Source organism: Pipistrellus hanaki, assembly GCF_964339955.1.
Source record: "Pipistrellus hanaki genome assembly, chromosome: 3".
NCBI lineage: Eukaryota > Metazoa > Chordata > Mammalia > Chiroptera > Vespertilionidae > Pipistrellus > Pipistrellus hanaki.
Genome location: NC_140505.1, coordinates 9,881,308 through 9,942,255, shown reverse-complemented (window position 1 = coordinate 9,942,255; position 60,948 = coordinate 9,881,308). Strand labels below are relative to the sequence as shown.

At 44.2% G+C, this 60,948-nt stretch overlaps 2 protein-coding genes across 2 annotated transcripts; both read right to left on the bottom strand.

Moving 5' to 3' along the window:
* Positions 1 to 1,469: 1,469 nt before the first annotated feature.
* Positions 1,470 to 28,554, bottom strand: ASAH1 (N-acylsphingosine amidohydrolase 1). The gene is made up of 14 exons (XM_084879243.1): positions 28,249 to 28,554; positions 17,080 to 17,126; positions 13,757 to 13,847; positions 11,248 to 11,334; positions 10,222 to 10,300; positions 9,613 to 9,687; positions 8,736 to 8,781; positions 7,936 to 8,080; positions 7,114 to 7,168; positions 6,945 to 7,026; positions 4,375 to 4,506; positions 4,152 to 4,275; positions 3,646 to 3,702; positions 1,470 to 2,561 (listed from the first exon to the last, which is right to left on the bottom strand). The coding sequence occupies exons 1-14, from the start codon at positions 28,330 to 28,332 to the stop codon at positions 2,472 to 2,474; spliced, it is 1,194 nt and encodes a 397-aa protein (XP_084735369.1). The 5' UTR covers positions 28,333 to 28,554; the 3' UTR covers positions 1,470 to 2,471.
* Positions 28,555 to 45,825: 17,271 nt separating this feature from the next.
* Positions 45,826 to 58,583, bottom strand: FRG1 (FSHD region gene 1). The gene is made up of 9 exons (XM_084878500.1): positions 58,308 to 58,583; positions 55,662 to 55,732; positions 54,857 to 54,982; positions 54,443 to 54,500; positions 52,858 to 52,972; positions 50,963 to 51,067; positions 48,728 to 48,819; positions 48,096 to 48,206; positions 45,826 to 45,940 (listed from the first exon to the last, which is right to left on the bottom strand). Exons 1-9 carry the CDS (start codon positions 58,367 to 58,369, stop codon positions 45,904 to 45,906), a joined length of 777 nt encoding a protein of 258 aa, XP_084734626.1. The 5' UTR covers positions 58,370 to 58,583; the 3' UTR covers positions 45,826 to 45,903.
* Between the last annotated feature and the right edge of the window lie 2,365 nt (positions 58,584 to 60,948).

Here is a 60,948-nt window from a genome sequence, read left to right as displayed (position 1 = left end):
ATCAATCAGCCACAACCCCAGCATGTGCCTTCCTAGGAATTGAACTGGCAACCTTTCAGTGCAAAGGACAATGCCCAACCGACAGAGCCAAGCAGGCCAGGACAACATCATAGGTTTTTAAAACAAAGTGCTATGCCAATTCACATTAGTAATATTTAACATTTGTGTTAAACCTCTCTTTTAGTGAGACTGTGGACAATTAAGAGCTCTTCCATCTCCACTGCTCCTTCACCTGTTGGATATTCAGTATTTTCCTAGAAGGGGAACATGGGTCTGTCTGTCCAATGTTCCTGTAAATGTTTTGATGACGAGTGCTACACAAATGTAAGACACACATGTACCCATGTTTGAGGAAAGAAAGGCACAGGAAAGGGGATCTACCAGAACCCACACTTGGTTCCATATGTTCTTTTCTAATATGTGCTGGCTCTGTACTCTGTGATTTTCCCCTCTACGTAAGGGCGTGAGGTCTGAAGATAAAGAGCCTTCGTTCTAGTGGATCTTAGATGTAGTTTCCCCACAGTGTCACCATTCTAGTTATCGTCCATTGCATTCTCTCTCTTACTGCCCCTCCCAACCCCCAATGTTAAGACAGATAAATGAAATTCAGATAAGCTACAAATTAATATTTCAGATAACTTTTTGGATTATATAATTATCAATTTCGCCTTGGATTATGTCATATATGATTGCCCCTTGTTTTTTTCTCCTTGCCTAAAACTAGGTGGAGAAATTTTAGCCCTTAGTTTGGATGCAAACAGTTCAGGATTATTATCCAGCATTTCTAAAAATACGACTTCATCAATGTCCTCTCCAAATTAAAATAGCAATTACCACTCTCCAGGGGGACCACTGGCAACCTGTTTGTAAACATCTCCTCCTAATCATCTTGTGTTCTGTGTGTATATCTGTTTATGCACAAGCATGTATAAAGCATTGTGTAAATAGGCCTAACCGTACTAAATACCCTGAAGTAAACAACTTTCCTTCAAATTTTAATAGGTTATTACTTCACACAGTTTAATTTAGTCCCGAGGAGTCAGTATGAAACAATTAGCATCCCATTTTATTGTGTGTATCAAAGGCTACTTGAGAAAAACAATACAAGTTTACCTCACATTTTTATAAGAGGAACAAAATCCCAACTAAAGTTTTTTACATTAATTGAATCCTAGTTTAACAAATCCTCTTATAATTATTCTTGCTTCAGGGAAGATAATACTGGCACCACTGTAATTTTGAGGTAACAAACCAAGTAAACCTCCATTCTGGGAGGAAAAGCTGCCTTTGTCTGCACACCGGGCTGGAACAGTGGGAAAAGCAGCGGCAAGGACTGTGTAAAACTAACAGTATAAGCTGAATAACCCACCTGCACAATTCTTATTCACACACTCAGTAGCTTTGGTTTCTACATAGTAACTCCCACCCTCAAATCGGCACGTAGTTGTACACTCAGTCAGTACACAGGCTGCTGACACTGCTTTATTGGACGTCATGAATACAACTGACATGGAAATGAAGTGGATACGGTCATGCCCAACTGGCATGCAGTTCACAGTTAATTGTGAGAGTTCGAAAAGTTAACAAGTGTGATTAGCATTTTTCATAAATATATTGATTTCTGAAAAACATTTTTAGTAACTACTTAGTTTAAAAAAATACATATTGATCAAAAGGAAAAACTCAAAATCTATTAAGTGGATGATCCCTAGGAAGGTTAAAAAAATGGGTTCATACCCCACTTTGCACAAGTCTGACCTGTTTACCAATAATTCACAGGACCTGGGCCTCAGGTTTTGAAGCTAACGCCCTGGGGTTTCTGGAGGTAGGGTCATTACGAAAAAGGAAATCCCTCCATTCTGTGTATAAAAGACTGTTGCATAATGATTGCTTCATGACCCCTAAAAAGGACTTCTATTCAGAGTCAAAGGCCCAGGTATTACCCATTAAGAAATACACAGTTGAATGTATTTCTCCCTCCAAAGTTAGTGAAATAACATTGCTGTCACAAACAGGAGACAATGGCAAACTGTATTAACTTAAGTAGCAGTTAGTACCATGAGGAAAAGACGGCTATACTGGAAAATATACAAATCTGTAGATAACAGTGGAAAACAATTTGCTATAACTGTTACGCAGATGTGCTGATTCAGCGCCCACAAGACTCTTGCTTTATTTATTCTATGGAAGTGGGTCCCATGACAGTTTAACTGCCCATCCCCAAATGTCAAAGTGAAATGAAACTCAACAAATCCTAAATGATTGTTGTACTTCAGTTATCTGTAAATAAGAACAATCAACTGTTGCGGCACAAATGCCTGTGAATTGTAAACATACGGAGACGAACGAGCTCACACCTTACGAAGCTGCCCTGAGTCTTGGCTTTTGGTCAGCGGTCAGGTGGCTGCACTAGTGGACCACGTGAGCTCCCACCTCGATGTCTCAGTGCATTCTGCAGGCCCGGTGTGTGCTCACCAGCCTACACAAGGGTCTGGGCAATCCCGCAGGTAAGTTTCAAATTGACCTTTGGTGACGTCCATCAAGGTTGTGAATACAGTCAGCTGAAAGAGAAATTATTTTTACTTGAAGGATGTTTTCAATTCCAAGATGTCCTGATTCACATTAGCATTTCTTAATGAAATTGCTATATATAATATTTATAAAACAAATGTTATATAATATAAAGTCTAAAAAAGTTAATAAAAACAACTGACTTCAACAGACTCTTTTCCAGGTTGTGAATATGATAGGCTTGGGAGAGAAGCAAGGTCTCTTCTGGGCAGCCCGCTGCTTCCCCAGCCATGCTGTAAGACGCAGCCTCAGCCTACACTCCGTATGCTATGGAGTATGAACAGTGTTCTTTAGCTGTCCGTATCCTCAAACCATATCCAGTGGGGGACACTATGCAGGCATGTAGATTACAAGGCATACGCACGAGGCACATGGAATCTAAATAACGACTGTGAGCTCATGATGATGGCATGGGCCAAACGAGAAGTGTGGCAGGGTCAGTGGCTTAAGGATGACTTCCTGTGGGAGCCAGATTCAGATCTGATGCGACGGGCAGAGGTGTGACGGAGGCAGGGTGATTTTAGGGAGGGTTAGGGGGAAGGACCAAAGAGAAGGACAAATGGGAAAATCAGGGTGTGTATATCTAGAATACACGAGGGTGACTTATTAGTACATTGAGTGACTAGGAAACTGCATTTTTAGCTATCGTGTGGGGAAAAGATAAAAAGATGTAATAGTTTATCTAACCCTAGTTAACTAGACCCGAGAAACCCTAACCCACCAAGACACAAAGCTCTGCCTCAAAATGGACTGTTAGGTTTTAGGGGCTAGTTGTACAGCATAAGATTCTGGTGGACAGGGCAAAGTCAAGGCTAAAACGATACACTTAATTCAATGCCATGCAAGTACAACTAGAAACAATACTCTGACCAAACCATCCAAGCCACAATGATCGGTTTCTTTGTCCCGTCCCAAACGTTACTCTTTTAATCACACAAACACATCCTTAAAACCCGGCCTTCAGCGAACATGCCTTGTGACTCTAGCTCTGATTTCTCCAATGGTTACAGGGAAAGATAAAACAGGACCAAATTCTTTACCCTAAAAGCAAATGTATGTATATATTTTAAATACCTTGTTGAGGACGGGTTTTGTTGACAGGGTATCGTATAAAGTCGGTAATGAGATATTCTAAAACACAAAAATAAGTTTGTTCAGTACATTAAATACAGACATCAACAGCCTCATCCACACAAATGGGTCATTGGGAACCAACACATTGTCAATCACACACATACACACACACACCCCACCCTGCACCTAAATGAATTTCCTTGGGGCTGCTGTTAGAAACACAGGTCATGGTTCTAATGTCTCACTTTCCTTTCTGACTCTTCGTCCCCTTTTAATTCCTGTCTGTCATCCCGCTTCACCAAGCGGTTTCCAGAATTAGAAAGGGAAGCACTGCAAAATTTTGCTCTTTAAATTAAAAACAAAGCAAAAGAACTCCGTGGGGACTATCCATGGATAATGGGTAACATGAGGTTTGTAAATTCTACAAAGGCCAAATAAAAATGCCAGAGCTAACAACCTCGATGGGAACCTTTTCTTTCTACATCTGACATTGTGATGCTCGTTACCTCCTGGGTTGTCTGGTTCAGACACGTCTTCGCAGCTGATCTGCGATCATCGAGGAAGAAGGGATGTTTCCAACGGTCATAGTTAGTTTCTACGACAAACCATCTGTCCTCCTTGAGGTCGAGTCTAGATACGAAAAGAGATTCCTCTCAGGCCCGTGCCTTAAGCCTGTACAGATGTCCGTCTGTGCTTTGGCTCCTGCTTTGCTTTAACAAATGTACTTACTCATAGACATCCAAGGATTTCTTTCTCTCTCGTGTAATCACACAGCCCTCCCCCGACTTGTTGCCTCCCAGGATGAAGTATGCTGGGGCCAGTATCTTCGTTTCGGTCAATATATACTTGGCTTCTTGATAACTACATAAACACATTTTTCAGAAAGAAACATTTTTAGTTGACTTGAAATGGAAGTTTTTAAACTACAGAAACGAAGTGAAAAATATGAGTAGCACATTTTAAAAAGGATGGTGAGCAACGGCTCAGCAGGAACAATCTCTGACTCCTGCGTGGCGAAACATCGATCTGAAATGTCCCCTCTAGGCTTAAGGACAAACACAACAGTCTTAAGAAATCATCTTCCACCCTTATTGTCTATGCCTTTCACTCCACAGAACAGGGAAAATGGGATCACTATATACAGGACTTAGGGAAGAGAGAGTAAACCTTGAAAATTAGGGCTATTGATCAAGGAAGAGGGTCTTCAAAGATGATTACTAAATCTTATTCGCTGGAAAGCATTAAAAATGGAATTGATGCCCTTTATTCTAGGTCATGTAGATGTAGTGCTGGCTAAAGGCAGTTTTGCTATTACAGTGGTGCCTCGCATAACGAACGCCTCACACAGCGAACTTTGGACAGGTTTTTCATGAAACCATCGGCCAAAAAGCAGAAAATGGATGAAGATGTGCAAGATTCAGTAGACTCTACTTAGTCTGTCTTAAAATTAAAAAAATGTGTGTTTTTTTTAAAAAAATTATGTTTTTAGATGTATCTAAATAAAAATATGTCATCTTAGCATATTTTTTTTATGTCATCTTAGCATATTTTATGCTACAGAACGAATTATTTTTTTTAATATGTATTGTTATGGGAAAACGCGTTTCACATAACGAACTTTTCGCATAACAAGCTTGCTCCTGGAACGAATTAAGTTCGTTGTGCGAGGCACCACTGTATAAGGTTTCTGCACCAGCATAGAATATAACTTCTAGGTTAACAGGTATTATGATTTAAATGAATATTTTATTATATAACTAGAGGCCCAGTGCATGAAATTCATGCATTGGGGGGGGGGGTGTCTCCCCTCAGCCCAGCCTGCATCCTCTTGAAATCTGGGACCCCTCAGGGGATGTCCGACTGCCAGTTTAGGCCCAATCCTGCAGGGATCCCTGTGGATTGGGCCTTAATTGGCCATCGGACATCCCTCTCATAATCTGGGACCGCTAATCCCTAACTGCTCGCCTGCCTGCCTGATCACCCCTAACCACTTCTGCCTGCCTGATTGCCCCTAACCGCTTGCTGAGGGGCAGCTGGCCGGGGTGCAGTACCATGGTTGTTCTGGTCTCTGGTCATTCTGCTGTTTCAGTTGCTAGGCTTTTTATAGGATTTGTATTTTGGGTATAGATCCCTTCATAGTGGCACTACCTTCCAGAACTTTTTAAACAAAGAACTTCCTTACTTTAAACACATACACCACACACACAAATGAAGAATTCCATATGAAATTCATCTACAAAATTCTGAAATGATTCTTCAGTTGAAGATAAAGCTGGGAAGTATTTTTCTATTTTAATATGAGTAATTTAAAATAATATACTAAAAGAATCATACACCATGTCAAGAGGGACATAGTAAAGGCCATAGATGATGAGCACAGCTAACATCTTATTCAAATGGTAAAAAGCTGAATGCCCTTCCTCCAGGAACAAGACAAAGATGCCATTCTATTCTATACTAGAGGCCCGATGCACGGAATTCATGCAGGAGGAGGCCTGCCTTCCCCCAGCTGCTGGCACCAGCTTCCCTCTGGCACCAGGATCTGGGCTTCCCTCCGGCCGCTGGCGGGCACCTGGGTCCTGGGACCTGGGCTTCACTCGCAGTCCCAGCTTCACCTGGAAGGATGTCTGGGAGGACGTCCAGTCTAATTGGCATATTATGCTCTTATTATTATGGACTAGTAGCCCATCGCGTGATATCGTGCGCAGTAGGCCACTCACCCCTTCCCCAGAAGCTGGCAGGAACCGCAGTGCGCTGCCAGGAGCCGCGTGCTTCAGCGGGAGGCGGACCCGCCGTCTGCTCTCCAGGCCTGCACTCGTCTGCGGAGGCTGTGGGCCAGCCCTCCCCCACTCCCAGCCCCCACAGCCCCTGGACCACCAGAGGCCCTCCGTACGGCAAGGGTGTTGCCATGGTGAAGCAAGCATTCTGCCAGGCCGCTCAGCTGCCCGCTCTCAGCGGCAGTGCCCCCCAGGACTGGAGGGCTCCTAAGAGGCTGAGGGGACTGGGCGCCGCCAACCTGTGGCTATGGGCACCGCCATCTTTGTGACAGAGTCATAGTTAATTTGCATATTGCCCTTTTATTAGATGGGACTAGGCACCTGTTGCAGGAATATTCCTGCAGGACTTCTGGCAGGCTTCCCCCCTGCCACTGCCACCTCCTCCGCCCCCCCACCTCTCCCGCCACTGCCGCCTCCGCTGCACGCCTCACCCCTTAAACTAATGTTACACTGTAATTATGTAAATAAAAATAATCTTAATAAAATGAAATACTAAATTTGATAATAAAGCAAATGGATTACCTTGTACTATTTTCCAGAACTGCTCTAGTTAGAAACCCAATCCACATGGCATCTTTCTTTCCCAAAATCCATTCCAGGACACCTGGAAGAGGTCACACACACAGTGTCAGGGGACCTGGAGAGGTGGGTGTTCACCAGAATGTACAGTCAGGTAACAGCCTCTACTCACCCATAAAGCCGCCGTTCGTGCTGAAACGCTCATTTAGTGTAAGGCTAAAGAGCCCCTGAGGAAAAGACAAGGGAGTGAGTCAGGAACTTGGCCCATCCTGTTTCAGGCCTCTCACTGCACTGCACATGGTATATCAAGACCTGGATGGGTAACGGGGAATGCAAAGATAATAATCGTGGTCATGCCGAAACCGGTTTGGCTCAATGGATAGAGCGTCGGCTTGGGGACTGAAGGTTCCCAGGTTCGATTCCGGTCAAGGGCATGTACCTTGGTTGCGGGCATATCCCCAGTAGGGGGTGTGCAAGAGGCAGCTGATCGGTGACTCTCTCTCATCGATGTTTCTAACTATCTCCCTTCCTCTCTGTACAAAATCAATAAAAAATATATTAAAAAAATAATAATAATAATAGTCGTGGTCATACCACCTTGTATAGACAGAGCTTTTCCAAAGTTCAAAGGATTTTCACACCTAGTGTACGAGACAAGTAGGTGGGCTGGTGCTGGCCTCACTTTTCTAACTAACTGCAGGGCAAAGAATTAATGGCTGAGGTGCTGAGGGGGCAGACCCAGGACCAGATTCCAGATTGATACTCCCAGCCCTCGACATCCAGCCCCATGCTTTTCACAGAATGGGCTGGGAATCCTTCATTCCTTCCCACCCTTCTCTGCGAGGAGCTCAGACCTCTGAAGGTGACCGGAAATACAAAGGGACACACAGGGGCTTCTTATTTGTTTTAGGGCCTCGTTTCCTTAGATTCCACCCTCAGAGCATAGAGCAGGACACAGGGCTACCTGTAAATTACATAACGGTAGATTCCTTACTGGTTTGAATCCTGTTAGCATGCCCACGTAGCCAGCAAAGCTTGAAGCCTTGAAGACAGTCTTTTTGTTTCTTTGGAAATCCAAATTCACGGTTAAAGGTTTTAGCTGCTCGGTTACGGTCCAGGTGTTATTATTTATATTCCACCTATAAAAGACAAATTTAGTGACATTTAAGAACAATGATGATAACGAAGAATATGATGATGATGGCCAGTCATTATGTTAGGAACTTTACCTATCTAACATGATACTATCTACAGATGAGGTATTTTAGAATTGTACACCTGAAATCTATATAATTTTATTAACCAATGCCACCCCAATAAATTCAATAAAAAAGAGAACAATATGGCTGGTTTTATCCTCCATTCTTCACATGACAAAAGCGAGGCTCAGAGAAGTTAAGGTACTTACTCCTTCCAATATGTAAGTCTATAAATAATGAACTGCAGATTCAAATTTAGGTGTCTAATTATAAAGCCGTTATTTTTTTTTCCCCCACAAGAAAGAGCAAAAGACATAAAATAGAATGCTTTTCTTCCTTTTAAGCAATATACTAGACATGCATCTGTATGTTGCATGCATCTGGGCCTTCAAGCAAACCCCAAATTTTTGTTCACTAGGTGCAACTCAGTTACGGACTTGCAAATAACTGAGCAAGAGTATGTATACCCATCTTATCTCAAAACTCTGTGGTCCACTCCTGTCACTTCTGGCCACACTTTGAGGGTGACCTGGGACTTTTCACCATTGTAATAAACCCATTCTTCGCAAGGACTGATACCATTTTCTTTACTTACCCAAGAAATATTCCGAAATCCATGTTTCGCCCATGTATTAAATGACCTAATTGAAAGTAAGCAAGAGAGACATGTAGGAGCAGTTATGATAGTATGACTAATCTTAAATCAAAGCTGGACACTGAAGTCTGGTTAAACGATAGTCACAGCTACTCAATCCAACAATAAGAATAAGCCGAGTCCTGGCACCATAAGCCAAACTGTTGTACCAGTCACATCAGCCAGATCCCCCCATAATCTCTGTGAGCACAGGCTTTCAGGTGGGATAAGAATATGGGGGAAGGATCAATGGTCATTCTTTGGCCCACTATGACAGGGTCCTACCCGAACACAGCTATTTCAGCCTCCCCTAACGTGACCTGCAAACATGCTTCAGGCTTTGCCACCAACACCTGGGCCCCTCAAAGAATAGGTAAAAAATAAGAGAGAATTGGGGTAAGTCACGCTGTGCCCTGTACTCTGAGGACCTGCCAGGAAAACATGGGGCCCCTGGGCTGAGAAATGGTGGGAGAAGATTGGTCCTGGGCTTCAAGGGAAGGCTGGGTCATTAAGGCGTTGCTCACGGGGTAATGACGCCCCCTCTGGGTACTTATGTCAAATCACAAAGATGGGTATGAGAAGACTAAGGATAGCCTGAGACACTTCTTCCCACTTGTTTCGTGTGCCTGAATTAACCTTCAACAGGCATTACAATGATCTTAAAGTGAGGATAGTTTTCAATCCACTTGTAAAACTTTACCAAGATCCATACACTGTACGCAACATACACAGAATTTGCACGGCAAGCCTAGATTCCATAAGTTCTAATCCCACTCATTTGGAAGTTTCTTCCTTGACCCTGTGCTTGGCAGTGCTCACCCTCCCTCAGCATACTTACCTTTCTTGTCCTCTGCTATGATTGAGGTGCAAATGGTAAAAAATTCATAGAAAACATTGAATGAAATAATCTCTCCTATGAGAAAAGAAAGGACATCTTTTGGTTAACATACAGAACCATGACATTATTAGAAAATTCTTCTTTAAGAAAGGGTTGGACTATCATCACCGTGTGAGCTTTTGCTTTGGCATGCCCATAAAAAGACATGCCCAAGGATGTTCATAACTGTTTATTCTTAATATCCAGAATCTGGAAACAAGCCCAATATCCTATTCATACAATAAGTATAACCAACCAAACACAGCAGTGCATACTGTTTGGTTCTACTTATAAGCAGTTCAAGAGGCAAAAATAATCGAGGTTGAAGTCAGCAGAGCCGTCACCTGGGGACGAGGTATTGTGTATTGTCTATGAAGGGGTATGATGGAGCATCCTGGGTGGCTGGGATTTTCTGTTTGTTGATCTGACTTGCAATTACATGCATGTATTTTAAAAATTCTGTTGAACTATATGCTTAGGATCTGTGCGCTTTACTGTAGGTTTATCATTCCTCAATAGAAAACATTTTGTGCTTTATTACATTTTTATGAGCTGAGAAATGAGCTTTACCTAAAGGTAGGCCAGTCACATCTGCAATCCCCCTCATTTCCTCCTCGTAAGGGCCAGTGATGTTGCCAAGTAGACCAGGCTGAAACAAAGTAAATTAACGATCATTCGACCTAAAGAGTTGCTTTGAGATTTGGTTCTCTTACATACGATTTGCAATATTCCCAACCCCAAACCCAGGAATATTTGGTGACATCCAGAAACAGTTTCCGGTGCCACAACTGAAGGGTACTACTGGCATCCAGTGGGTAGAGGCCGAAGATGCTGCTACCCATCCTTCGATGCGCGAACTGCCCCCTCCCCACACACACACACAATCAAATATTTTCCAATGCTAAATGTCATTAAGTTAAGACATCTGTCCTAGGGCCTTGGTGCCCCACCCCATCCTTTGCACCCTGCAGGCCAGGGAGGCCCCACAGCAAAGACAGAAAGTGGGTGAAGAGGAACTCTCAGGGGTTCTGGGGCCGCACCCTAGATCTTCCATTGGTTCCACCCAAATTTAAAGACTGAGAAGCAGAGGCTCCCTGCAGGGCCAGGAGGAAATGCAATGGTTGGTGACTGCACAGCCACAGGAAACACGCAATCCAGTGATTCCCAATGGCTGTAGCTGCTGTTGGCTCCATAGGCGCAGGGCCAGCTGCAAAATCCCTGGGTCCTGGGCAAAGCACTTAAGAAAGACACCAAATGTTCAATAACGAACTTGAAAGCCCAATTGTACATTAAGGGGAAGGAGACGCCACACTCCCAGATGAAATGGGTGTATTTGCCCAAATGCTCTGTAACATTGTCAAGATTTTAGAAAACACTAAAAGGCAGTTAACAGCCAAAATTGGCCATGCTATTCCATGTCCCTGCTCTGGTGGTACTGGAACGTCCAGTCCCCAAAGTTCTGACAGTTGTCTAGAATAAAGGCAAACGTGCCCCAGCTCCTTAGAAGAGGCTGTAAAATTATGCCTTTAAACAAATACCAGAGCCTTTTTTGAACTGTGTGTTCCTAAATTTATTGTAGGAAATAATATTTCTTACCAACTTTTGATCCACTATCTGCATGAGTTTTCCACTTGGAACAAATATATTCGCTGCATCCCTCAGGTAATTCAGCATAACCTTCAGCTGAAAAATGCGTGAATGCATTCATTAATAAGAAACATAAAGTCTTGACATTTAATATTAACATTGATTTAATGAAAACAGATATAGAACTTTTTGATTTATTTGTAGGTAGCTAAATAAAATTAGGTGATATTTTTGAAACTATTTTCAATTAATGAGTAAACAAATACATCTTTAGCATGACATCTGATTAACTACTTAGATGAAGGTGATGACTCAGAGAGAGGCAAACAAAGGCAAAGGCTAGGAAAGAGAACAAGAAGCTCCAAGGGCCCAGCGGGTGTGGCTCAGAGTTTGACCTACGAACCAGAAGGTCATGGTTCAATTCCCAGTTAGAAACCTGGGTTGCTGGCCCAAACCCCAGTGTAGGGCATGCAGGAAGCAGCCAATCAATGATTCTCTCCCATTATTGATGTTTCTATCTCTCTCTCCCTGTCCCTTTCTCTCTCTGAAATCAATAAAAATATATTTAACCCTTTGCACTCCGCTGTCCCCTCTCAGGGGACATCGGAATTCTAGCATATCACTCGGATGTCCCCTCTCAGGGGGGACATTGCAGTTTATTAGTGATTACGAGGAATTGAGTTAATTCAACGCACGTGTCCGCCGCAAAGTAGCGTCGAGTAACTGGTAGCCAATGTCCAGAATGGTTCGGAGTGCAAAGGTTAAATGGCTAAAGTACTTAAATGTAAGACAGGCAACCAAAAAATTCTACAAGACTCTATAGGCAGCAAAATAGCAGACATATGTCAGAGCAATAACTTTACCAACACAGCCCCTAGGGCAATGGAGACTAAGAATAAAATAAACAAATGGGACTACATCAAAATAAAAAGCACAACAAAAGAAACCATCAACAAAACAACAAGAAAGCACACTGCATGGGAGAACATATTTGCCAATGATATTTCTGATAAGAGTTTAACCTCCAAAATTTTTAGGGAACTCATACCACTCAACAAAAGAAAGATAAACGATCGAATCAAAAAATGGGCAAAAGATCTAAATAGACACTTTTCTAAAGAGGACATGCAGAAGGCCCAGATACATATGAAAACATGCTCAAAGTCACTAATCATCCAAGAGATGGAAATCAAAACAACAATGAATTACCATCTCACACCTGTCAGAATGCCTATCATCAACAAATCAACAAACGACAAGTACTGGCGAGGATGTGGAGAAAAAGGGACACTCCCTTGTTCACTGCTGGTGGGAATGCAGACTGGTGCAGCCACTGTGGAGAGCAGTATGGAGTTTCCTCAAAAGTTAAAAATGGAACTCCCATTCGACCCAGTAATCCCACTTCTAGGACTATATCTCAAGAAACCAGAAACACCAATCAGAAAGGATATATGCACCCCTATGTTCATAGCAGCACAATTCACCATAGCTAAGATTTGGAGACAGTCTAAGTGGCCATCAGCAGATGAGTGGATTAAAAAACGGTGGTACATTTACACAATGGACTACTACACTGCTGTAAAAAAGAAGGAAATTTTACCATTTGCAACAGCATGGATGGAACTGGAGAGCATTATGCTAAGCAAAATAAGCCAGTCAGAGAAAGATGAATAATATGATCTCACGCATATGTGGGATATAATGATCGACATAATTTCATGAACAAGAATAGATCCAAATGGCAGGGGGTGGCGGGTTAGAGAACCACCAAAGGACTTGTACACATGAAGATTAGCATATCTAATGGACACGGGCACTGAGGCAGTGGGGGCTTGCCTGGGTTGGGAATGGTTTGGGGGGGAGGGGCAGTCAATTGGGGAAAAAGAAGACAAATGTAAAACTTTAGACAATAAATAAATAATAAACCGCTAGCTCCAAGGAATGACACCTTTTCCTCTAAGGTCATTTATGCTAAACTAAAGTCCCGGTGCACAAATTTCGTGCAACAGTGGGGTCCCTCGGCCTGGCCAGTGGGATCCAGCCAAAACCAGCTCTCTGACATCCCCTGAGGGATCCTGGGTGGTGAGAGGGCAGAGGCAAGGCCGAGGGACCCTAATGGTGCGCAATCAGGACTGGGGAGAGATGAAGGAGGTTGGCCAGCAGGGGAGGCACCATGGGAGGGCTCCAGGGCCTGTCCAGCCCATCTTGCTCAGTCCCAATCAGCCAGACCCCAGCAGCAAGCTAACCTACCAGTCGTATGGTCTGCCCCCCGGTGGTCAGTGAACATCATAGAGAGCGGTTGAGCGGACTTAGTATATCATTAGCATATTACACTTTGGTTGAACAGCCGACCAGTCGACCAGACACTTAGCATATTAGGCTCTTATTATACAGGATGGCAGAAAAGTATCCAAAGTTCATTCTTCAAGTATTGATGTGAAATTTCATAAAGTATTCATGAGGTGTTCATTTATACAAGCATTATATTCAGTAAATCAGATTTAAGACTGCAGCGTACCGAAGGTGCCTTGTCGGTGATCAGTTCCTGCCACCTCTTGTAGGGCGGTAAGTCCAGGTTGATGGTGTACCACGGCACTGGCCCCCGATAGCTGCAAGGAGAGGTGCATCGTCTTGAAAGGGTAAAGGCAGTTCTTTTTTTTATGGGGGTTAGAGAGTTATATCTATATAGGTATGTTAGAGATAGATCCTTAATGACAACACAGACGTTAGGCCATGGCTGGTGTTGCTCAGTGGTTGGAGCACTGGCCAGCACACTGAAGGATCTTTGGGTTTGATACCTGGTCAAGGGCACATACTTGGGTTGCCCATTTGATCCGTGGCTCCAGTTGGGACGAGTGTGGAAGCAACCAACCAATGTGTCTCCCTCTCATCTCTCCCCTCCCCCCCATTCTCCCTTCCTCCCTTCCACTCTCTAAAAAATTAATGGGAAAAATATCCTAGGGTGAGGATTAAGAACAACAACAAAATATGCAGAGAAATTAGTACTCAAAATTTGCAAAAGCGGATATTCTGGTACTTCTGCCCTACACTGTATAGCCTCATAAGGAATATCAGAAATCTTAGTCTAGAATTATACATTCTGGAATGTGAACGTGGACTGTGGCTATGGGAAAGAATCAATGTTGGTTCCAGAGGTCTGTGTAGCCTGAATATCCCTGCTAGAAAACACCTGCCCAGCCTTCCCTCCTAAATCTCTGCAGAGGGGCCATCTAAGCCTGGGACCTCTCCATTGGGTCTCCCAGTCACACTGCCTCTGAGACAGGATGCGCCACAGCCCAGTCCTCGTGGGCGTCCGCGAGGTCCTCTTCCACCAGGGTGGCCTCCTGCATTGGTTTCCTATGGCGGCCTTAGAGCCTTTGCTATTCACTCAGCCACCGTCTTCTTCCTCCTACACCTCCCTCTTCTCACTCCTCTGGGTAAATCTAAACCCAAGCATGGTGGGATCACCCAACCCCAAACTCCCTACCCATCGATTTACACACAGCAATTTCTGCGGAGGACACAGCAACATCCACACCTTTCCCTTAGCAACGGGCCTGGGCCCCTTTCTTCCTGGTGGATGAACTCAACAACTACTCTCTGTTGCTATGGAAACATTATCTTCTGGCACTGGTTACAAAACTGAAATAGCCCCTAAGGGTGTGCCATTCAGTGACTTGTCAGTTAAAAACTGCCTGAAAATAGCCAGCATTTGCCCCATTATTGCTCTGCTCGGGGGGCATAAAGGATTGCTCTAGGTCAGCAGTCGCCCCACCTTTCGGATCCCAGGGACCACCTGGTCTGCGGACCAATGGTTGGCGACGCTGCTCTAGGATAGGTGACCGTGTTCCTGGCTGTTAAAGTAAAACGTGACCCATACTTACATCCACGGCAGAGACGGGCTAGTCCCTAAGCCATGAGTTGTGCTCCTAGTTACACTTCTGCTGTCACGAGTTAACTACTGATTCCCTAAACGTGCTGCTGCGCTCGGGGTCTGGGGCCACGTGTGGGGTTTTGTGAAACTGCGAACAAGCAGCCACTGGTGGTGTGATTAGGACAGGCAAGAGGCGCACCCCTGATTCTGGAAACGGACTTTCAAACAAAATCAACACATTTTGTTCTTTTCAAAACATTCTCAAAATCCCATTTCCTTAGGAAGGAATCTGGCAGAAATACCAGCGCAAAAATATTTATATTACGTAGATGTATAAATATAAGAAAACAATGTTTATCTGTAAATGTGTGTATACACATGTATGAACACACACTCACACAATCAGCACTTTGGAACCAGTTAAAAGCAGGGAAGGCTGGCTGGGCAATCAATTCATGGACCCATATAAGGCGCGCAACGAGAGCAGGAAAAAGCCTTGAACGTGGAAAGTTACTCAGTAAATGTTCGATGAACTGGGGCAGGGAGACCGGCCAAGTGAGGCGCACCATCTCCAGGCTCCAAGGACGAACATGCAGTTAGTGGTGAGAGACAGAAAGGAGACCTTGGGGACAGCAAACCCTGGGAGGGCTGGACCCTGCCCAGCTTTAGACTAACATAGAAGCTGACTGGTTCTAAATTACTTCCTGCCAAAGGTGTGCCTCTTTCTACAGAAAGGCCTGTAAATTTAGCCCTGGCCGGTTTTGCTCAGTGGATAGAGCGCTGGCCTGCAGACTGAAGGGTCCCAGGTTCAATTCCAGTCAAGGGCATGTACCTTGGTTGCTGGCACATCCCCAGTAGGGGGTGTGCAGGAGGCAGCTGATCCATCTTTCCCTCTCATCAATGTTTCTAGCTCTCTATCCCTCTCCCTTCCTCTCTGTTAAAAATCAATAAAATAAATTTTTTAAAAATTTCGTTTAGTACAGTTTCGTCGTACCTGGAACAGAGGCTATGAAGACAAGTGCAGCACAAACTGTATAATTAGAGGCTACAAAACCAGAAAAGTCACCTTGCTATACTGGTTAAAGTTTTACTCTGCCCCCCACTTCACCCCCGTCCCAGAAGGCAACTTTCATTGAGCATAAAGAGCAGGGCAAACAAGATCACCTGCCTTATGCCCTAACTGGTCTGGCTCAGTGGATAGAGCGTCAACCTGCAGACTAAAGGGTCCCAGGTTCGATTCTGGTCAAGGGCATGTACCTTGGTTGTGGGCACATCCCCCACAGGAGGTGTACAGGAGGCGGCCGATCAATGTTTCTCTTTCATCAATGTTTCCAAATCTCTATCCCTCTCCCTTACTCTCGGTAAAAATAGTAAAATATATTTTTTAAAAAGATTACCTGCCTTATAACTTTCCCTTCTCTCCCACACCCTGATACCCTTTGGACTGGTGAGCTAGTCTCACGTCTTTCTCACAGACCCAAACTACAAATATGAACATCAGTACATTAAATATTGGCCTTACCTTCAGATTTTCCAATCCTGCTTTTCCCTTGATAAATTTGTTTACCATGCCAGGGTTTATTGCTTGAATGGTTCACCTGTAAGACCCTACACCATTTGTCCCAATATAATCTGGTAGTTTACACTCAGGCACCACAGAAAATCCCAGGTCAGATCTGCATTTGTGAGGATGAGGAAAGTGCCTAGTGGTAGGTAGAAGAATTTAGTGAAGAACAGAAATCTCCTCCCCCCTAGAAATGAGCATTTTAATCATGAGGTATTTTCATGTTTGACCAACGTCTTAGTCAAATGCATAATACACAAACTTGAGAGAGAAGAAAAAGTTTGTCTTTCTTATTATAGAATAAAGGACATGACTTAAATTTTTTCACTGCCATTATTTTTATGAGAACATTACACAGGGAAATGTGAGTTTTGATCAACTCTCATTTTTATATTTTACTCACGTTGGTCCAGAAGGAGGGTAAGTTGATTTTCTGCAGTCTTCTGTCCACTAAAAACAAAAAGAAAATGTACAATTTCAGAAGATAACAAATTGAACAGGCAATTTGCAAAAACATTTAAAGCTTATGAAGACAAAATCAAGTATGGTTTGCCCTTTTAGACCATTTCAATGCCTCTTAATAGTCTTTTCCTCCTGTAAAAACTTTGAAAATCTCAAACATAAGTGCACGTTCCGTCTCAATTCCATCTGCCCTAGTAATTTTGCATTTGCATTGCAAATATATCCTAGCGTGTAGAGAGGAAGCCTAAGCAGATGGCAAATGCATGTCAAATAGGCTGATTTATCACTGAATTATTTGATAGAATGTGATGTTACTTGAATCTATGAGCCAACTCGACTGCAATGAAGATCTGCATCCCAAACCAGATTTTCAGGGCACGCTGTCCGGGGCCCTTCATCATCTGGTCAGAACTTCCCCTCCCAGCCTCTCTTCCTGCCACGCCCCGTACCATAGCCACGTGCAACCCCGTCCTAATGTATCTCGCCCTTCCACGCCTGTCTGTACAGGCGCCGTGCCCGCTGCCTACAAGGCCTGTTCTCTCCCGGGGAAACTTCTGGCCTCAGCATCCGAGACCCAGTTCCAATGCCGGTGTGTGTGTGTGTGTGTGTGTGTGAGTGTGTGTGTGTGTGTTTGTATGTGTGTGTGTGACGTCTTCATCTACTTTCCATATGAACATAGCCGTCCCTCCTGCTTACTCCCACAGCCTCTGCACTCAGCGCCATTACCATACTTGAGCGTTGCATTATAATTATGTTTGTGTCTCTCCTTGCTACCAAACATGTGGCCTGGAGGTGACAGCCCCTGCGGAGGCAATGAATGAATGAGGCCACGGCGGAGGCAATGAATGGATGAGGCTCCCAGAGGAGTGTTCAAGCTCAGTAGTAAAACAGAACCAGCTCTAAACACCAGCAAAAAAGTCCACATGGATTTAAGGTCCCTTAATTACTAGTTCAAGAGAGCAAGCATGGCCGAAACCGGTTTGGCTCAATGGATAGAGCGTCGGCTTGGGGACTGAAAGGTCCCGAGTTCGATTCCGGTCAAGGGCATGTACCTTGGTTGCGGGCATATCCCCAGTAGGGGGTGTGCAAGAGGCAGCTGATCGATGACTCTCTCTCATCGATGTTTCTAACTCTCTATCTCTCTCCCTTCCTCTCTGTACAAAATCAATAAAATATATTAAAAAAAAAAAAAGAGAGAGAGAGAGAGAGAGAGAGCAAGCATGTTTATCTTACCTCTGAGACCCAATCTTATTCAAGTAAAATAATTTTTCAAGAGGAAGATAAATTCACAATAAGCAAGGAGTAAGAAAGGAATTACTGCTATGTCTGTCCTTTGAGCCCAGGTATGTCTGTAGGAAGCCTGTGTGAGAACGAAGCGTTTCCATCTTGTTTTAATTTCTAATAGTCTGGGCTACGTGAAAAGCAGCTTGACATGACCTGTGGTTCTAACGTTCACTGTTGTCAAAATAACTTTGCTACAGTGTAAGTTTCTCCTATGAGTGCTGTTTTGCCTTGTAATGTTGGGAGGATTTTTATTAAGAAACAGTTACCAAGCATCAAATTGTCAAAGGCTAATTCAATCATTAGAATTTAAATTCTGTTTCTAAGTTACTGCAAGGTAACAACATTTTATATTAAACATCAATTTGAGAACCATATAAACTTAGCAAAAGCTAATTCCCAAAGCCATTCAGTGTTTAATCAGAGTGGATGAAGGGGGTGCACGTTCACAAATTTCAGCCTCTGCCCTGAGCTTACAAACCCCAGGCAAACTTTCCCGCTGTGAGCCTGTCTCACTGCTGGGTGGTGGGAGTCCACAGAAGTGAGGACGGCCACGTCGATGGGAGAGGAAGAAGTTCATGGCTGCCATTCCCTGTTCAACAGCACATGACAGGTTCAAGTACATTCCATACAGTGTTTGCCAACAGAGAATATAATTCGCAGCCACAACATTTAAACACCATTTCTACAAGTTTTATACATTTGTCCAACTAAGCCTTTCTCTGCTTCATACATATTTTTACTGTCACAGCAGATCCCACTCCAGCTCTCACGGAATGACCGAGTTCTCAGCTCCAACCTGCAGTTGTGTCAGACAGACTATTCATAGAGTCTCGCTCCTCCTCTCACACTGGGCACCGGTGCTCCCACACGGATCAGTAACAGGTGACAGTCATTCGAGAATCACGTGCCTTGTTCTTCGATTGCTATCGATGCTGCTGCCAGCGTCCTGGGCAGCTGCTCTCACCTGAAGGCTCCTGGTGTGGAACAGGCCTTCTCGTGGGCTGCCGTCCTCTGCGGAGTCAGCCGCACGGGCCCACGGCTCTCCTTGCTCTGCTAACCACCGAACTGCTTGGAGACTGTCTGGCTGCATCCTCATTTCACTTCTAAAGTTTACAAAGGGATTCTGCTGTGATGATACTCTGCTCGACGTTTTCTGATCACCTTTCCCCTCTGAGCTGGGGGTGCTGTGAAGACTGCTGCATCTCGTAATGTCACCTCTCTGTGTTCTTGTATCGCAACTCTGCGTCACTGCACCGTAAACACAGGGTCTGCCATCTAGCCCGGTAACAAGATGGCCCACACTCCACTTGGCCTTGCCTCGAGAGTTAGCTTCTTTTCTCGTTTTGACACGTAGGTTTGCTTTGGCAATTTTTAAAGAAGATTAAAACAACACGGAGTCCTGGTTGAGTTATTGTTTAGTGAGTTGTTGAGTCACTGAGTGCCCGGAGCAGCAGTGAAAGCTGGCACAGCCACAGACAATGAGCAAACGAACAAGTGTGAAGTGTTCCAGACAAAGGCCGTTTATGGTCCCTGACATGTGACTTCCTTGCGATCTTTACCTTTACGTCTCAAAATAGTAATCTTTTGATTCCCTACAACTTTTTAAAAATCTGAAACCGGTCCTTAGCTCACAAGGCCTTCCAAGAAGGGCTGGCAGGCGGGGTCTGGGCACCCCCTGTCCCCTCCGAGTACCAACCCCCACAAACCCACCCACAAACCGTCCTTGGCCTTGCTGGACCATCTAGTCAGTGTCTTCTGGGGGGCCGCTGCACATGTGTGAAAAGAGAGAGAGAGAGGGACAGAGTGTGGGCTCAGTTTTCTGCCTCAATAAGGCTACATGGCAGCTGACTGCAGGGGTGGGGCTGGGTTTTGTGGTTTTTGTTTTTTTGCCATTTAATGGCCCCTCACTTAACACTCCTTCCATCCTCATTGAATATTCTTACTCTCCAAATAACAGAATGTACGAGCAAAAATAACTCCCCCGCCAACACACACACACACACACACACACACACACACACTCCACCAGAACTACAGGGGAAACGGTCATATCAGAAAAGTATGACTCAATTATTAAGAAAAAGGTCCCAGATGCAATGGGAGTTTTATAGGCTTCAAGAATAAACGGAATAAACATTGAGAGAATAAGTCAGAAGCTGAAAAAAATACAGGACATAGTGAGTATGACATAGGTTCGGCTCCTTCGGTTGCTGAGAAAAAGAGAAAGCAACCAGAACCTCCAAGGCAGACAATCCGGGTAAGAAAGGCACGATATAGCTATGAAGAAACAAAATTACAGTTCGAGTATGAGTATCTGACAGAGTATATATTTAAATATTCTTTCGGTGCCATTAGAAGCTTGGCTTTAGAATTTCAGGAAAGGAAATGTAATCATAGTTACACTGGGCAATGACCGATATCTACAAATCTTTCCGTTACAATCATGTTATCAATGTTTGCTTAAGCAAGAGTAAAAGTATGTAGATGGGAAGAAGGGAGAAAAAGGTACAGGGGTGACCAGGTCGGTGGAACTCAGTGATTGAGCATCCACCTATGAACCAAGAGGGCACATGTCCAGGTTGTGGGCTCGATTCCCAGTAGGGAGAGTGCAGGAGGCAGCCAATGGATGATTCTCTCACATCATTGATGTTTCTAGCTCTCTCCCTTCCTCTCTGAAATCAATAAAACTATAATTTTTTAAAATACAGGGGTCAAAGATGTCTCCCTGTACCACTTCAGATAACCCTCTGACCACCCCCAGGGGCCTCAGGAAAGAAGGCCCAGGTGTGCAGACACAGGTCATCTAAAGGATGGCCATTACGGACCGGTCCAAAGGCTCAGAATGCAGGGCCGATTCTGCTAAGAACGTGCTTTTCCTGTAGGAAGTCAGGTTTTCTGTCTCCTTGGGCACACTCGGGGTACTGCTTCGTGTTCATGGTTTGCAGACCCTAACGCCTATGAATCAATCTTTACCATTTATTTCTAGCTAAAGCCTCTGGACTCTTCCTGAATGTGTTTGCCACAAGCTATCGGGGACTGGAGGGTCATGTGGGTTCAAGGCCCGGCTCCATGAGTGATGAGCTGGTGACAGAGCTGGTGAGAAAGAGAGCTGGGGTCCAGGCCCCAACCCAGCTCTCTTGCTCTCTCAGCGCTTCCCACAGAGATAACAACAAAGGCAACACCCCCGTTTAATTCCTGGTAGGCGACGATCTGCCCTTCCTTCAGGGCTTTAATGATGGCTGAAACAAACTCAGCAAGCCCATGAAATTTAATGATATTCATCTCTCCCTCATAATCATATTTGCATGGCTGGCCCGGGTCCCAAAGCCACTATATCTCTTATGAGACAACCGTGAGGGAAGCTAAAAGTGCTCTGTCAAGTCTTAGGAGAGGACCCAACCTGCCCCAAAGGTGAGAGAGTAACCTAGCCATCACGCATGTAGGAGTGAGGTTGGAAAGATACTGTACTGTGATAATCACAGCTGCAATAGGTAAACATGAAATTATAATACATGAACTCTGCATAGAATCTGGCTGTAAGAATAAAAGGTAAAAAAGTCATTTTAAACTGACTGGATGAGGGTGGGGGGGGTATAGTGGAGACAGCTACACCCTCACCTAAAAGGGAGATTTCTATCAGGAAAGAGGGTTTCAAAATCTATGCATAGACTTCCACAGAATTACAATGAGCGCATTTGTTATTTAAAGTTCCTTGCTATCTCCAAATTTAACTGCACATGGATTTGATAATAGATAACCTTATCAGGGTGAGCATACATTTAAATAGATGAGAGGCAGAGATTGGTATACTGTGCTACTGTCACCAGGAAAAAAAACACACAAGCAACGCAGAATTCCGGTCCATCTCTCTCTCATGCCCCTTTCTCATTTTTGCTCCCTAAGGCCAGAGGAAGTGCTGAAATGTTCTGTGAACACTTTCTGGGTCAGTGAATCCTCTAATCATACTGGTTATTTAAAAAGAACTTGATCCTCTTTGAAATTAATTCGTCTTTATGTCCTCCCACTCATTAAGACAAACTAATTATAAGGCTAGGAGATACTATACTTAGGAAAATAATACATAAAGGGGAAATTTTTCCATTAGTGACTTGAACGGCCCACACCTAAAAGCAATGACAGGAGTTGTACAGCTCCTGAAAGCATCTGAGCCCTGAAGAATCGGTGAGCACCTGGTGAGGAGGCGTACAAAAACGTGCAAAAAGCCTTCATGCTCCTGTCTGATTCACAGACTCAGAAAAAGGCAACGAAAATAAAGAAATTATACCGTCAGAAAAGAAGCTGAACGACCCTAGCAAGGCAATTTTAATCCAATGCTTTATTTCAACAACTACTTTCTAAAGAAGATTTTAAACATGTTCACCGTGTACAACAGAGCAGACACACACCTACAGAATAAGAAAAGGCATGTTTCTTGCATATATAGCAAATTCCAGTGAGCATGCAAAGTTTTTCATCTGTTGTCTCACTTTGGATGGGATGGCATTCAGGTGAAAGAAATGTGAATAAGACCTCCAGGAGGGCAGGGACCTTACACCTTACATCATCGACCTGTCCCCAGCATCTGGAACACAGTCTGGCACACAGTAGGTGTGCAGTATTTGCAGACTGACTAAGTGAACAGACTCTACCTTCTGTGTTCCTACCTTTGCGTACAGACTAGGGACAAGCAGGTGCACTGACAAGAAAACTGGTCAGATGGGGTGGGGTTTACATGATTCCTGAAAACTGTGGAAATCACTGCTAAACCCTGATTCAATAGCTAAGGTCATAGGAGAAGCTGATGCATGAAAATAAGTTCAATTCGGCAATTAATTCCTGAGCCATTATGTTTGTGTTCACACACTCCAGGAATCTGCTCAGCGTTATTACTGAGAGCAGCCTCTCCTCCACTCCAATTCCTTCCCCTCTGATCTCTCCTCAGCCGACTGCAACCTGCTACCCACTCCCAGCGCTGCACTGGCCAATGGCTCCAGCTGCCAAGCCCAACAGACACCTGATGTGTCAATGGCATCAGCATGGGTAAGCTGTGCCATGCTCTCACTCTCCACTCTGGCTGCTGCATTAACGTGCTCAGTTCTTCTCTACCTGGCACCTGCATGCACCGGTCCCTTAGCCTCGGCCTAGGCCTCTTCTTTCTTTTTTCTTTTCTTTTCTTTTTTCTTTTCTTTTCTTTCTTTTCTCTTTTCTTTTCTTTCTTTCTTTCTTTCTTTCTTTCTTTCTTTCTTTCTTTCTTTCTTTCTTTCTCTAGGTCTCTTCTTCATTCTTTCCTTTTTTTCCCCTTTTCCCTCCCTCCCTCCTTCCCTATCCTTTCTTCCTCCCTATCCTTTCTTTCTTCCTTTCTTCTTTCTTTCTTTCTTTCTTTCTTTCTTTCTTTCTTTCTTTCTTCCCTTCTTCTTTCTTTCTTTTACTATTTTGGTTTTATTAAAAACAAAAGGCAAGCCTGGCTGGTGTGGCCTCAGGGTTGAGCTCTGACCTATGAACCAGGCGGCCACGGTTCAATTCCTGGTCAGGGCATATGCCCTGGTTATGGGCTCCATTCCTAGTAGGGGGTGTGCAGGAGGCAGCTGATCAATGATTCTCTCTCATCACTGATGTTTCTGCCTCTCTCCCTCTCCCTTCCTCTCTGAAATCAATAAAAATATATTTTAAGAAAATGTAAAATTTACATGTAAATAGGACCCTGGTTTTCATCTACCAAATATACATATATTTTTTTCCATCGCCATTTATCATCTCCGTGCTCTCTTCTACCTCCCTGCTCCCCCGTCCCCACATTTACCCCTCACTGCTGTCCATGTCCTTGAGTTCTTTTTTCTTTTTTGCTCAATCCCTCTCTTATCCCCCAACAGAGCTGTCTACCTCCTCTCTGCCTATGAGTCTGTCTCTATTTTACTTGGTAGTTCAGTTTACTCATTAGATTCCACATATGAGTAAATTATATGATACTTGTCTTTCTCTCACTGGCTTATTTCACTTGGCATAATGTCCTCCAGGTCCACCCAGGCCGTCACAAAGGGTACCATTTTCTTCCTTTTTACGGCACAGAAGTATTCCATTTCCATTGTGTAAATGTACCGTAGCTTTTTTATCCGTCTTCTACTGATGGGCACGTGGGCTGCTTCCAAATCTTAGCTATTGTAAATAACGCTGCAATGAACATAGGGGTGCATATATTTTTCCCCAATTAGTGTTTCAGGGTTTTTTTGGGTAAATTCCCTGAAGGATAACTGCTGGGTTATAAAGCAGTTCCATTTTTAATTTTTTGAGGGAACTCCACACTGCTTTCCACAGTGGCTGCACCAGTCTGCATTCCAGTGCACCAGTCTGCATGAGGGTTCCCTTTTCTCCACATTCTCGACAACACTTACACAATGACTATCCCCTCCCACCTGCTAGGCCTCTTCTTTTCTTCTCTTTCTATAACCCCCCCTCCCCCTCCATGGCCACCTGCTCCCATGGCTTCAAGCACTATGCCTGTAACTCCCAAATCTCCCTCCTGAGCTCCAGCCCCGAAGGCCTGCTGGGACCTCCGGACTCGGGCTGGAAATCTGACATAACCAGAAGGAAAATGACCTTTACTCTTCCACCCCCAGCATCTCCCTCCCCATGCTCCCTGGGATGCCACATTCACCCCGCTGAGCACCCAGGAAGGTGCCTGCCTCTCACCCCCATCCAACCCTTCCACCCAGTGGAGCACTTCCCCCCTGAAGGTCACCCCATTTTCTCCCCTGGACTAGTCTCCTCACCTCCACCCTGGCTCCCTTTCAACACACAGTGATCTTTTTAAAGTGAAAATGGTCTCTTGTCTTATCTTGTTTAAAACTATCCATGGCTTCCAGTGTGGCTCGGTGGTCATGGTTCAATTCCCGGTCAGGGCACAGCCTGGATCGCAGGCTCTATCCCCAGTGTGGGGTGAGCAGGAGCAGCCAATCAATGATTCTCTCTCATCACTGATGTTTCTATCTTTCTCTCCCTCTCCCTTCTTCTCTGAAATCAGTAACAACATATCCTGAACAAGGCCTAAGAGCCTGGTGGCTCTGTCTCCCTCTCCCTCACCCTCTCCTGACTTTTCTGCATCACTCTCGTTACCACCATCCCTTAATAGGTCTCCTTCTAGAATCAACAGTAAGGAATGACTCAGGAAGAGCTTAAAATATGCTATATTCTGAGAGCCTCAAACAAGAAGAAACAAAGCCCACAGACATTCCAATCAAATGACTTTTTGTGTGTAATTTAAAGCGGGAACTCATTATTCACATGAATCAGGAGTAGTTTTGAAATAGCTTTTGTCCCTATGTGGCTATACAATGTGTATCATGTAAAATGGTTCAAAGTGAAAACACGGCTTACTCTTGTCAGAGATGGAGGTCACTAAACTTCTGTGAGGTTCCAGAGATCCTTTCAGCCGTGACTCCCCAGATTTTCCAGGTCAGTGATGAAATTAAGAGGGGAGCCCAGCACTCTGGGGTCCAACTTTTCATCCTCCCAGGAGATGTTAAACAAAAACACACACACATAGAAGAAAGGACACCTTAACCACAAAAACTGGGAGGCCGTGAAATCAGAATGAAAGCCAGCATTCTGACTTAATGATTTTAGTTTCATGCTTTCCTCGTTCTCACAGGAAAACGGGAAGTTCTCAAGCAGCTTCCCACACCAACCTCAGGAGCTGGGCTAGATGCAGACAACCACTATTCTAGGGAAGGACTATTCAAGTCATGGAGTCAGCTGGTTCCTCTTGTCTTAAAAACAGCCTTTAAAATACTCTTGCTTAAAAAAGTGAAGTATTGGGAAAGAAGGAAAAAAGCAGCCCCTGACAGCTGAAACTTCTCTGAGACTCACAACCAGACCTCAGTGTGATCACGCTGGTCGGACACCCACGGCCAGGCCACTTCTGTCCCCCTTCTTGGATCTAACCGATCTCACCGAATTCCTACCCCAGGGAGGCAGGGTAAAACCCAACAAAGCAAGGCCACTCATGATTCTGTGTCACACGGACGAAAACAAGGGTGCTATGCAACCCACAAAATACCAAACACCCCCTTCTCTTGCTAAATGAATGACTGTGTCTTCTTTGCCCAATCAGGGAATTGCCCCACTTTCTAAAAGCATTCAATGCCCAGCAAACCCCCGGTTCTCGAGATGGACCTCCAAGCCACACAACCGAACTCTCAATTATGGAACAGGTTCTTACTACGGCCTTTCCTGAGAGCCCCACGCTCACCCAGGCTGCGCTCTCTCCCTGGCCACAAAGAGTGATGATTTGTTGAACAACCAGTTGTGGTTCCTGGGGAGTTTGGCTGAAGGGCATGGATGGTATCAGAGTAATAATGTCTTTAAACATTCCCTGATTCCAACCACTTCAAAGCATATTCATTCCCTACCCATGGTAAACACACCCATTTTATGTTTCCTTACACTCCTCCAATCCTGTCCACATGCATATATTATACATCCTTCTGTTACTGAAACCACTGTCCATACTCCTCTGTACTCTGCTTTTACTTGCCTCACACAATAACCTTTTTAAAAACTTATTTTTTTTATCGATTTCAGAGAGAAAGGGAGAGGGAGAGACATAGAAACATCAGTGATGAGCGAGAATCATTCACGGCTGCCTCCTGGACGCCCCACCCAGGGGACTGAGCCCATCACCTGGGCCTGGGCCCTGACTGGGAACCCAGCCGTGGCCTCCTGGTTCACAGAGGGATGCTCAACCCCTGAGCCACGCCAGCCGGGAACGATAACAACTTTTAACGGCTGAATATTCATCCCACCATGATGTTATCCATGATGGGTGTCATGATATCCTTAGAGAAATAAGCGTCGGAGAATACACATCTTGCTCCTAACTTGTCAACATCCTCTCTAAGCTGTTCTAGGTCCTCCTCCTCCAGGCTCAGGTCAAGTGCCATTCATCTGATCAAACTGGCAAAGAGAAATGCGGTCTCGCTGCTTTTCCGGAGGAGAATTGGGAAAGAGCAGCAGCACCAGCCCGGTGTCACAGGCTGAGTTTAGGCACGCTTCGGTAAACAAAAGTGTGACCTCTGGCTAGACTTTTCCTCCCTCCGTCCACTTCCTCCTCGGCGGAGTCCGGGTCAGGCTGCGGCCTCGCCTTTGCAGTCTGTGTTCCTGGAACTTGGGGCACAGAACCGCAGCCGGGACGGGCGGCCCCATGACCTGGGGTTAGGGCGCGGCAGGCGCGAGGGGCCGGGCCGCTCCCGCTGCCTTCCCGGGGCGCCGGGGTCCCCGCCGCACCGCCCTGAGCACCCCATCAGGGGCAGGGAACGCCCGAGTCGCCAGGCCGCCCCTCGCTCCGGGGAGCCATGCACACAGGCCGCCTGGCAGGTGCTCTCCGCGGTGCAGAATGCGTGCCCAGAACTGGGGGAACCAGGGCCCCCGCCGAAGATTGGGGGGTGGGGGGGCGTGTAAATCACAGCCACCGTTCTGCAGAGCCCAGGAGTTCCCTGAGAGGTTTGCTCCGAACAGCTGCGCCCCAACCACCTGCACCTCTTCTTTTCCCCCCACCTCCTTCCCCCTCTCCCGCCCCGCCCCCCAAATCTGCGCGCAGGCAAACGCGACACCTGCTCCGATGCTGCGAGGATCAGGTGCTCCCTGAGAAGTTTGCTCCTAGCTGCTGTGCCCCAGCCACCTGCACCCCTTCTTTCGCGCCCACCCCCCCTCCCATCCCCCCAAATCCGCGCGCAAGAAAACGCGACACCTGCACGGGTGCTGCGGGGATGCGGTGCTCCCACGCCCCGCCCTCCCCGCCACCCCCGCACCCGCCATCCTCAGGCTCACCCACCGGCGGCGCGTGCTGCGCCACGGCCACGGCCACGGCCGCGGCCACGGCCAGGAGGCCGGCGGGCAGGCGACTCCGGCCCAGCATCGTCGCAGCCGCCGACAACGCCGAGCAGAGACGCGCCGAGGCCGCGAGCAAGCGGCGCCTCCTGCGCCGGGCGGGCCGCGCCCTCCGTCACGTGACCCGCCCGGGCCGTACCACCGCGGCGGGGCGGGGGGGAGAGGAGGAGGCGGGGCGGGCCGGGCAGGCGGGGCGGCGCTCCTCGGCGGCGCGGGAAGGGCGGGAGGAGCAGGGTCACCCTCCCGCCCCGGCGCGGAGGAGGGGCCCCCCCAGGGTGGTGGGCAGAGCGGGCGTTCGGGCCGGGCTGTGGTCGGACCCCCCCTCCTCCCGCGGGCAGTGGTTGGGCCGAGCCACAGCCCCGCCCCGACGGGGTGGTGCGGGCCCGGCCCCGGGGATTCCCGCGCGGACTTCGAAGCCCGCGGAGGGGGCGCCGCCCGGTCCCCGCCGCAGGGCAGGAGGCGGGGGCACGCCCCCTCGGACCCGGGTGGCCCGGGGTGAGGGCTGCGCTCGGGCCGCTCGGTGCTAAACCTCCATGAAATGGACCCAGCAACTCACAGAAGTCGGGGAACGCTGCCGAGCCCGGTTTTGCTCAGCGGATAGAGCGTCAGCCTGCGGACTCAAGGGTCCCAGGTTCGATTCCGGGTGGTTACGGGCACATCCCCGGTGAGGGGTGTGCAGGAGGCAGCTGGTCGATCTCTCAATCTCTCATCCATGTTCCTAGCTCTCTATCCCTCTCTCTCTCTGAAAAAATCAATAAAATATTTAAAAAATAAAGTCGGAGAACGCGGCCTGCGTGAGGCTTCCTCCTGACCCAGTGTCCCTGTACGGGCTCGATGGCTCGATGTCTGGGGCCGGAAGGGGGTGCCCCATGGACTGTGAATGACCCACTGGGGCTCTCACAGCGGTTGACAGGGCACAGAATTGAGGCTTCGGGCACCCAGCTTAGACACAGGGGGGTTGGCCAGTGGCACCGCGCACCCTGCCCTTGGATGGACTCGGCCTGTTCTCGCCTAGCTGAAGGGCTGCAGGCCGGCAGCCTGAGCTGACCTGGAGGAGGACAGCAGCCTGGAACACAAGCAGGTGTACAGGCCCATGTGCCTGGCATCCGTGCCTCCTGTGGACGCCGTCACCCCGGAAGGATCCAGTGCTTGAAAGTCCGACAGGAAATCCCCAGCTTCTGATGGAGTCTCTGACATCTCAACCGGCGTTTTCCGTTCCTATAAAAACCCATAATACTGCCACTACCATCTTCATACATTACTTTTGTTTGTGTGTGTGTGTGTGTGTGTGTGTGTGTGTGAAATTGCAATTTTTCCCACTTGTGTTACTTCCTTAGAAAAACAATCCTTTTATTGGAAATGAGAACTTGATGTTTTGCGGGGTGTGTGAGGTTTTTTTTCTAGGCCTTTTTCCCCCTGAACATGATGAGTCTTTTCTCTTTGAGGAGGAAGTCTGACTTTTGAAATAGAACACATGATTAAAGTGAGTTCCTGATTCCACATGAAGCAAGCAGATCCTTGACATGTTCACTAATTCAAAAAAAAGATTTACTGTCGACCTACAGTGTGCCGGGCATTGTAGGATAAACAGGAAACAAACAGAAAACAAGTCTTCCCTCGTGAGGTGTTCGGTCTAGAAGGGAAGTAGACAGTACGGTAAGCATCATCCGTAAGAAAACACATAGCATGCTAGAAGGCAATCAGTGTCATGTTGTAAATGCAGAGGGAGGGGGTCAAGCAGGGGGAGAGGCACAACCTCAAACAAGACGGGCAGAAGGGCATTGTTGAGAGAGTGAGGTCTGAGCGGAGATTTGAAGGAGGGCAGGGAGGTGGCCTGGGGAGGCCGAGGGAAGAGGATTCCAGGCAGAGGAAGCAGCCGGGGCAAAGGCTTACATGTGAGAATGTGCCTGCGCGTTCTGCCAATGCAGTACATCGGTGTGGGTGGAGCAGAAGGAAGACGGGAAAGAAGTAGACAGGTCTGAGAGGGAAGTAGGTTAGGGCAGATTATATGGGCCATTAGGAGCCATGGTAAAGCCCCTGGCTTCACTCTGGGCACCTGTGTAATGTGTGAATAGGTCAAATTCTGTTGGACCTGGAGCACTCCTGTCTTTTAGTGTATAAACTAGAGGCCCGGTGCATGAAAATTCATTCACTGGTGGGGCGGGGGAGGGGGAGGGCGATGGTCCTTTCAGCCTGGCCTGGCCCCTCTCACAGTCCAGGAACACTCATGGATGGGAGGTGACCAGGCGATCAGGGGAAGGCAATGCCTCCATCACACCTCTGCTGCTGCCACTGCTGGCAGCACAAGCCGCCTCGTTCAGCCCCGGTTACCTGAGCCTCTGGCAGCCCTGGGCGGCTGAGAAGCTGACATCTGAGGCTTGCCTGTGCCTCGGGCTGGCCCTGGGCGGCTGAGGGGACTGGAGCACTCCAAAGGCAGGCACACGGAGCAGCCAGAGCTGCCTGGGGGCGGGCCCAGCTATGCTGCCTGCCTGCTACACCAGTGGGGCTGAGGGGACTGGGCGCCACCATCTTGTGGCTCTGGGTGCCACCATCTTTAGAGGGCATGGCAGTCAATTAGCATATTCCCTCCTTATTGGCTATGGACGCCGCCGTCTTTCTGAGGACGTGATGGTCAATTAGAATATTCCCCCTTTATTAGATAGGATATACTAGAGGCCTGGTCCACGAAATTGTGCACTGGTGGGGTCCAGCTGGCCGGCCCTGATGGGGGCCCATCGGGCAGGGCCAGTGTGGGTAAGAGGCTGCTGGTTGGAGGCTGGCCCCGCCCCTGTTCAGGGTGTTGGGGGCCTGGCTGGCTTCGGGAGGGGCTGATTGGGGCCCGGATCCAGCTGGCTGGCTGCCGCAGTGCATGTCAAAGCCACCAGTCATTCTGGTCGTTCTAGTCACTGGGCTTTTATACATATAGATAGCTATTTGGATTACAGATTGGTCACCTACATTTACAACTTGACGTTTATTGCTACTGAGGGCACTTTGAACTTTTTTTTTTTTCCCCTGTGCGAGGATGTTAATTCGTGGCAAAATCAGAATCCTTATGCAGAAATCCTATTTTAATTGTCATAATGTTCTTAGGCACAATTTTCATATAATTTTGCATTTAACTTTCAAAGGCCTTTTCTATGCTATTTATTCTATTTTCAGACAAGTTAAGAATTTATTCTACTTTCCTAAAATTATGCTATTTTGTGCATTATTTTTTCTTACAACACATCCTTTTTTGTTCGTTTGTTTGTTTGTTTGTTTTTAACCTCATCAATCATTCAACACTAGAAATGCACAGAAAGCCGAGGCGAGGCGTGTGGCCACAGGAAACCCTGCCATGGTTGGAGGTATCCTGACACATTAACATAAAATGGTATTTAAATGGACAAATGAATGGCTGTGTCCACGGGAAGGGTGGTTCAAATACTGCCTTCACAGCAAGCATCAAGTATCAGGTTTGGGTGACCTGTTTAGCATGCAAGAGTCAGCATCAGTAATCAAATTGTTTATCAGAATAGCTGAAGTGCCTGGCACGCTATGGACCTTCTCCAATCTCCTACCTAACATTCCTAGCTTCCTGAGCTGGAGCCTTGATTTAAAACCATCGCGATCTAGCCACCCCACCCTCCATGAAATCTATCGCACATCACAACACCACATTAACCAGAACAGGTATGACTTGATTTATGAAACTGAATATTAAAAAACGCATTCTGGATCAAGAAACATAGTTCTAAATATAAACATCACCAGAGTCATTGCCAACTCTAGTGCTTTTGTTTCAAGAAAAAATGCTTAGTATATTTAAAATGTACTCTTGAGTTTCCAAGCTTGGATTTTTGTTCATGTTTTCAGGAGAATAAAAGATGGAGGGAAAAAATGGAAAATGAGAGGTCATGCAAAATTATCACATGATTCTTTCTCTCCAGTAGCTTTATCTCACGAAGAGAGTACTTGTGTTTGGCTTTACTTTTCCATAGAAAAGTATGTTAAATCATTACCTTCTGCTCAAGGTATTTTATTGCACACCTACTAATTTAGTGCTCATATTTAATCTAATTGTTCTCCCCATGTAATGTCAAAATAAAATACTTAGCTTAATTACCCATCACTTTTAACTTACCTTTCAGATATATATATACATATTTGTCCTACAATTGAGGCACTTGTCTTTTCTAACAGGAAAGAAAAAGTAAGCTGGGAGTCCCCATTGCTGCTGACATTCATGCTGTAAACGTGTAGGGGAGGCCCCTGAGGATGAACAGATCCTGTGGGCAGCACAGAAGAGAGATGGAAAGACACTGGGTCATTAAGGCATTGTTCAGCTGCTAGATCAGCCATTCACGGAGCCTGTCCAACAGCTGGACTCTTCATTAACGTGAGCCACCATTCTTCTTTATCGTTTAAGCCAGGTCAAGTTGGTTTGATTGCAGGCTGAATTATTGTATCTGAGAGTATCCTCACAGATATACCAGAATAGGTATTTCTACCTTCTCAAAAGCAGAGGAGGATTTATTGTAAACCTATACCACGTAAGTTCCAGGACCTCCCTTGCTCTGGCCTCTTCCAAGCCTTCTACCTAATTTTGCACTTGCAATTCTTTTTATTAAAGAAGACAATCCAAATTGTATAAGCTTCAGGCCTCACAAAATCTGGATCTACTGTCAAATGTTTGGGGGGAGGGGGGTTGCGGGGAGAAAGAGAATGTCTGCTTTTCTCTCCAGTTCCCTCAATTCTTGTGTCCCTAGGGAGGAGTGACTTACCTAAGTGGTAAGTAGCTGGAAGGGTCACTGTGGCCCGGCCTCTCTGGCCCTGTCACTCAGACCTGCCTGCCCACAGTGGTCAGCTCGGGAAGCAGCCCGGTGACCAGAGTGGCAGGGGAAGTAGTTGGTGCCTTTGACCACATCTTCCAAAATTGGAACTTCTGCCGAGATCGGTTTGGGGACTGAAGGGACCTGGGTTCGATTCCGGTCAAGGGCATGTACCTTGGTTGCGGGCATATCCCCAGTAGGGGGTGTGCAAGAGGCAGCTGATTGATGACTCTCTCTCATCGATATTTCTAACTCTCTCTCTCCTTTCCTCTCTGTACAAAATCAATAAAATATATATCTATAACAAAATTGGAACTTCTCCAACAAACTTGAAACACACCATGTTAATGTCCTGGCTACAAAGACTAAAGAAAGCACGCGGAGGGCTGGCGCTGGGAGAGCGGAGAGAAGGTAGACAAAGAGCGGAGCCCCTGTAAGGTCTTGTGTCTGCTGCTCCCCAGCCCAGATGCTCCTGCCCTCAGAGATCCCTTTCCTGTTGGAAAATGGCTGTGCCCTTGGCAGGCAGTTTTCATTTGTCAAGTGACTGAGTGTGTGAGGTCATTCCAGAGGAGAAAGAGTTGGGTTCCTTCTTGCTCTCAGGTCCGAGCTGTTTTCTTTATTTCAGTGTAATCGTCATTGAAATTACGATTGATCCCCATCTGATCAATCTATTTTTTAATTGTTTCCCAACTTGAAATGGTAAGGAGAGGAAGTATCACCCTGAAATGACAACAGAAGTTAGCAATAGCAAATCTATATATGTAAAAGCCTAAGCACCATTATGAACAGTCAACTGAACTGTGACCTGCACTGACCACCAGGGGGCAGATGCTTAATGCAGGAGCTGCCCCCTGGTGGTTAGTGCACTCCCACAACCAACTTCCTGTGGCTGGCCAACCTCCCTCAGTCCCTCCCTCTGACCAACTGGCCTCGATTGGCCCTGATAACCCCAGGACTGAGCAAGATGGCTCCGATAAGGGACCCCCATGCACAAATTCGTGCACCAGGCCTCTAGTATAGTAACAATGTATGTATGTGAAGGGCTCTATGACCAACTAAAAGGACCAAGCAGATCACTAGGTGGTATGAAGGATACACATGAGATAAAATGTGGATTCTTGATCTCAGGGACTTTATAACTTAAAAAGAAAATTATAAATATATATATATATTTGAGGCTGATCGTAATTCAGACATATTCTATATAACCCTATATATTAATAATAAAGTGCTAATATGCTAATTAGACCAAACAGCAGAACAACCGTCTGGACAACCTTCCAGACTAAGTCGGGGCTATGGGGCTGAGGGCCGAGCCCCTTACATGAATTTTGTGCATTGGGCCTCTAGTTTATATATATTCAGTTATATTAGGTTGAACCATATGAAATTGCCATTTTTGTACGTTAAGAACTAGTTGAATAACAACACCTTCACATGCTAACTTGATGTTACCAACATCCAAAACACCTGCTTCCCCTCATCCCTTGAAAAATTTTCACACCTGACTCACTGCCACTGTTTCTAATATGATTCCCGTCAACATTCTTTTTTTATTTTTATGTTTTATTTTTCTCTTGTCAACATTCTTGGTGATTAAAATGTCACAGAGACAATCCTTTCAATATTCTTGTTTCTGGACCTCTTCTCTTGCAATGTTCTTGGCCTCTATTTTATCTTACTAACCAATTCCACAATTATATCTTAGATAGTAGAGCACTTCATTTTTCTTGGGATACCATTTTCTGTTGATTCTTCTTTTCCTCACTGGCTACTTCTTGAAAAACCTCGGTTGGTTTCTCCTGATCAGCTGACCTCTGTCTGTAGGGGTGCCCCTGGACTCAGTCTTCTCATGCCTTATTTTCTTTACCGATGCTCACCCCTTATGTGATCTCATCCAATCTGATGACTTCAGTGCCTTTGTTATATCGATGACTCTCCAATCTGTGTGCCTAGCGCAGATCGGTTCCCCAAACTCAGACTCTTATAGCTAGCTGTCTTCTCGACATCACCCACTGTGCATATCTCATAGGCATCTTAAACTTATCATGTCTGAAAACTAACTCTCTTCTCTCTTTTCTCTGTGTCCCATTCCACACTGTCGATTTCCCTCTCTCTCTCTCTCTCTCTCTCTCTCTCTCTCTCTCTCTCTCTCTCTCTCTCTCTCTCTCTCTCTCTTACATGTTAAAGGAAAGTTTATTCCCCAGTAATGAGTGGGACTCATTATGGAGGTAGAGAAATCAGAATTGAAAGAGTGGGGAGAAGAGAAAGGACCCAGTTGGGCTGCCTCCATAGATGGCGATGGAAAGAAGCAACACGTGGCCGATCTTTTTTAAGGGGAGGAACAGGAAAGGTTGGACTCAGGGTGCAACAGGAAGGGGTGTTCTCCAGGACACTTTGGCACGCGCTGATTGGTGGGTCAATGTCTTGGGGATGTCTCTGTGGCAGATGCCAGTAATGTCATAACTCCGCCCACCAGTTGGGGGTGGGGAGAGGGAGAATCTCACATTCCAGACTCTTTGATATATTATATTTTAAAAAATTGAGAGTCTAGGCAGGGGGTCAGGGGCTGTATTTAAAAAATTGAGAGTCCAGGCAGGGGGTTAGGGACTGGAGGTCTATCTTTGATAACTACTTCCAGCTGTGAGGGGGCATCGTCTTTTAGGGGAGTCTACCCGGGGTCTCAAAGGTTCTGGTGTTCGGTTCTGAATTCAGTGCCAGATAGATCTGAATTGATGAACGCCTTCTGGTTGGTGAACGCCTGCATTCTGTGCTGCAAGAGACTATAATAGTAAAACAGAGCATGAGACAGGTGCCAAAGAGCAAAATTAAGAGTATAAATACCCACACTGTCGCTTTCTCAATCTTCCCTATTTCACTTTCTAGTTTGCTTAGGCCAGAAATCTTGCAATCACCTTTGACTCTTCTTTCTTACCACACACCCAGCACACGGGCAAGTCCTTTTGGCTCTACCTTCAAAATACATTATTGCAGAATCCAGCCACTTCTCACCGCTTCTGCTCCTGCGTGGGTCCAAGCGATTCTCCTCTGAACCATTGCAATAACCTTGTAATTGGTTCCCCTGCCTTTTCCCATTCCCTGTCTACTATCCACATACATCAGATCATATCACTCTTCTCCTCAGAATTCTCCAGTGAATGAGAGCCAGTGATCTTTTTTTTAAAAAAATTGATATTTTACAGAGAGGAGGAAGGGAGAGAGATAGAGAGCTAGAAACGTCGATGAGAGAGAAACATCAACCAGCTGCCTCTTGCACACCCCTACTGGGGATGTGCCCACAACCAATGTACATGCCCCTGACCGGAATTGAACCTGGGACCTTTCAGTCCGCAGACCGACGCTCTACCACTGAGCCAAACCGGTTTCGGCGAGAGCCAGTGATCTTGACCTACAAGGTCACTCAGGGTCGGGCTAGCCTCTGATCTCATGTCCTACCAGCTCCACCTTTTCCCATCATGCTTGGCCACACTGGCCTTGCATACGGACTTCAAACATGACAAGTATGTCCCACCTGAGGAGCTTCGTGCTTGGTGCTCCCCCTCTCTGCAATGTTCTTTCCTACGTATAACTCCGTGGCCCAGGCAAATGCTCAAGTAGCCCCTTTTTCTGGATGCCTTCCTACAGCATTATATGTGATATTATATGTAATACACGGCTCCGCAGGTCCTCCTTATCCTCCTTTCCCCACTTGGCCTGACTCCAACCATCACCACCATCTGGCCTAGGCATATTTACATTTCATTTGTTTAGCATCTGGCCTCTTTTGACTAGAATGTAAGCTACCCGGGGCATGGGTTTTGTTTTGTTTGCTGCTTGGTCTTAGCACCTGGAACAGGGTCTGGCTCATAATAGCACTCAATAACAAATACTTTCGAATAAATAAAACAGCTAAAGGAACTGCATTAACATCATATACCAAAAGGTGTTTAAAATAACGCAAGGTATCGCCAAATTACAAATGGATTGTTTTCCAAAAATTTTAAAAACATCTTTATTGTTGAAAGTATTACATATGTCCCCATTTCCCCCTTCCTCCCCCCACATTGACCTCTCTCCTAGCCAGCCCCTGCCCCTGCCCTGCCTCCCTATTTTCTAAACATTTTAAAGTCAGGTGTTTGGAAATCACTATCCATTTTCCGTATGAATATGAAGTAAGTGCTGTTACCGCCTCATCTCATGGTTGAGAAATCTGAGGCATAGGTAAAGTAACTATGCTTAGGTCCTGATTCCAAGACATACCTAACCATGACACTAAATTCTCAGACCGGGCCACAAAACATTGGTAAGTCATCTAGTTCTGATTTAAAGTATTTTATAAAAAGGAAGGACTACAATGAAAGACATCTATCCTACACAAGACCAGCTACATTTAGAGTCTAGATTGACCTCTTAGCTTTTTAGATTGTTCACTTAATTACATCTGTTCTCTGCTGAGTCTTTCTGCTTTCAGCAGCCTATCTGCTTTCTTCCCACCCATCAGTCTCCCATCCCTCTCCAGCTAGATTCCGTGGTCCATCATTTCAGCCACTCACTTGCCTGTGTATTAGATGCTCTTGCTGTTTGTCCTTTCATTGCCCATGCTGTGAAACCCCAACTCTGGATGAATATAACTATTTGTAACTTCTGCATAATTGTACCAGGGCTGCTGAGTTCTGTTTGTAGGTTTACTGATGGTAGCCATTCTGGCAGTTGTGAGGTGATACCTCATTGTCATTTTAACTTGCACCTGTCTGATGATTTGTGACACTGAGCATTTTTTCATGTGTCTCTTGTCCATTTGTATGTCCTCTTTGGAGAAGTGTCTATTCAGGTCCTGCCAATTTTTTAATTGGATTGTCTGTCTTCCTTTTGTTGAGTTGTAGGAGTACTTTATATATTTTAGAAATTAACCCCTTATCAGATGCATCATTGACAAATATGTTCTCCCATACAGTGGGTACCCTTTTCATTTTGATGCTGGTTTCTTTTGTTTTAATGAGTGCCATTCATGGTAACAGGAAGCTCTAGTTTTATAAAATCAAGGTAAAACTTGTTGGGTTTGATAGGAGAGGAGAAATCCCAGGAAAGAAGAGAAGAGCAGTCAGTGTATTCAGTTTGTGGCTCTATGGAGTAAGTGGTAGGTCCATCAGCACCATCCCTCCAACTCCTGCATGTGAGTTGCAGTAATGGGGCAGGGGAGGAGGAGCAGAAGACAGAGTAGGAAATGTGTCCTCAGACATGTAAGATGAGTTTTCATCTTTCATTTCTTACTTACACTGTATAGCAAATCAAACAGCAATTTTTTTTTTAATATTAAAGAGAAAAAACAGGATCCTGATTACACTTGGAACATGACAAGATGTGGGATTTCTTATAGGTAAGATGTTTGTTGCATAGGAAAATATCAACATTGGGTTGTAAAATACTTTTTATTTTATGAACTCAATAACTATTAATTATATACTGTACTAAAGAGAAAAAATTCATTAGGCTTAGAAATAAAACATTAACTGCAGAAAATTAAATCTAGTAACACAGAGGGCTTAAGACCGAGAAAGTACATTTCAAAACATTTACAGTGGTCCTAGCTGGTTTGGCTCAGTGGCTAGAATGTTGGCCTACTGACCAAATGGTCCAGGTTTGATTGTGGTCAAGGGCAAGTACTAGGTTGCAGGCTCCTCCCTGGGCCCTAATAGGGGCGTGTGCAGGAGGCAACCAATTGACATGTTTCTCTCACATCAATATTTCTCTTTGTCTCTCTTCTATTCTCTCTCTCTCTCTCTCTCTCTCTCTCTCTCTCTCTCTCTCTCTTAATATATTCTATTGATTTTTTACAGAGAGGAAGAGAGAGGGATAGAGAGTTAGAAACATCGATGAGAGAGAATCATCGATCAGCTGCCTCTTGTACACCTTCTACCGGGGATGTGCCCTCAACCAAGGTACATGCCCCTGACTGGAATCAAACCTGGGACCTTTCAGTCCTCAGGCCAACGCTCTATCTACTGAGCCAAACCGGTTTCGGCTCCATTCTCTCTTAAAAAGAAAAAAAAATCAATGGAAATATATCCTCAGGTGAGGATTAAAAAAAGAAGAAAAGAAAAGCTTTTACAGTGAGAAGTGCAATGGGTAAAGGGTGAACAGCATATTTCAAGAGTGTCATTCTGAGTTGGGATGAGGATTTGCAATCTAGGAGGAAGGTGTAGCAAAAGCTGTAACCTACTGCTCTGTAGTTCACTTAAGGGCGAGGGAAAGATCAGCGGAACAGAGGCGACAGACTTTCAAGGCAGCCAGATGTAAGGTCACACGGTGTGGATGCTGAAGTCACTGGCATGGAGGATGGAGCTCAGTGGGGTCCAGGCATGATGACGAGTGAGGGGTGCAGAACTGCAGTGGCCACTGGTGGGCACTAGGTGCTCTAGGCCCGGGTGGATAAGTCAGGAGGAGTTTCAAACCGGGACCTGGAGCCATGGTATGGACCCTCCAACTCTAGGATGAGAGCTGAATTCAGCACCCGTAAAATCAGAAGGGGCATTTTCATGGGCGGGTCGAGAGGAAGTTTGTTTATTGGAAATTTTTGTTGACCCTTCTGCTAAGTGCTTAAGTCTTTGCCCATTTTTCTGGGTTGTGAAAGAGCTCAGAAGAGTGGCATGAGGTTATGACAGGAAAGCGAACGCGGTAGAGGAGAGTGGGTAATCCTGGGTGCAGAGCTGGAAGAGGCTGAGGCAGCGATGGGACATGTTGCAGGCCTTCTAGAGAGGATTTGAGGTTAAAAAATGAGGAACAAGGCAGCATGCAAGAAGGTTCTGATTCTGTAGGTAACTGGGGAAATTATTTTCCTAAACAACAAAGGGAAAGGATACGTTCCCACCGTCCAGCTGCTGTGCTTTAACACTGATCTGAACTAGGGCCTGTGGGCCGAGGAACCGCTGAACAGCCTACGGGCTTAGGCTGGTCTGAGGTCCACTGGCTGTTTCCAATACAAGCCACCACACTTTAGACATCACAGGTAGCCTCAGCCTGCGTGAGTGCCAGTGGCTGGCTAAACTACTCTCTGAGTTCTCCAGGTAGATCCCTGTGTGTGTGTGTGTGTGTATGTGTGTATGTGTGTGTATGTATGTGTGTATGCGTGTATGTGTGTGTATGTACGTGTGTATGTGTATGTGTGTGTGTGTGTGTGTGTGTGTGTGTGTTTTCTAGTATCAGTAAAACAGAAACCAAACCAAACAAAAAACAAAAAGTGGGGGAAATGCCTTGAAGGAATATATTTAGGAGCAGGGTAAGAAAATAGGGACTAATCCTGTGAGACAAGCATAAGGGAATCCTAAAGAAGAAGAAGACAGAAGACAGTGGAAGTGTAAGGCACTCCGACGTGACGGCAATTATGCATTTCCTATCAATTTGGCAGGTGCAGTGAGGGGGCCAAGGTTAGCAGTTATGACTTGATTCCTGACTCTGGAGTCTTACTTAAGTCTCCACCTTTCTAAAGGAATGAAGAGATGTGTTTTGTTTACTCGGTTCTCCTCCTTACAATTCCACTTGTTCTGAGGACCGGAATGAGGAAACCACGATGGAAAAATAAACACTAGCAAGAGCACTGCACCCTGCTCTCTCCCGGCAGCGCTTGGCACAGGATTGCACAACCTCATTAGATCTGTGAACCGCTGTCAGGAACACCCCTGCAGATTTCGATTTATAAGTCCTCGCTGTACGCTCTGAAAAGAATATGTTTTCTTCCAGAAACACAAGGGCAGTGTTAAAACACACAGCTAACTGGAAAGAAGAAAGCCTATTGTTTCTCCTTCAAAGAAAACAAGCCTCAGTAATAAAGGGCCCTAGTGCCATACAATTAAACGGAAATACACTAATAGTGGCAGAGATCCTGGTGTAGAGCACACAGAAATGCCAAAAAGCAAAACCTGCCTTCACACCATCAAGTTCCTTTCATGAAATGCGCGCTTTCAAAAAACTTGTAAGCTAATAGATGGGTGAGAGAAGAAATCTCTTCTTTTATGGAATTATTCTTTTGGTTTCTAACCTTTTCATGAAATGGATTTCAATATGTGTGAGCCCCCAAATGTTTTAATGGACTTTACCTGCATGAAGCCTCTCAGGCTAATATTGTTGATTAGGATAAGAACATAAAATAATGATATCATGAAAAGAAAGTCATTTCTGATTTACCGTCTCAGTTAAGAAAACTATCATGTCATCATAATTTGGTGAATATAATAGAGAATTAAGTCAGCACATTTTAATAGGTTCTTCTGTGACATCAGTGTTTAGAATGATTGAGTAAATGTAATTTCTGCAACAGGGAGTTGAAGCCATGGGATGACTAGTGTCTACACTGGGCCTGACACGGAACTCCATCATATTGGGGGGAGAGGGGGTGCAAGTTTACCTGGTGTGATGGTATCTGTACCTAGAAAAGCCCAGGCAGGTCCTTGATAGAGTTTGAGCCAGTTATGGAGTAGCTTTTACTACACTGACCTTTGACACACACAAACATTTATACTTTGGACAAATATTAAATATTATCTAAATGTAATGGAGAGTGACCAAAGCAGGCAGAAACTGGAGGGGAGTTCACTCTGGGTAAGAAGGGAATCATATTCTTAACTCTTTTCAACTTAGGACAGACCCAAAGGCAGTGCCACTGAGAGTAATTAAAACTCATGGAAACCTCAAGTCTTTCCAGTGGAGGAATCAGAGGACAGAGGTCAGAGTGACCAAAGCATCTGGGAAAAGGAGGAGGAAATGCTGAAAAGGGGAGAACTAGAGGGCGACCACACTGAACCCCACAGCCTCCGGACAGACTCCAAGCAGGCCAGCCTAAACAGAAAAGTGTGCAGAGATTTCCTTTGCCCACCGTAGAGGAGACAGGATTTAGAGTGTGAGATCAACCAAGTTAACTGCCTGTTACACAAACAAACAAGTATTCAGTGGAACAAAACAGAGTCCACTGTCTCTATAATGCATTATTTGTAATGTCCAGAGTACAACCCAATTATCAGGCACATGAAGAAACATACTCAAAAGAAATGGCAATCAGTGAAGAACAATCCCCAGGTGACCTGGATGTTGGAGTTGGTGGACAAGGATTAAAAAAACATTCTCTTTATTGTGAAATTATATAGATGCACCCTTCGACCCAGGCTTTTACCACACTATTATTATCTGTGTCCATGGATTATGCATACATGCATATAAATTCTTTGGCCAATCACTTCCCATCCACCCACCTACTACACAATCCCTCTGATTCATTTGTTCCATGCTTCTATGTCTCTGGATCTATTTTGTTCATCAGTTTCTTTAGTTCTTTAAATTCCACATATGAATGAGATCATGTGATACTTGTCTTTCTCTAACAGGCTTATTTCACTTAACATAACACTCTCCCAGTCTCTTGGGGCTGGTGGACAGGATTTTTAAGGTAGCTTTTATAACTCTGCCCCAGACCAAAACAACGCCCCCCCCCCTCCCCTCCAACCCTCTTAGTGCATAGAACGTTTCAACAGAGAAAACTTTAACAGTAGGATCAAATGGATTCTAGAAGTGAAAAATAGTGTCTGGAATTTAAAAACCAACAGAATGGTTTAACAGCAGTTTGGAGATGGTAGATAGTAGGTCAATAAACGTAGAGATAGAAAAACTGAAATGACCAAATCTGAGAAATGTGGGCAGTCAAAATTGGGTGTGGGAAGCTTTTTCTTCGGTTAGTGCTTTTATTGTAGGTAAGCTTCTAAAAAAGTTATAGTTGACACACAATATTTCATGAGTTTCAGGTGTACAACATAGTGATTCTATTATTTTTATATATTACAAAATGATCACCATGATGTGTATTACCATGTCACCATATGAAGTTATATTGACCGTATTCCCTGTAGTGTTTATTTCATCCTTGTGTATTAATTATATCTGGTGTTTTTTTCCTCTTAATACCCTTCACCCGTCCTCTCTCCCTTTGTTCCCTTTGGCAACCACCAGTCTGTTCTCTCTATCTATGATCTGTTTGCTTTGTGTTTTAGACACCACATGCAAGTGAAATCATGAGATATTTGTCTTTCTCTTTTAGATAAGATTGGTAGACCGGTAAATCAGGAAAATGCTTGGCCAGATTTCAAGTGCTTTAAACAGAACCTCTCATTATTTCCTCATGCATAAGATGGGAAAATGTGGACCATGTGACAGTTTAGGTGCATTCCTTCTTAACGCTGGCCACTTTCCCAAGACTAACTGTGCTGAAAACGGGGGTTTGTATGAAGTGCAATGATGGAAACTGGGAAGGAACATTTATCTGTCCCTGACTTTTTTACTCATTTGTCCTCCTTTACTAGCTCATGAGTAAACTCCATGAGGGCAGGCAATGCATATTTTATTTTTATTTTTTAAAAATATTTTTATTGACTTCAGAGAGGGAGAGGAAGATAGAAACATTAATAATGAGAATCATTGATCAGTTGCCTCTTGCATGCCCCACTCTGGGATGGAGCCCACAACCCAGGCATGTGCCCTTACCAGGAATTGAACCATGACCTCCTGGTTCATAGGTCGACACTCAACCACTGAGCCACATGAGCAGGTTGAGGAGGGGCAATGCATATTTTAAATATGTAACTTCCTAGTTGCCAGGAATTCAATCTGTAAGTTCTGCCACCTGGCATGGGGGCAGGCACTGGGGGACACGAGGGTGAGCCCTGTGACAAGGGACCCAGGAACCACTATATGCAGAAATTAAGACAGATGTTCGTGCCAGGGAAACCCATCAGCCGCTGGTGCTGGAGAGACTTCGTTTCTTCAGGGTAGTGTTTCTCCAAGTGTGGTTCAGATCACTTGCTTTAGAATTACCAGGAGTGCTTATTCAAATGTCAAATTTGGTGCCCAACCCTAGACTTGCTATCTCTAAGGATGGGCCTTGGAAATTATAGGTGCCCTAAGTGATTCTTATGCATAGAAATGTAAACTATTGTTTGTTCTAAGGCTGTGGTCAGCAAACTGTGGCTTGCAAGCCACATGCGGCTCTTTGGCCCCTTGAGTGTGGCTCTTCCACAAAATACCATGGCCTGGGTGAGTCTATTTTGAAGAAGTGACATTAGAAGAAGTTTAAGTTTAAAAAATGTGGCTCTCAAAAGAAATTTTAATCATTTGGCTCTGTTGACTAATGAGTTTGCAGACCACTGTTTTAAAGGGTTGGAGATCTGACAAAAGCAGAGACTAAAAGTCTTACAACCTTGGCACTGCCGGCATTTTGGGGTAGATAACTCCTGTGGTGGCTGCTGTCCTGTGCATTGTGGGATGTCCAGTTACATCCCTGATCACAAACCCTTTGGTTGCTAGCAGCACCTCTTCTCCTAGTGCGACAACCACAAACATCTCCGAACGCTGCAAGATGTCCCCCCGGAGACCACGTAGCCCCTGGCCGAGAACCTCTGCTTTGGAGGATCAGCGTAGCAAGCACGCTCCCCATCTGAGGGTCAGCATAGCAGATGCTGGGGGTGCCCAGCTACTGGAACGGGAATGCCCAGTTTGGAATCTACGGTAAGAGCTCCTTCCTAAGGGTGGTCCTGGCAGCTCAGCTACCTTGATGAAGGGGCCTGCAACCACAGCTGGTGCATAAATACAAAGGCTGAGAACCAGGCAGGGGATGGCAGCTTGGGCCAGGCCACGATCCGGGCTGTGCACGGGCATCCACCCAGAAACGGCAGTGCTTCTGAAGCAGGATTTCCGGGGACGCCCAGGCCCGGTGCACAGCCTGGGTTAGATGACAGCTGGAACTGTTCAGAAGCTCAGACAGGCTAGCTCCCGTCCCATCTCACAAGTGAGGAGGAAAGCATGCAGATATCCCGTGGCCAAACTGTCCAAAATAGGGGCTTTCCTCAATTTTACTTCTGTAGTTTTCTAATCCCATTCTGTGGCCTACTGCCCGACTTCTCTCTGCCCAGCCCCCTTGTTCGGTCATGTGTTTGGCTTGTGTGTGACTTGGGCAACACTGAAGAGGTAGAATCATAGCCTTGCTGGCTGATTGGACTGGCACTTTCCAACTTCCGTTTAAAGGTATCCTGTGGGAAGGCAAAGGACAGGACTTGGCTGAAGGCAGCCACCCCTGCCTTGACTTTTCCAAACAAGTCTGAGCACGCAGGCGTTTACTGGAATCGTTGTGCTTAGTCTTCAGACGTCCTTGCTTAAAGGACACTGCAGATGCATGTGCCTTCTCAAGGATGCTTCCCTGTTGATAGTATCAAATTGTTAACTTTAGTTCAAGCTGTTGTTACAATTAAAGCCAGTGAATGGGGTTGTTTGGTTTCTCAAGCCAAGCAGTCCCTTAGCCCTCTCTTTCACAGGAACATGTGTCAGAGTAACCATTCACTTGTCGCTCTAGGTCAGCTGGTCAGCCCTGGCAGTTCCTAGTAGCATATGTTGCATCAGGTCATGGAGGGTAAGCAATAGTGTAAAGCAGTAAGATGGGTCCCATGAGCTGCACACGAAACATCAGTTTCACAGAGCAGCACAACTGCTTTATGACAGGAAATTCAGAAAAGAAAAGAATTCTGTGGCACTTTAGAGTGTACTCCAAGTTTCATTTCCATGTGAAACCATGCAGTGAACTAAAAAGTACGTCCATGGAGAAGCTCAGCTGAACTTGGCTAGCCATGGTTCAAGTTGCTACTAGTTTAGCAATAATTTCACAACAACCCAAGAACTCTATAAAAACACTTCCTTTAATTTTATTCAGAAAAAAAAAAACCCAAACAAACAAAAGACAGAGACAAAAATCCTTGTCATTTGCAGTATCTATCAGCTTTCAATTTGGCTCTCCTGTTTAAAAAGACAAATAATTAAAATTAATCTATGTAAAACATTCCATATATAGTCAACTGCTACTAAATATAAACCCATGGTTAGAAACTGTGTTCTCAATTTTGGTTATTATATTACCACACCTTTTACATTAAGATATTTTAATTAAAACTTTACTTTTCAATTTTATCCTATCCTATATAATAAAAACCTAATATGCTAAGTGTACGGTCATCTGGTGGGCCGTTCACAAAATCGAAGTGTCAGTTCAACCAATCAAAGTGTAACAGGCTGATATGCTAAGGCCGCTCAACCGCTGGCTATGACGTGCACTGACCACCAGGGGGCAGTTGACCAGTCGCCCAGTTGCTATGATGTGCGCTGACCACCAGCAGGAAGATGCTCTGAACTGCAGGTTATCTTGCTGCTGGGGTCCAACCAATCAGGACTGAGCAAGATAGGCCAGACATACCCTGGAGCCCCCCCCCAGTCCCTCCCCAGCCCTGATTGTGCACTTGAGGTAAGGGGGACCCCTGGGAGGATTTTGAAGAACCGGTTTTGGCCCAATCCCACTGGCCACGCTGAGGGATCCCACTGGTACACAAATTTGTCCAGTGGGCCTTAGTGTTTCATACTAAATGGATTCTATTCTTATTTCTTATGAGTCTTTTCCTCATCTTTAACAAATGTGCCTAAGGGCTTTTTCAGTCCACATGAGCAATTTTAATTACCTCTGAATTTAAGCATGCCCAAACTTCTATTTAACAATGTTGTGCTTTTGTTAAGAGATAAAAGCAACAGGACATAGACTGTAAACCTTATTTTATTTCTTCTGAGTCTATAACCTGACTATTTTTATACCTCGTTCTTAATTTCTTAGAACTAGAAACTAGATGCTAATTTTCTTACCTGGGAAAAATTCTTTCATCATTTACTCACCTTAGGTAATAATTCAATCAACTAGTTAGCAGGAAATACACGGTTTTTATTAAGTAATATGAAGAATGTCTTAAGACTAATTTTGAAACATAGCACTTGAGTGAATGGCATATTAGCAAATTCTTTAATCTGGCACTTCTTTGCTTTTAGTTGTTAAGCTCAAAGTTTAACCTCTCTATTCAGTTTTTAATGTTGTAAATGCAGAGTATTATATAACTAAATAGGAACAGTAATAAATATCAATAATGTGCTATGATAAATATCCTGCACACTTCTGAATTCGACTTAATAATAGTGCTTCAATTTCATTTATTTAATTTTATAATTAGTAATTTTTAAACTGACCTATATTTATCTCATTTTTAGGAACCTGTGCAACTCTAATAGAACTGATTTTTTTTTTTTTAAATATATTTTATTAATTTTTCACAGAGAGGAAGAGAGAGGGATAGAGTTAGAAACATCGATGAGAGAGAATCATCGATCAGCTGCCTCTTGCACACCCCCTACTGGGGATGTGCCCGCAACCAAGGTACATGCCCTTGCCCGGAATCAAACCTGGGACCTTTCAGTCCACAGGCCGACGCTCTATCCACTGAGCCAAACCGGTCCTGGCTAGAACTGAATTTTGAAATGAGTCAAATGACTTCTTTTTAGCCTGCTTCTAACAGTTATAAAAAGATGTAAATAAATTTATGTTGTAGTGAAAGTAAAAATAAATAAATAAATAAATAAATTTATGATGTGATTTCAGTGAGATCTGAATTTCTTACAACAAAATATATAAGTACTTGGAATCTGACTATATTTAGACAGTTTTTCTTGGTGATCTTTTCCCAGACTTACAATGTCCTTTTTAGATAATATTATCACGTTCACAAATTAGAAATAGAGATAAATATTTGAAAACTACAAATAATTAAAAAGAAAAAACATTGGGTCCTAACCAGTTTGATTCAGTGGATAGAGTATCAGAAGGGTCCTGGGTTTGATTCCAGTCAAGGGCACATACTTCAGTTGCAGAGGCCCTGGTCAGGGCTCATGCAAGAGGCAACCAATCGATGTGTTTCTCACATTGATTTTTCTGTCTTTCTCTCTCCTTTCCACTCTCTAAAAATCAATGGAAAAATATCCTTGAGTGAGGATTAAAAAAAAGAAAAAGAACATTGGGTTTTATATTCGCCACTTCTACTGGGTACTTAATCATAGTGAAAATAAGTAAAAATAGACCTACCTGTCCAGAAGTGTTTCATGCAAAAATCCATCTTTCCGGGCCTTTTTAAGAATTTTACTGTCTTCTTTACTTATTTTAAGTTTCTGGTCTTGGAAGCTCTGAAATTTCTTTCTGTCAAGAAAATATCTCTCTTGAAAAAAATATCTCAAATTTTGATTATACCTGACTACTGATGCACTTACAAATATTTTTAAGTTTTCATTTATTAAAAAAACCTAATTCTATTTCTATAATAACATGCAACTTTTCAAAAATGGGTGCTCTTAGTTAGTGCCCACCAGCAGGAAGGCAGCTGCGGCCGCTCTCCACAGCCTCACCTTTACCATGGGATGAAGGCCGGAGTCCACATCCTGGCCATGGAACAACGTAGGGATGCCATTCTGTGCTGGCACGGAACAGCCATTCTACTAACTAACTGGGAGGACACACGCAGCCAGGTGACTGAGCTTTGGAAGCTAGCAGGATAATTAGGAAAGCTGAAGGACTGTGAAGAGGAAAAGCACTGAGCTCAGTGCTTTGTTCTCGAGTTTACATTATGCTGTCTCTTCCTGTCCTTCAGGCATTTTATTTCAGGCACCTTGAGAAGCACTTCGCGGTCAGATCTGTAGGTCTAAAAGGAAAAGACTACGTACACATAATTGATTTCACACTGTTTAACATTTCCTTTATCTTCCTCTGGGATGTCATCTTTTTTCTTGGTTTCTCTTTCAGCACAGGATCTAATCTGGACATTGGAAATGAGAACCCAGTAAGTTACATTCACCTTCCCCCTTGCCCTCTGCACTTAGCACACAAGAACAGTCTAGGTGACTTCTTATGCAAAAGAAGGAAACCATTAACTTAGCAATTAGGTTCAGAAAATGGCAGTTCTAGATATTGTTTTTATTTTCATATAGAATTTATATAAATCATTGCTATTATATGTTTCTCTTGCATCAGAAACACTAAAGAGAAAATCATTTGGAAAACATTTGCAGATCAGATTTTGCTAAACAATTAGGCAGTAATTTAATTTTGGCCTCAAAGTCAACATAGGAGGGCCAAATTACCCCTAGCAGGTAGTGTTTATTTCATAACATTGAAAGCTTATGATAGTATTTTACTCTGCATAAGCTATTACCAAATATATTCAAACTTTTAACTTAACACAATTTGTTTTTATCTAACTGGAATCTATCCCTTTTAAATACTTCTTATATCCTCTTAAGTTTTCACTGACATTTACTATTCATTGCCATAAATGAACAGAGATAGATACAGCAATTAAGATCTAAGTTTTAGATGAAAATTACTTGAGACTTTGGTGGAGAAAATACCTTTTGATAAAACTTTGGAAAATATTCTGATATTTCTAAATTTTTGTGCTGTGTAGAGTGGTATTTCTTTCTCTACCAATCAACTCCAAATAATGGCGTGAAGAGTTACTGGTATTATTCTTGTTTTAAAAGGTAAGTGATATTTTTAAAGTAAAAAGAAAAATACTAAATGACTAAAACTGAGTGTTATGAAAGCCAAGAACATTTAAAAAGTAAAATCAAATATATAACATGGAATTCAACACAAAGCACGTACAGATACTTGATAGATGCATGCAAAGACTTTTACATATTCATCAAAAGATCCAGAATTTAAGGACAAGAGCTCTGAAAAACTCTGTTAAGACTTTCATATTTTATACTAGCAACACGGATGCTCAAGTATTAGACAACTCAAACAGCAAAGTTACCACCTTCTCCAACATGATGGTGGGAGTGTAGCTTAGTACAACCCCTATAGAGGGTACTTGGCAGCATGTAAACAAGGGCTAAGGTTTATAGCCCTTGACCCTGTAACTATGCTTCTGGGAACTCACCCTTGGATATGCTCTCACACCCACAGAAGGATGCACATTCAAAGTTACATGCTGCAGCACTCCTTATAACAGCAAAATACTGAAAATAACCTAATTTCCATTTATACACCACTGATTAAACTATGGTATGCCCCTAAAATAGAACATTATGTAGATGTTAAAAAAGAGAGAGGAAGAAGAAAAACAAAAAGGAGAGGGAAAGCTTTCAATGTAATGATAAGGGCAAAGCTCCAAAATACAATGTTAAGAGGAAAAAAAAAAAAATCAGTGTCTAAAAGAGTGTATAAAGGCGGCTAACTTTAGTGTAAAAAAGTAGAAAAGTACCAAAAGTTATATGTTTATTCAGAAACTCTAGAAGGCTGTAGAATAAGCATGTCACAGTCAAAGCCTAATATAGGCCAAACAAATGAGGCATGTGGCCAGCAGGCTGCGAGTTTGACATGTTTGCTGTAGAAGGATGGGAGACATATGTTTATATATGCTTGTATTTGAAAATTTTGGAATTATGTGCTCATATTTATTTATTTAAAATATTAAGTTTCAGCCCACCTAGCTGGCTTAGTTAGCTGGACCATCATCTGATGCACCAAGAAGGTTTTGGGTTTGATGTCCCATCAGGGCACATATCTAGGTTGTGGGTTTGATCCCCAGTGTGGCTTATAGAGGAGGCAACCAATCAATGTTCTCTCTCTCTGTTTCAAATCAATAAGTGTATCCTTGGATGAGGATTAAAAAAAAATGCAGATAAGAAGAAAGATAGGGCTGAAAACGTGCAAGTACTCAGAAAAAGATACTAATACATGGAGATAATAGCAAGGGAGCTAACTCAGTAATTTCTCTTCCACAATGTGCAAACACACCACCAGTTATGGGGTTTATAACTAAAAACAAAGCTTATTTGGAGCACAGTATAAAAAGCAATAAGTCTTTCAAGTGAGAATGAATGACTTTTCAACACTTTAAAGAGATGTAGTCATATCATATGTGACATTCTATAGAAAAATGTCATGATTACCTTTATCATTTCTTCTTCTCCTGCTGTTTTATTTTTTGCTTCTATATCGCCTGCTTCATTGCATCTGATAAAGCAGCTATTTGAGGCCAATAAAGCCATTTTCCCCTAAATAAAATAACAATAAAAAATAGTTATGAGAATATCTGCAAAAGGAGTCAGGAAAAAGAATTTGGAAAAAACCTGGAAAAAAATACAGAAAACTAAAACCACTTATAATCTAATTATTTAAAGATAACCACAATAAATATTTCTAGTGTATTCTATTAGACTAAATTCTAACTAGATGAAATAGAATTATTTCCTTTGGTCTACAAGGTCTATTGAGGATATTACTAATTTAGTTGAGTTTGAAAAAAATAGCTTATAACATAATAAAAATTATAATAATAGTTTACTCAAACAGTTGTGCTTTAAGTAAAAATTTTCTCCATAAGACTATCTTACAAGAGCTAGCTTTTGAGGCCTTTGAGTTTACTGTTCAGAACTTTAAGAATCAATGTCTGGGAGACTTTTGTGCATGGAAAGAAATATTTATATTCCTTTTAGTTATTTCTCAATGTATCATCTGATTCTGATAAACAAAACTTTAATAACTTATTTTCTTGTGTATCTGAACCAAGATTATAAATTTGATTAAATTTCCTTATATAAAGTTTAATCCCAAGTTGTATATAGTTGATTCTTTTAGAAAAATTAATACCTTAAAAATCAAACAAAATATCCACAAACATAATTACAAAAATGTATTAATAGCCTTATATCATATCCAGTTATGAAAGTGCTAATAACATGGATCTAATTTTTTACTCAAGATGGGAAGGGTTGGTTTTTCTTTTTTAATATATTTTTATTGATTTCAGAGATGAATGGAGAGATGGAAACATCAATTATGAGAGAGAGTTATTGATTGCCTGCCTTCTGCACACCCCACACTGGTGACTGAGTCCAAAACCTGAGGAAGTGCCCTGACTGGGAATTGAACTGTGACCTCTTAGTTCATAGGTCGACACTCAACCACTAAGCCATGCCAGCTGGGCAAGGGCCAGGTTTTCTGTCACCCGGATGAACCTGGGTGAGCTTAGATATGGCTGTATATTCCCAGGTGATTTAAACCTAAATTGCTTATCTTTGTTACTTTCTGCAATCCAGTTTTACTTGTTACATCAGGGACTTTTAAGCCTCTCTTTAATTTAAAATTTAAAAACATTATGTCTTTCCCCCAAATAAAGTGAGATGAATGCCCCTTAAGTTCTGTATGAGCATTAGTATATGACTTATCATCCTGACCTGATATAACAGCCTTTTCTGTTGATATAATTTTTATTATATTGTTAGGACCTTCTATCTACAAGGGGCTGTAACCCATTAGTAGTTCATGAAATGAATTTAGTGGGTCCTGACCAGTACAGAGGAAAAAACAAAAAGAGATAGAAACAGAGATAGAAGAGAAAAGATCAGAGTGCAAGCATGTAGATAAATAAGTACTGCCAAGTACAACTCTTGTTTCAGTCATACACGTGTGTACTAGGCTGCAATGTGCAATGGAAAATGTCTTTCTTAGTGGATCGGAGTGAAAAAGTTAGAAAGTTAGTGATCCAGAGGTTTTTAATTCAGGCAAGAAGGAACGAGTCTAAGTAATTATCTCTTTTTGGGGGGTGCTTGGCTAATTTATCATTATGGAAACATGTGGCTAGTGGCTACCATTTTGGACAGTGTAATTCTATATATACTACTTTAATGGATATATCATGTTCTATTATAGATGTTTTAAAGTTTATTTTTTCTATTATAAATAGTGCTGCTGGTAATTTTCTGTGCACAAAATTGTTGATGTATCTTTAAAAGAGATTCCCTACATTGACAAGAAGCTGTCTATAAACATTAACAGCACTTACATCTTGAAAGACTGGTTCCCACTGTTCTCTTGGTCCAATCGCATCTGAACGCCCAACAACAAGACCATCTGAATTTATGCCAAGGTATTTTCCATAGCCAGATTTTAGGGCAATTCTTCAGATTAATAAACAAGATAGATGTTAGAAACTGAGAGGAAGAAAATTAAATATGGAACATAAAGATAATGTGTATGTACATAAAAATTCAGACTATAGTTCAAATATTCAAAAGTCACAAATGACTAGAGACTACCAAATAGGAAAGTGTAGTTCTGTACATACAATGTCATATTCTACTTTTATTACAAGCATTATGGCTTCTATACTATATAGCAAGTATTTTCTAAATTCTTTATTATTTTTTTTTTATAAAATATATTTTATTGATTTTTTACAGAGAGGAAGGGAGAGAGATAGAGTCGACCAGCTGCCTCTTGCACACCCCTTACAGGGGATGTGCCTGCAACCAATGTACATGCCCTTGACCGGAATCAAACCTGGGACCTTTCAGTCCGCAGACGGATGCTCTACCACTGAGCCAAACCGGTTTCGGCTATTCTTAAAATATATAAAAAAGTTTGTGTTTATTGATTTTTCTTTAAAAGTCCGGTGTACTTGTTGGCCATTCAACGAAAGTATAGAAATAATCATCTTAATATTGTTTTTTGTTTTTTTTTATAAAGAAAAATAGGATTTCTATGTTTTTAGCTTACCAATCTCCTGTGATGCCAGAGGACTGACTTTATACACACATACAGGTTAATGATAATAGAACACAAGTCATTATTGTCTTGATGTAGCCAATTACTAGAATATGAAATTTAGTTGTTCTACTACACAAAGCATCATTCTGTACTTTTGCATTTTGAGGGGAAAAAAGGTCAGCTTGTCCTTTTGGTCTTTATGACTATGTAACATTCTCTGCTGGTTTCAACAATATTCCTTTCTTCTACCTTCCTACTTGTCTGTTGACTGCTAACCAGTGAGTTTAAATATCATAGCAATAGCAGACAGTTTTAGGTCTGTTTTCGTCAGAGGATTTTTCTTATCTACATCTTACTTGGTCTATAACAAATTCATTTTTCCCAGCATAGTATTATATATTGCTAGGATATTATAATGTATGCTTTTATCTGGGGCTTTTTTCTTTAAAGACGGAGTTATCGAAAATGTAATTAAAAAATATATTTTATTGATTTTTTACAGAGAGGAAGGGAGAAGGATAGAGAGTTAGAAACATCAATGAGAGAAAAACATCAATCAGCTGCCTCTTGTACACCCCCTACTGGAGATGTGTATGCCCTTGACCGGAATCGAACCTAGGACCTTTCAGTCTATAGGCTGACGCTCTAGCCACTGAGCCAGACCGGTGAGGGTGAAAACGTAATTTAATAATACCTACATATTAACTGGATATATAAATAATGTTATATTTTATTAAATAACACAAAATACACTTTCCAAAAATACTGTTTTGCTTTTGAAAGTGAAAATTACTCTGTGGGCTTACGTTAGCTATATATTAAAAAATTTAATAAAATTAAAACAATAAAAGATTATTAATTATAGTTCAACTCAAACTTACCTGGAATCAGACAATTTGACAGCTGTAAACTGCTCCGGGGGACTAGGGCCTTCATCCACTACAGGAGAAAAAACATTTTGAAATAAATTTGACATTTGTTATAAATATACATGTAAAGATAATCTCCAGTTTATAAAAAATGTAGCCTTCTTCTAAAATTAAATGTAGCCTGGCTAGCATGGCTCAGTGGTTCTGGAATTATACAAAATGTTTTCTAATTTTTATATTAGAAAGAAGGAGTTGCCAATAAGAGATAAATCTTGAGGAAAGAAACAAGTGGAAAAGTCAAATGCAATAGATTCATTCCTTTGGAATATACTTGGGATTAGTTAGATGCTGGCCAGAGTGAACAAATGCAATAAAATGTATGCTTTAAGTGGCCTTTCCTTTTAATCACTTCTATCAGACACAAACCTTCTTTATGTGGAGCTCCCAGTGTAAAAAGCCCATTGTCAAGTGCATGTATGTAGGTTCCTTTATCCATTTCAATAGCTATGGTTCCTGAAATTTCACCAAAGTTTGTTACTGTCCACCAGATTCCTAAAAAATAAAATCAATATTTAAGATTTGTTTTTTAGATTTGACACAAGGTTCTTACTGTTATTGTCATAACTTACTTTCTAAAAACATTATTTTGCAGTTCTCAGAAATTAAGAGAGAGAAATCTCATATACCCTTTACTCACTTTCTCCCAATGGTAACCTCTTGTATAACCATGCTACTGATAGCACAACATCGAAACCAGGTTATCAACAATGATACAATCCATTAATTTAGTAATGTCTCAGACTACAAGCTCAATATTTAGGAATCAATTACATATCTATATATAATTGAAAAATAGAAATTTAAACTTCTATTTATAAAAGTGTTAAGTTATGAAATACTTAAGAATATAAAAAAAGACATGGAAGACTGCTACACTAAAACTGCATATTATTGAGAGTCAATGTTGTTAAGATGTTGAGTCTCCCCAAATGATCCATATTCAATACAATTCTCCCAAAAATCCAACAGGCTTTCCTGTAGAAAGTGATAAACTGACTATAAAATTTATATGTAAATCTAAAGGATCTAGAATAATCAAAACAATCTTGAAAAAGAAGTGTAATGAATAGGTCATAAACTCCTCCTACTTTCTTTTTACTGTCTAATTAGGAAGATATTTTTAAAGGGATCCCAACCAGTGCTAACTTTTCTCGGAATATAGAAAACTTACCAACAATATCAAGTTGGGTTTCTTCATCATCTTCTCTTTTTCTCTTCTTCTCTTTGTTCTTTTTCTTCTTACTACAGGAGATAATTTGTATAGATGAGTTTAGGCATAATGATTTGCACTTAAAATATCACAAGGTGGAATCTCAGAAGAATCTTTGGAGCTGTACAGTGGTTTATAAATTATTAATTTACATCGACATGGCTCTTATCCCCCCCCCCCTGGACGAATTTTGTGCACTGGGCCTCTAGTATGTTCCTAACTGTCTAAGAATATTTACGTCTACTCTGATCTTTATTATTTCCTTCTTCTCACTCTGGGCTTTGTTCCTTTTCAAGTTTCCTTAGTGTAAAGTTAGATTGTTTATTGGGACTTTTTTTGTTTCTTTCTTTTTTTGTTTTTACACTGTACTAGGATAGAATGAACCACCTCAGTAGCTTCTGAGGCTAATACATTTCTATCACCACAATTATAATACTTTAGCAAACCTGGTTCCCTTCACTTCTGCAACATCATGCAGAGTTAGTGATCGAGTTTGCACTTTCCTTATTTCTTGAGATAGGCATGCAATGCTATGAATTTCCCTCTTAGAACTGCTTTCCCTATATCCCACAGATTCTGGTTGTTCTGTTCTCATTTTCATTGTATAAAAATATTTACAGCACTATTATTCATAAAAGCCCGAAAGTAAAAAACCCCAAATATCTATCAACTGTTGAATGGATAAACAAAATGTGTCGTATTTGTAGATACTACATTCACAATGGAATATTACTCAGCTATAAAAGGAATGAATACTGATACATGCTACAACACAGATGGACCTTGAGAAAGTTTTGCTAAGTAAAAGAAGCCAGATACAAAAGGCTGCATAACGCATGATGACATTTATGTGAAATATTCAGAACATGCCAATCCTTAGAGGCAGAAAGCAGATCAGGGACAGGGAGAGGAGAACGGGAGGAATTTATGCTTAATGGGCAAGGGGCTTCAAGGTGTTGAAAATGTGTAACAACTAGATAGTGGTGTACCTTGTGAATATACTAAAAAAAAAACCACTGAACTGTACGTTAAAACATTGAATTTTATGGTATGTACCGTGTTTTCCCAAAAATAAGACATCCTCCGAAAATAAGACCTACTCACAGGTTTCCTTCTGAGTGAAATATAAGGCATACCCCCGAAAATAAGGCCCCCCCCCAGGCTCTGTCTCAGAATGCTATTGCTAAACACGAGAGATTTGGTCCACTGATTCTGAAAGAAATGGAGTCACAAGAAATTCACCAGGAAATTCAGGAATTGGATTGTTATAATGATGTTCAAGATGATGACATGATTGTCATTGAATGAGTAAATTCTTGATACTGTAGGATTCACAATTTGTCTGGTTTGTGTTGACAACTACTGTACTACCGTATGGTATACAGGTAATAAATTTACTTTTTTTTCATTTAACAATAAATGTGTACCGGATTCTTCTTCATGGAAAAATAAGACATCCCCTGAAAATAAGACCTAGCGCATCTTTGGGAGCAAAACTTAATATAAGACACTGTCTTATTTTCAGGTAAACAGGGTAGTTATACTGCAATAATTTAAAAAACCTAGGGGCTACTTAAAAAAGTTAATATGTGCCGAAACCAGTTTGGCTCAATGGATAGAGAGTGTCGGTCTGCCGACTGAAAGGTCCAGGGTTTGATTCCGGTCAAGGGCATGTATCTTGGTTGCAGGCACATCCCCCCAAGTAGGGTGTGTGCAGGAGGCAGCTGGTCAATGTATCTCTCTCATCGATGTTTCTAGCTCTCTATCCCTCTCTCTTCCTCTCTTTAAAAAAATCAATAAAATATATTTAAAAAAAGTCCTTGGCACATAAAAAGTGCTATATATGTGTTAACTCTGTTCAGCAGTTATGATGATCGTCCCGCTTTTGGTGGGACCATCCCGATTTTTAACAATGTGTCCGTCCCGATTTAGACTTTTTAAAACGCCGCGGGACACATTGTTAAAAATCGGGACGGTCCCGCCAAAAGCGGGACGATCTGGTCACTAGTGGAGTTCCTATCCGAGCCCATATCCCTGTCAGCACCCACCGCTGCCTATTGCGTTGAAAATTCACCAAGAGTTTTTTTAGGGTGGAGGGAGACAACGGTGAAAATAATGATCCCAATATAGGAGGTTAGACCTGAGCGCTCAGACCGCCGCGGGAGGAGCAGGGGTGAAGACAGGGGGGCACCGCGCGGCTCCGCCGCATTGGCCCCGCCCTCCGTCCCCGCCCCTCGCGGGCCGAGTCCCCGCCCCCCGTGGCCATTGGCCCCGCTCTCCGTCCCCCCGTGGCCATTGGCCCCGCCCTCCGTCCCCGCCCCCTCCGCCGCCATTGGCCCCGCTCTCCGTCCCCGCCCCTCGCGGGCCGAATCCCCGCCGCCATTGGCTCCGCCCTCCGTCCCCGCCCCTCGCGGGCCGAGTCCCCGCCCTCTCCGCGGCCATTGGCCCCGCCCTCCGTCCCCGCCCCTCGCGGGCGGAGTCCCCGCCCCCTCCCCCCGGGCGCCGGGCCCGGGCTGGGAACCGGAGGGGCTGACAGCTGCCCGGCCCCCGGGAGACCCGCCCGGAAAGCGAGGGGGGTCTGTCCGCCTCCCCGAAGCCCGGCTTCACCTCTTGGCCTTGGTCCCCTTGAGCACCAGCTTGGTGGACTTGACGTAGGAGTACTCGGCCATGGCGCCGGCGAAAGGCGGGCTCCGGCTCGGGGTGGACGCCTCCCCTGGAGCGGGACGGACGAGGGAGGCACCAAAGCGGGGACGAGGCGCGGCCCTGAAGCGCAGGCCCGCAGCGGCGGCCGGAGCGTCTCTTCTCCGCCGAACCGGTGGTTCCCTTCTCCCGACGCCGGGGCCCGGACCGAACTCCACTTCCTGTTTGCTGCCGGGCTACGGCGGCCGCGGAGGGTCTGAATGCGTCACCCCGTGCGCCGGGTCTGAACGCCGAGTGTTGTGTTCGGGAACCGGGAGACGCGCCCTCCGGCGGGCGAAGCGGGTATAGCAGCCGCGGTGACTTCAGGCCGCTGTGGGGCGCGGACAGCCTCCGGCGGGTGTGCGGGGTCCGAGGCGGGCACCCTGTGATCGGCCAGGGGGGTCACCCAGGGAGAGCAAGCCAATCGCCCAGAGGGAGTGAGCCCATCACCCCTTCCCGGGCCGCCACCGGCGGGCTGGGCCCGACGGCCCGGTGCGAACCAGACTCTGTGGAGGTCGGCAAACTCATAGTCCACAGAGCCAAACATCAGCAGGACAGCGACTGAAATTGCTTTGGAGAGCCACATTTTTTAAACGTAAACTGTATAGGTAGGCACACTGTTATTAACCTAATTAGGGCACTCCTAAGCTGGCCTCTGCTAAACACTCAAGGGGCCAAAGAGCGGCATGTGGCTCCCGAGCCGCAGTTTGCCGACCACGGGCCCGGAGCATCCTCTGGCTCGGACACGGACTTCACAGGCCGTTTCAGTTCCATAAGCGTTTACTGTCGTGTTTTAACGAAGGCGACCTGCGTGACGCCGTACAGGGAAGGATTAGGGAATAAAACGAAAGACCGCCACGTGTGGAAACGAGGGCCGCGGCTTTCACCGGAGCTGCGGGGATCCGGGTGGAGGCGGGGAGGGGAGGGTTCGTGGAAAACGAACGGGCGCCCCTGGAGGGTGTGTGTGTGAGGATGGTCCTCCCCCAGCACAGAGGGTGGGCCCCGGCCAAGGCCAAGGAAGCAGCCTTGAGATTGAACTTGGAACTGGACTGAGTCCTCAGAGGGTTCATTGGCAAGGGTAAGCATTTCCCCACCCTCGGCTGAGAGAGGATAAAACGCGATCAGTTACAGAAATAAAATACCCATTTTTTTTAAATAACGTTTGCACATAGGCGCAGTTTATGTGAACTTTCAACGTCTTTACACGTCTCGCAGGCACAGTGCCTCGCGAGCACTCCGTGAATATTGCCGTTGACTGTTTTATTTCTCGTTAGCTTCATCTATCCTTATTTGTATTTCTATTATAGTTGGCTTTCATCGCCACGCCCTGTGGCAAGGATTTGGTGTTCACGCCTTACGTGACTTACACCCCGTTCACACCAGCCACCCATTTTCTCTTCCTGCTTTCACGTGCTTTCTTTTCTGCATCCATTCACTTACTTTTCTCCTATGGGGTTAGATTGCCTCTCCGTCCCAGACCATCAAGGATTGTCCCCCAACCTCAAGGTCCTCAATTTCATCGTGTGTGTAAGGTGACAACAAATTCACAGGCTGCAGAGATGAAGACATCTTGGTGTGTGTGTGGGGGTGTGTGTGTGTGTGTGTGTGTGTGTGTTGGGGGTGGGCTGGGGGGGTGTATGGGGAGGAAGGAGCATTAGTCTGACCACCACAGAGGCAGGGCCTCTGAGCGTCCTCGTCATGTGCACTTGATCTCAAAGCCTGGATCGCATTAGACTCTTAAGCAAATGTTGAGTCAGTGAGTGAATATTTCAGTTTACAGATTGCTGCCACCTTGCAACCCCCCCCACTTCTGGGCGGAATGTCCCTGTGAGAATTAAGCAGCCAGAACTAAAAATAAAACCCATGCTTTCTCCAGTGGGATTTGGGTGGAATGGTATTTTAATGCGAGCGTGTTCTCCGTGCACGGCCTTCCTTGGAGGAACAGAAATAAACGATGGCCCACTTACGCGGCGTGAGACTGTAACGGGGAGATATGATGTTACCGGCTCCTTTGCATTCAGATGGAAGTTGGTTACGTTATTCCTTTCCCCCGAGCGGCCTGGGGCCCCCCGTCCGTTTATTTCTATTAGGAGAGATCTGATCCATCGAGCCTTTCCTAAATGCCGCTCTCATGAAACATTTTCTGATCCGCAATCCAATCTAATCCCTCCCCGGAGGCCCGATAACAGTGTGTTTAGACTTAGCTTGTGATTTTCCGCCTTCTGTCTCACAGTCCCCTCTTTTGCTAACGGGGTGCTGCGGTGGGCAGCTTACCAGCCAGGGGTGTGGGACCCTGAGCTCCGTGTGGGGTGGGGGGCACCTTCCGCTATAAAAGCGAAAGGGAGCGGGAGCTTCCTTCTCCAGCTTCCTGGCTGCTCCGTGAGGGCACATCCCTGACCCCCAACAGCTCCCCCCTTCCTGGAATCCTGACCCTGCTGGGACGTCCCGGAGGAAATGGGACAGTCCGAGGTGGTGCTGAGCAGCCGGGGCCCGGGCACAGCAGCACCCAGCTGCCTGGTGCCAAGTGGCAGATGCCCGCATCCTGGAGGTGACATCCTAAGCAGGCTGT

Bases quoted from the DNA above. Each gene is read 5' to 3' on its own strand.
- ASAH1 (XM_084879243.1), bottom strand. From the start codon at position 28,332: ATGCTGGGCCGGAGTCGCCTGCCCGCCGGCCTCCTGGCCGTGGCCGCG. The intron at 13,848-17,079 runs GTGAGTAAAATA...CTCTCCTTGCAG, and splicing joins TACCCTCCTTCTGGACCAAC to CTATCGGGGGCCAGTGCCGT. The intron at 7,169-7,935 runs GTAAGGAATCTA...TCTTTTCCTCAG, and splicing joins TGCTAACAGGATTCAAACCA to GGGCTCTTTAGCCTTACACT.
- FRG1 (XM_084878500.1), bottom strand. From the start codon at position 58,369: ATGGCCGAGTACTCCTACGTCAAGTCCACCAAGCTGGTGCTCAAGGGG. The intron at 54,501-54,856 runs GTTTGTGTCTGA...TTTCTCCTGTAG, and splicing joins GGGAGCTCCACATAAAGAAG to TGGATGAAGGCCCTAGTCCC. The intron at 48,820-50,962 runs GTAATCATGACA...TCCAATGTCCAG, and splicing joins GAGAAGAAGAAATGATAAAG to ATTAGATCCTGTGCTGAAAG.